Below are 72,089 nucleotides of genomic sequence, written 5' to 3'. Positions count from 1 at the left end.
ATGTGGGTAGTTCTGCTACACCTGTCTGGGGCACATAGGTTACCCAGATCAAGCTGAAGGTGCAGTCATGGGCAGAGATGATTTGATTGAATTGTATGTTAGACTGAGAATGAGTTACAAAGACCTTGTCTTACAAAGACACCGAGAGGCATTTAAACAGAATATTGAAAGAGGAGAGGACGCCAGTATAGATTTCATTTTTTACCAACTGAAAGGCCCTGGAAAGGATCACGGTTAGCAGTGGTGTATACAACAAGGTATCACTATAAGAAAAGAAGATGCCAGGATCCTCCTCTCTCTACTGGACCCCATCAGCTCCCAAGCTCACCAGATCAGGTGTCTCAGAAGGAGACAGTATTTTGCTCAAGGACCTAACTTTGTGTGGCACATAGACCATAGACCCATTTGACAATTTGAAGCCATACGGAATATGCAGCTCTTACGAACCAACTTGGGCACAGAGGACGTGGTGGTTAGAGACAATCAGCGGTATCTACGGAGAGATATCCAACTCTAAATTGCAGAAATTATGTTCATCCCCCACTATCATTCCTAAGCCCTTGTAAATTAAGCTTATGTCGTTTTAGTTTCATATTGCTCAATTTAGTTTCATGGGTTGTTAAACCTAAGATGAAGTCTATCCATATTGCATTTCATTATGATTTTGAGAATGAGGAGATGTTGTCACAACACAGCGCCCCGCCAGTAGAGATCAATATGGATATCCGCCTGTTTTTTAAGCGCTGTCAAGGCAGCAGCCCTCTGATACCAGCAAATGGCTTCGGCTACAAGCCCAAAGTGAGTGAGATCGAAAAACAGTACTAAACTTGTCTCCATTCAAACTCTAGCTCTGTCCATTTGTCCTTGAGATGAATGATCCATTATTCTGACTGGCTACCATTTGAAATGATTGACAGAGGAGTCCACCCTCCCCCTTGGCCTTCTCAAAATGTTACTGGCACAGAGACAGTATTAAATCAATTAACTTAAAGGTGTAGATAGGCTATAGCATTCAGACTGGATACCCAAACATATTATGCATGCTAAATAATTTCTTTTAATGGTTTGTCTGAAAGAGTTACCCTATCCTGTCTACTTGACAGGATGTTGTGTGCTAAGCTGTCTTTTCTCCATTTTAACTTCATTTTACAGACAGAGGTGCAACAGCCAATGATGCAGAGAGCACAGAGAGAGGAGATATAGAGAGGAGGGAGATAGAGAGAGGAGATGAGTAAAGAGGAGGAAAAGAGGTAAGACAATCAGAGGATGTGAGCCTCCTTCTCTCTCATAAATATTTCTGTTTGTCATTTGGTAAGCTTTATAGATTTCAACCATCTTATTCCTTCTTAATAACTTAGATTCATGTATGAATTGAATAGTGATTGTCTGACCTATGAGGGAACAACCAGTGATACCCTTGGTACCATCAAACGCTAGCCTATGTCATCAAGATACAGATACACCCCTGAGTACCACAAACCAGAGAATTGAGAGCTGGTGGGGAGTGATGAAAAAAGAAGGAATTCAACAATGGATCACATTTCTAGGAAAACTGAAGGATGAGAGTTTTTTCTCTGGGGATGTTCTGGACAAAGCTTTAACACAGTACTGCATTACGCCAGTCATTCAGGTAAATATATTATTATAACAGTAAGCGTCTGTTTGTATTACCCACATTTACCCACAATCTACCCACGTTTGTATTATCCAGGAGATTGAATCCTGTACAGAATCGAAGGAAGAACTGAAGAGTGTCACGATCAATTTCCCCAATATAACGTTTCAGATACTGAGAAACTGTGGATTGTTATCTCATCTGGGACGTTTAGAAGCTGCTTCTCTGTTTTTGCAAATGTTGTTTTTTTGTGCAATGTAATGATGCAGACCCTCTGGTAGCTAGAGCCCACAACAGGATGCCAACACTTAATGACATACAGTACATTGGGGCCTGGAGGATTACTTTGTGTTCTATCTGTGCTAAAACAGGGAGTGGTATGTCCTTGATAGGAAAGTCCTCCAAAGTCTTCAAAAGGACACCTTTTTCTTCTTGTGATAAGGGAAATCCTTGAAACTACTGGTTGTCGAGCTATACAATACCTCTTCCAGACGTAACCAGCTTGGTTCCACCCTAGTACAAACATTCTAGCTACAGCCTGCCATTCTTCACGCTAAAAGACATGTCTGATGAAGGAGACTTTAATCTCAACCCTCAGTGTGGAGCTGTAATAGAAATTCTTTCAAAATTCTGTCTGGCAGTCTCGCAAATTCCTTCACCGTGTTCAAGCCTTCCATTTAGTAAACACATTGCGACCTCAGTTGTAAGAATGTTTGGGTCTTTGAAGGCACTGATTAAGTCACTGAGACAGTGACTTCTTCTTACAATCAGCTGTTGTGGTGAGAAGGTCATGGTTCAGGAAGTGTTTGGGCTGGAACATCGGTTTCCCCTGCAAGCAAAGTATCAGACAGTAATTCTACCACTGTTTGATGAGGTAAACCATCCTCTTTGTGTGTTTCAAGGTTTGGTACCTCCAGTTACACCCTACATGTCATCTCCACTTATGTTAATAGCTTCCTCAGAACCCAGAGTTAGCAGACCACCCCACGGTATTGTGTCATTCAGTTCCAAGTCTTTACTTGAGGAAGCTCCATAATCAGTTTCATCGTCATTTAGTGACACTGAATTTCTGTTTTCCACCAACAGATCCTCAACAGCCTGTTTCTGTTCATGTTCAGTGAGATCTATTAGAGGGCGCTGGGTTATTGCAAGATAATCCTTTTCGCCTTCTGCGAGCTGCTGTCCTGTTTTTGTTTTGGTACACAAATAAAGCGCTTTTACATAGTACAGGATACATTCACCATTCACACACATTCATACACTGTGGCCAAGGCCTCCGTACAAGGTACCACCTGCTCATCAGATGGGCCACAACTCTATACAACTCTTTTACTCTGTTGGACATCTTAACATGTACTGTATCTGGGAGCTCGCAATATGAGTTATATCTGCCACTGTTTATCTTTTGATAAACAGAGATGTCTGGTTCCTCCACTGCTTTCAAACTTCACCTGTTTGTACCTTTTGCTCTTTCACATCGAAATTCATCCCGCCAACCTCAATCCGCCTCACTTTCCGTTTGACATTTGTATATCCTGCCCACATAGATGATAACTTTTGTGGAGCTCTACACGTCCCCTCAGTTCCGGAGAGTCTTTGACGTAGCCTTGAAAGGCTTTTCTTCCTGGATGGTGCTTGTTGTGTTAGTGCTGCGCGTCTGCAGAAGGCCACAGCGGAGACTCTATCCCCAGCTTTGGGAATGTACTTGGCCAGGTCACTGTCTGTCATTAGTGGAATGACAGTTTCATCATTCTGAAAAAATATAAGATACTCTAAATCAATAAAAGAATGTACACTATGTAGGAATTTCTCCCATCTAGCGTAAAATTTGTATTTTGCATTAAAACGCTTTTTCGCTTTTTCCAATGCGAGTTGCAACTATGGTAGCTGTTATGTACCAAGAAGCTATGACATCATGTCTTCCAATAGTGCTTCATCGAGTTTTCTTTCAGGGGATGAGGTTTGTTATTTCACACAAGCTGCATTTAATTATTAGTGTGAGCATGAATAAGTAATTACTCCTTGAGCAAGATTGTGAATTAGGTTGACATGTTTATGTTTTTTTTGGTAGTCTGCCATTAATAGCCTACAACATCAGCTAACAACTTGACACACAACGAACAAACAAAATTACAGATTGTAAAAAGCATGAACTATGCTAATTAGTAGTGATACATTTTTCATTCATATATTTTTAAATGTACTGTACGTGCATTGTTAGATATCATCAGGTAATTCAACGGTATGGAGAGGAAGAGGGAGAGGGAGAGCGAGAGGATGGGGACAAAGAGGCATTGGATCGGGAGGAGCTAGGCGAGGAAGACGAGGAAGAGGACGCTCGGCAGCTTCAAGAGACAATCTTGAAAGAATTGAAGATAGAGAAGAGAAGCAACGTTTGTACAATTTATATGGCTAGCAGCAGCTATTTGTTTTCATTCTCTGCCCAATCCTATGCACGAAGCGAAATACATATCTGCCTATATCGTTCATACTGAATATTCACATTTTTCTTAATTTTTCATAATTTTTCTTATAATAATTTACTGTATATCTATAGCATTCTTACTACTTTTATAATGTTACTGCTACTACATTGCACAGATCTGTACATATTGTATATACATTGTTCATATTACATATTTATTCTGTTTTTATAAGGTAACTGCTGATGCACTGGTCATTTATTTAAAATGTATATAACTCTAAACCACCTTCTGTTAACCAGTTAACCAACTGTACACTACTGTCTACACTGCCCTATATTTCTTGTCTTGTCCATACTTTGTATATCACTTGAACTTTTCTACTCTTTTTACTCTGCACAAGGAAATAAGGTCACGTGAGCTAATTTAGTGTTTTTGAAAACAAAGGCCTATGGAAAATGTTATAAAGGAATGTTTTCTTTTGAACACCAATAAAGTTTTCTTTTGTAAACATTGATACAATGACTTTCATATCGGTCCCATTGGAAATGCTTGACAATTATGGAGCTGTTGGCATTTGAAAACATTTTGCCTGGATGGGGGTTGATGTGTTCCCAGTCCAAAGAGTACTCTCATAACCAGACATATCAGATGGACAAATCAGATCAGGTTTATTGAACAAATATTCTTACATACAAGGAACTTGACTCAAGCAGGTGAATTAAAAAAATGTAAATAAAACTAAAGACACTATACATACAGATTACTGTATTATTCAATGTGAGGTCACAGAATACATAATAAATAAAAGTAAATGTTAGATAACATACAACTTGAAGTAGCCTTTGGTGTGCTAGCAATGCAACATCAGTCATATAATCTATCAAAATGGATTCTGTTCAAACTTCTAGGATACAACACGTCTTAGGCTACAACCGTGTTTTTAGCACCTTCTCCCCTTTACATTTTACTCAATAGCCAACCCTCCCCATTCACGGGTTGGGGTTGTCGTCAATACACCTGGGTTTGCAGTCAGCTTTCACTACTTCACGTTTAGACTTCTGAAACTCACTATACACAGGCCTAACCCAATATAATTAAACAGACTCCAAGTAGTCCAGAATGCTGCTGCAAGACTCCTCACTGGCACCAAAAATTATGACCACATAACTCCCGTTTTAGCTGAGCTTTATTGGCTCACAGTGAATTCAGAATCAATTTAAAATTTTTACTTTTGTTTTTAAATCACTCCATGATCAAGCCCCTCCGTATCTTTCCGATGTCCTGTCGACTCAGGTCTACAACCCAACAACTCCTTGTCATCCCCCAGACATGCCTTAAAACCAGAGGGGTCAAAGCCTTTTCTGTTGTAGCCCCCAAACTCTGGGATTCCCTCAGACCCCAAATCAAATACAGTATTACAATTGCCAGTTTTAAATCAAATCTGAAGACGCATTAATCCACTTATTTTTTAATCTTATTACTCTGCTTTTAACTCAACTTTTTTTGTATTTGCAAATTCTGTTCCATTTTTGTTTTATTCTATGGTACATTATTTGACTTTACTTCTGCCTAACTATTTTCACCTTCAAGGCCTTAACTTGAACATAGTTGCTCTGAGCTTCACCAGATTTAATACACATATTGCTCTAATCATTGCAGACATATTTCCAATTTGCCGTCATTAGCTCTGGCCACCTGGAAGGCAGCTATTTCTTAATCAATTTGTTTTACATTCTTTCACACTCCTCCAAAGCCTTGATTTCAATCTTCTTGAATCTTTGCGGGTGGTATCTATTGACCCTCATGACAAACAGTTATCAAAAGAATTTTGATAGTTGATAGTAAGACATGCTCAAGTAATAGCAACTTCCTGTCTAAACTTGACAAAGTTGTTTCTCATGGCCGGTTTAGCATCTGCCAAACTTGCCAGTAATCAGCCATTAGATGGCGCTAATGTTAGTTTTAAAGTTTAATTTCTTATTTTTTTAAATAATCATCAAAATATCAATACATGGGAAACCTACATTGTCTAACTACTCCTGAGGTGTGAGTCCGATCAGCACGTAAAAGTGCAAATAGAATTGGTGGATCCTAGTAATCAAAAAAGTAATCAAAATAATTTTGATAGCTAAAACAATGCACAAGTTGGAGGACCAACCTACTGTAGTGGGTTTTGAAACAGTGGTCAGATGTGATATTGCGCCTCCCCCTATACTCTAGCCACCCCCATTTACCCAGACCACGCCCCCTTTCATAACTTGTGAACCATTTAAGGTAAACTTTTGTGAGAGGTATCATTGAACTCAGCAAAGAGTTCCTTCTAATTGGTGACGGTTTGCCCCGCCCTATATGCTTAGGCCAGTGATGATTTGCAGTGTCTGAGTGCTTGAGTGCTGCTCTTTGCAGCCGTGTTTCTTTTAGCATATTTCTAATTAAGTGACCAAGAGGCTTGGTAGGGTCTAAAGCCATGCCTTAGTCTTTTAATTTTTAATTTTTTAGAAAATTTTAATTTCAGTTTAATGAGACATAAATAAACTCACAAGACAACTCCAAATCCCATTAGGCATGCCTTGTTGTGTACATATTATATTCATGTGTGTGTGGTTCTGAAAAGTGATATAATGTAATATAATGTAATCTAATGAGATACAATGTTAGAAAAAAATACAAACTATTAAACCAGTCATTATAAAGCACTGAAAATACACCACTATGTGCGGCCTTGATACAAGGTGGAACCAAAAGACCACAATGGTGCTATATGACCATTTAAAATGATCCCACTTAAAAAAAAAGACGCATCATGCAGGCCAAATACATCAAATACTAACTTAGGGGGGTACACAGTAGCTCAAGTAAAAGAGCACAATATTTAGCTAAAAAGGGAAAAAGGGTTGATTATACAGAAAACCATATTGCTTAGAGACTTAAAGTGCTTACAGTTAAATGGACACACAAAGGTTAGAAACAAAGGTATTACCTTCTTAGGTTCAAGGTTCAAGGTAACTTTATTATCCCCAAGGGGCAATTTGAATTACAGCCAACAGTAACAATATTTTATCAAACCACAACAATAAACACAACCACAGTACAGCATAATTTAAATTTAATTTACATAGTATTATTAACAATGGTAATAACCGCCGGGATGAATGACCTTTTTAGTCTGTTTGTTCTGCATCGTGGCAGACTATATCTGCGCCCGGATGGCAGCAGCCTGAATTCATCCCACAAAGGATGACTAGGATCAGCCAGGATGGCTCTCGCCTTCTTCAAGGATCTGGCCTTATACAGGTCGTGTAGGTCATTTAAGGGTGTGCCAACAATTTTGCTGCACGCCTTCACAATACCTTGCATGCGGTTTCCCTGTTTAATGGAAAGTGACCCGTGCCAGCAGATAAAACAAAAAGTAAGAACTGATTCAATAAAACAGGAATAAAACATTTTCATAAAAACAGTGTCGACATTAAAACTACGAAGCTTACGGAGAAAGTGCATGCGCTGATGTGCTTTTTTACACACAGCATCAACCTGGGACTCAAAGCACAGCTTACTGTCGATCACAGTCCCAAGGTATTTGTACAGCTGCACAAGTCCAACTGGCTGGTTGTCCATTACAACAGGGGGAATGACCGTGGGAATTCTTCTAAAGTCGACGCACATCTCTTTCGTTTTTGCCACATTAATGTTTAAAAAGGAGGCTTTGCACCAGTCAATAAAATCATCCACTACAGGACCGTGTTCAGAGTCGTCACTGCTGAGGAGGGACACAATGACCGAATCATCCGCAAATTTAATAATGTGGCGCCGTTCATGATGGCTTTGGCACGTATTTGTGTATAAAACAAATAAAAGAGGGGAGAGGACACAGCCCTGGGGGGACCCAGTAGAAGAGAGGGTTAATTAGGGTTAATTGAACTGACTAATGAACTCCCAAAACTGTCCGCAAACGCACGCTTGCACACACGCACGCGCATACACACACACACACACACACACACACACACACACACCACACTCAACTTACACCTACATTCACTGCCTTACAGTTGTACACAATGCCATCCATCCTCTCTGGGCCAAGACGGAGTGTATGTGTGTGTGGAGCAGGGAGATGCAGGACCTACACAATGCAATGTTCACCCCTAAGGGAGACTGGTGCAGGCTCCTTTTACCCTCTCTGTTCATCGAAACAAAGGAGTCTTTTGTGGGCCAACCCCCCACCCACCCACACACACCCACACACACCCACCCCACCTCCTAACACCCCTCAATCTTTGAGTCTTTACCCCCCTTACAGCAGCACAAGCAACGCACAGACAGCAGATTATATGGGTGGGCTTGGCACCAAGAAAAACATTTTATTTAAAAAAACTACTGTGAAAAGAAATGGCTACTTTCTCTGACCAGGTCTTAAATACCATGTGAGCACTGGCCTGAGACTCCACTGGTGTATTGTTTAAGAATGTGTATTTCACAAAAGGAGAATTGAGTTGAGGATTTATAAAACTGTGAACACTGACTGTAATTTATAACCCTAAGGACCCATGGTGACACTGGTCACCACCTAGAAGAAGAATAACCTAATAAAACATGCCTACAGGCTGTAACAGGCTGTAGCATGACCCATAGTAATTACATAGATCACAATTATTAGGGTGAGTGACTGGCCTGTCATTAAAAAACAACATGTGAATGAGACAACACATAAAACAAACAGGTAATAATAATAATAATAATATATTTTATTTATAACGCACTTTTCATTCCAAAGAATCTCAAAGTGCTACACAGGAGAATAAGAACAATAAAAACGCACAAAAATGCCTTTCTGAATAAAAAAGTCTTCAGTTCAGCTTTGAGGTGAACTACCAGGGAGCCCCATGTCTTCAACTCTTCATAGAATAGGCACACACCAGCCAAATTGCATCTTTAAATAACTTCAGTACCGAGTTCTATGGCCATATTAACCTGCTTAGGAACCAGGACCCTATTAATCCCCCATTCCTCCCATTCTTTGAGTACTGTGTGCAGATTTTCTTCCCTGGAAATGTGCTGGGTGGTTAATGATTACCACACAGCAAGTCAACTTGCATTCCATTCACATGGCTTCTCCTACTTCTGCCGGGTTAAATCTGACCACTTCCGGTTTAGGCCCCGCCCAGTCCGAGTACGGATCCGGATACAGATAATTCATGTGGTAAACAGATACAGATACAGATACAGATAATGCTTTACTCGCTCATCCCTAATGCACATAAATGAAAAGATAGGAAGATAGAGGAGAGAGGAGCTCAGTGTATCAAAGGATGTCCCCAGCTGTCTAAAACTATTACAGCAAAACCAAGAGAGACAGGGTAAAGTAAGGAGCCTGGTCGGGCTAGAACTCTCCCCAACCGGATAGGGCTGTATGCCAAGTCTCCCTTTAGTTTTATTATATGATAGATAAATCTGACAACTATGACGAGAAGCAGGTGGGCCGGGTTAGGCGGTCGTTGCGACTCCTCACTCCCTAACAATATTCAATTCTATGCCCTAACTATAAGCTTTATCAAAGCATAACCAAGAGAGACAGGGTAAAGAGAGGAGCCTGGTCAGGCAAGAACTCTCCCCAACCGGATCGGGCTGTATGCCAAGTCTCCCTTTAGTTTTATTATATGCTTGATTATATGATAGATAAATCTGACAACTATGAGGAGAAGCAGGTGGGCCGGGTTAGGCGGACGCTGCGACTCCTCACTCCCTAACAATATTAAATTCTATGCCCTAACTATAAGCTTTATCAAAGCATAACCAAGAGAGACAGGGTAAAGAGAGGGGCCTGGTCAGGCTAGAACTCTCCCCAACCGGATCGGGCTGTATGCCAAGTCTCCCTTTAGTTAATTATATGCTTGATTATATGATAGATAAATCAGACAACTATGACGAGAAGCAGGTGGGCCGGGTTAGGCGAACGCTGCGACTCCTCACTCCCTAACAATATTCAATTTGATGCCCTAACAATAAGCTTTATCAAAGAGGAAAGTCTTAAGCCTACTCTTAAATATGGAGACGGTGTCTGCCTCCCGAACCCCAACTGGAACCTGGTTCCACAGGAGAGGAGCCTGATAACTGAACGCTCTGGCTCCCGTTCTACTTTTAGAGACTTGAGGAACCACAAGTAACCCTGCATTCTGGGAGCGTAGTGCTCTTGTAGGGTTGTAAGGTACTATGAGCTCTTTAAGATAAGATGATGCCTGACCATGAAGAGCTTTGTAGGTGAGAAGAAGGATTTTAAATTCTATTCTAGATTTTACAGGAAGCCAATGCAGAGAAGCTAAAACAGGAGAGATGTGGTCTCTTTTCCTGGTTCCTGTCAGAACACGTGCTGCAGCATTCTAGATCAGCTGTAGAGTCTTAATGGAATTTTTCGAGCAGCCTGATAACAAAGAATTGCAGTAATCCAGTCTAGAAGTAACAAATGCATGGACTAGTTTTTCTGCATCATTTTTAGACAGGATATTCCTGTCCTATTTTTGCAATATTACGTAGGTGAAAAAAAGGCAATCCTTGAAATTTGCTTTATGTGGGAATTAAAGGACATGTCCTGATCAAAGATAACTCCAAGATTCTTCACTGTGGTGCTGGAGGCCAGGGTGATGCCATCCAGAGTAACTATCTCTTTTATAGCAATGACTTCAGTTTTATCTGAGTTTAACATTAGAAAATTACAGGTCATCCAGGTTTTAATATCCTGAAGGCACATTTGAAGTTTAGCTAACTAATTAGTTTCATCCGGCTTGATCGATAGATATAATTGAGTATCATCTGCATGACAATGACAGTTTATGGAGTGCTTCCTGATAATATTGCCTAAAGGAAGCATATATAAAGTGAACAGGATTGGACCGAACACAGATCCTTGTGGGACTCCATGACTAACTTTGGCGTGCACAGAGGATTCATCGTTAACATGAACAAACTGAGATCGATCTGATAAATAAGACTTAAACCAGCTTAGAGCAGTCCCTTTAATGCCAATTAAATGTTCCAATCTCTGTAATAAGATTTGATGGTCAATGGTATCAAATGCAGCACTAAGATCTAATAACACCAGTACAGAGATAAGTCCTTTGTCTGATGCAATTAGGAGGTCATTAGTAATTTTCACAAGTGCTGTCTCTGTGCTATGATTAACTCTAAATCCTGACTAAAAATCCTCAAATAAGCTGTTGCCATGCAGAAAGTCACACAGCTGTTTGGCGACTGCTTTCTCAAGAATCTTAGAGAGAAATGGAAGGTTGGATATAGGTCTATAGTTGGCCAAAACATCTGGATCAAGGTTGGGCTTTTTCAGAAGAGCCTGTTAATAAAGATAGATTGGTTATATCTAGTAGAGAAGTGTTGACTAATGGTAAAACTTCTTTAAGTAGCCTAGTCGGGATAGGGTCTAAGAGGCAGGTTGATGGTTTAGATGAAGAAATAATTGAATTAAAAAATGATAAAAAAACATAAACATATTAAAATGCTACTACTACTACTACTACTGTGCAGTAGACCCCTGGACAGATTCCTTTTCTGTCCCGGTTTTCCTTCAAAATTAATGGCTCCAACGTTTCCCCCTCCACCTACATCCGCAACTTTGGAAACATCTTTGATCACACCCTCTCCTTTGACATTAACATTGCACTTCTCCTATACTGTACCCACGACTGTAACCCAGAACAACAACCTCATTGTCAAGTTTGTTGACAACAACGTAGTGGTTGGACTCTTCTCAAAGGGAGTTGAAGCAGCCTACAGAGAGGAAGTCCTGAACTTGGCAGCCTAGTGTTCAGAGAACAACCTTGCTCTGAACACCAAGAAAACCAAGGAGATCATTGTCAACTTTAGGAAGAACAGCACCAACCTACATGTTGACACTGGAAAAGGAGTTGCTTTTAAAAATATTGGTACAAAGATAGTTTTGCCCTGCTGAGAGCCCCTTTAACTCAATATCCACTGTCCTTCACTGCTCTTCATCAGCACAGTTTGTTGACATTGAATTTGACTTAAGTGTTATCATGCAGTGATAGCCTTTGTGCATGTTTCCCAGGTGAAAGTAAAATAGGTCAAGTATAGGAAGTCTGTACAGTCAGTTAGTGCTAGGTAGACTGCTCCGTGTAGCTACATTCAGTTGTTAGTCATTACTGACAAATGAAAGGTTATTTTTAGGGCTTTTGTCTTTATTAGTGACAGTAAATGGAAAGGAACGAGATGGGCAATGACATGCAGCAAAGGGCCACAGGTTTGTCTCAAACCCTGGCCCCTGCAGGACTCAACCGACATGGGGCGAACGCTCTTACTGGGTGAGCTAAAGTCTGCCCCAAATAAAATTTGCTATTTGTGGAGAATCAGCCTGCAGTGTCTATAAAATGGTTTACACTGATTTTCACGCAGATGATTTATTCACTGTGCCAGAGACTGGAAAATCCATCTGGGTGCTACAGTTTATAGACCAACAGCTAACAGTCATTTTATTTCCAAAGCAGAACAATTAATAGATTTAAAAGTCGACAGGTTAACATAAAATTTCTAATGTTATTCGTAGAGAGTCTTGGTGGCTGACTATCAAGCAGCTCTAATATGGACCACCTTATTCAGGGGACAGACCCTCTGATGCAATACAGAAACCCCCCAGCAAAAATTTACAACCTAAAATCTACTGTACACACTGCAAATTAAAAAACAAAAGTAAAGAGTGATTTGTTAATGAAAGAGAGAGTAAAGAGTCTTCCTGAATGAACTTCCGTGTGAGCTTCATTTCCATAAAAACGGCTCTGATATTATTCCAAGCTTTGAAAAAAGTGGAATTAATTTGGGACATGGTAATTAGTACTGCCTCCCCATTGATTTCAACTGAGAAACTGCTGGAAAAATTCTGAGAATTTGTGTACTTTTTCCAGTAAGGTCTGTAATTTCTTTAATTAATTCAATCCGGGTCAATGTAACTGCAATGCAACTGCAGGATTTTAAAATACTGTAAAAAAATAATGAATCACTATAATTCTTAGAATGTGTTCTTTGTCTAGACAAAATATACAGTAGATGCCTGTAATTTACAAATTCAAGTCACAATTCCTAGCGCTAGCTGATACTAGCAATTTCTAGTCTGTGACATATTTTGGGCTTCATTCAACATGCGGAATTACTTCACGTTGCTTATTTACGTCTATTTATTTATATTTCACTCCGTTAATCACCTGTAGAGCATTTACAGGGGTCGCCATTATTGTTCATGTGTGTGACGTCAAAAACTGTAACTGGGAAAACAATTTTGTACTAGTTCATGGGTAGTCAAACCATTTGAGATCAAATTTTGAAAATTTGCACACCAAATGTTCAGTGATCTTTGATTGTTGTAATGTTTTTAGTGAACATCAAAGCTTCAGTTTGGAAGAAATTGCAGTATTTGGGCTCAATTTTTGATAAATCAAAAATTGGAATGGTAAATTTGTGATGGACAGTCTGGTGATGTACCTCCCCAAATTTGGTGTCAATTGAAACAAAAATATGGAAGGAGTGGGGTTTTAGAAGTTTTGCATTGTCCATCCATCCATCCATCCATCCATCCATCCATCCATCCATTTTTGTCCGCTTATCCGGTGTTGGGTTGCAGGGGCAGCAGCTCCAGCAGGGAACACCAAACATCTCTTTCCAGAGCCACATTAACTAGCTCTGACAGGGGGATCCCGAGGTGCTCCCAGGCCAGGTTGGAGATTTAATCCCTCCAGCTAGTCCTGGGTCTTCCCCGAGGCCTCCTCCCAGCTGGAGGTACCTGGAACATCTCCCTAGGACCAGGGCATCACCAGCATAGCACTGTCTGGCAGAGAAAATACAACATGAGCTTGGCAGATTCACCTGGTTCCAGGGTTAACCCTGGTCCTCCCCGCTGCTGAGACGGTCCAGAGCCAGCGCTAACTGGGCTACAACAGGCCAGTGGTTAGCTGCTAGCTGGCTGCTACTGGAAGAAAATTGCAGCAGCTAGACCCAGCACTGGAGGTCTATAAAAGAGAAAAATAAAAAAATAAATAAATGTACGGCATTAGGAAATTAAAGTCCCATGAAATAAATGAAAAACGTTTTTCAAATAAAACCTCCCAACTATGTTGACTGATTTGTATATTTAAATTTACATTTCTTTATATATTTCAGGATTTATTTCATAGACATATTTGTTCATTTCATATAGGGCTGTAATGTCCAGTAATTGTCCAGCATCGTTTTGGTACAGGATGTTCTGTTTGGTATGGGACATTGGTTCTGTATGCCTGTGACCCAAACACGTCAGTAAAGTCTATTTATGTTGACTACTCGCACACGTGGAACAGAAACTCTGGAGTGCAAGTTATACACAGAAAGTTTTGGCAGCATACAAGTTGTTGTCTATTAGCTGTAGCATAATTATCGACTTTACCCGCAGAAAAACACAAAAAACAAGTTATTTACAAAAATAAACCAAAAACCAAAAACAGGTTCGGGTATAGTTGGTGTTTTTAATTGTTTAACTGTTATACCTGAGGCCTCACCTGGAGCTTGAACACCACCGCCTGTTTTTTTTCTAAGGACCATGAGGTTCAACAGACTCCCTTAAAAACTGCTGACCAACTGCACCTTTGAGAGTTTCCTGACTGAGCCATTTTAACTATCTGCTGCAGACAGAAAGAACCTGCAGTGGGGAGTTCAAACAGCTCAGTGCAGGGGCAGCAGGTAAAGTTGGCTTGAGCGTACCCAAATTGCTGTGGCCATCAGGCCGCTCTCTGGTAGGGGTTCCGTTTGGTTTGGTTAGTATACCAATCAAATGCCAATCCATTGCCAAAATAAAAGGCAGTGTAGGGAAAAGGGGTGGAGTGTGGACTAAATAAATCATCAGAAACATAATGTATATTGGTTTCAATTACTTAATTAGATTTAATAACTAAGAATTCAATATTTGTTTTTATCTTAATTTTGATTTTGACAAAAAGATAAAACTCAAATTTTAAGCATGTGTAAACGTCCTGCCCGCACTTTTTGGGTTTTGGACTTTAGATCTTTAGAAAGCTAGTCAATCAATTCAGCTCAAGTTCACAAGACGGATATTCGCACATTTTTCAAAGCAAAAGAAAAAGTTGGAAACTCAGATACAGCCAGGAGCGCCATCTCCACTGGAGTAGGTACCGATAGTGATCTAAACTTTCTTTAACCTGCCAATTTTACTGCCAGTGGCATGTAACTACATACAGCAACGTTAACACCACCGCATTAGCGTAGTAAGGAAAACATTCCAGTCCTGCCGACTTTGAGCAGATGACCTATCATAGCATTCCGGCACACAACACTTAGCTGAGAGTAGAAAAAACTGTTAAAACCGGAGCGTTAAGAACAGTTGGAAATCTTAATGTTTTAACGGAGTTTCTCTATATTATGTTTACATCATTATTTGGCCACGTTAAACATAAAAAAAACCATTATAACATTGTAGATGTGACAGAAAATACAAAAAAAGCATAATATGTCCACTTTAAGGTAAGACTAGATTTTAATACATCAATGTGTGAAAAATAATTAGGGTGAGCTAGAGATGAAACCATACTTGCATGGATTACCTTTTCCCAGAGCTGTGGACAGGCTGCTCAACACATAACCCAACATAATCTTCTACACTTTTAGAAACTATTTATGTATCTGTTGTTTTGTTCTGTCTGTAAATGTTAAATTGATCACTCTGTAATTGAAATACACTTAATTTAGTTATGTATACTCCTTATATTTCTATAGATATTGTATAAATTACTATTTATTTAGGTAATTATAGCTAAGTGGAGTGCTGTCAAACCAGATGTTGTTGTGTTTAACATGCAATGACAATAAAGCATCTTTTTAACTTATATCTTATTACACTGTAACACTATAACTTCCGTTTGCTATACTGAGCTCAGTTCAGCAGGAGGAGCCAAAAGAGAGAGTGAGAGAGAGGGAGGGAGACAGAGTGGGAGAGGGAGGGAGGGAGAGAGAGAGAGAGAGGGAGAGGGAGGGAGGTGAAGAGAGAGAGAGACACACACACACACACACATACACAGACAGAGGAGAGAGAAGACTGCAGACAGCAAGGATTGCGGAAACATTCGCAGCGGGAGTTTGTCAGGTTTTTTGTCGGGGTTTTGGGGAGATGCTGTCCCCACCGAGGAGATGGATCAGAGACCAGTGTCCGAGCGCTGTTACCTCGTAAGTCCACTCATGTTCTGCATATTTCAATGTTTTCTAACTTATAATTTACTTACAGCCTCAGTAGTCTGCACGAAACCCACAGAGTAGCCTATCTTAAATAATCATGTTTGTTTCTAGTCTAAAGCAGCTGAAACAGTGACTGACTGATTGACCGCTCGCTGTAAGAGAACACCTCCTCCTGCAGGGAGTAATGTTACCGGGTCTGAGGTGACCTCGTGTAGCCTGTCGACACTGATGATGATGATGATGTTAGCCTAAATTTTACTTAAACACTAAAAACTGAATTTAAAGTCATTCATTAAGGTGGCTTTGGTATGATGATCCACAGGCTTAAATCAGCTCGAAACAATATTGTTATAAATTATATATTTTATTAAATCAGCATTTGAACTGATCGACCATGGCTGAAATTAGTGTTTTTGTACTCTTTGGTCACTAACGACTACTTTTTTTAATTGTAGAAAATATCCAACCCAGAAAAACAAATTTTGATTCTATCACTTTTGGTAGGCTACAAGCTGACATATTCTCATTGTCTGTGTGTAAGCTAAATAGTAAGACATGAGCTCTATTGCTGAAATGCTATGTTGTTTAATTGATTAATTGATTGTCAGTAAATGAACAGTTCATAGTATTTAAGATGGAGAAACATGGAACTTTTCTCCGCTCCACCAGCCAGGATTTACTGCTTTTCTTTGTTGGTTGGAACAATTAGTTATGTTGGACTCAATCAATCAATTAACCATAAAAATAGCAACATTATATATAAATATTGAAAATAATTGTTAGTTGCAGCCTGAAGAGTTAATATTATATAAGAAAATTGCATTGGATTCAGTTGAAACAAATATCCGTATTAGATAACATTATTAAATAATATAACATCATAATGTTAAATAACCATATTAGATCTCTGTTAATAAATTGATAAATATTTGACATTTCCAGCCAACAAAAACTTAAAGGTGCAATATGTAATACTGGCAATTAGTGTTTAAATAGTTACTGCGGTTTCCCCAGCCCCATCCTCCCCAGACTCAAAGTTCACGTTGGTTGCCAGGCTAAGACCGCAGCAACCACAACAATGTTGCTGGTCGTGTCTCACATAGCCAGACATCCAACTCCACAGCACAGCGGAGTAGCTAAGGTTAGATGCAGGCTATGTTAACATAAAATATAAAAGCATGTGCTCACACAGAGCTCTGTACCCAACTCACAGACACACTTTTTCAGCTTAGAATTACAGTAGTAACCGCTAAAAACCTGACAATTTTCTTGTCCTCTCCACACACCCGACAGACACACCTCCTCAGCTTGGAATTATTATATGAGCCGCTAAAAATACCACTACCTTGCCGTCCTTTCCCACCCTACTGAAATACACACTTTCTTGGCTTAGAATTACTGAAACAATCGCTAAACATACTGCCACGGAGCCCCTAAGGGGACATGAGGAAAAAAAATCTAAAGTTTAGTTTCATGTGCACACGCAAAACCTAAAGTTTATTTTCATGTGCTCACGTGAAAGTCAGTTGCACTAAATTTTAATCTAGTATTTCCTTATAAGGACATTGCTGCTTTGCTTACAAGTCATCACCATTATGTTGTTTTGATACGACAAAGCAGATTTTAAAATGTTGTAATCTGTTCCGGGGCAAGGATTCTGCTATTTAGATCGGGCAATTACTTTCATTTATGAACAGTTACAAACATCAACTCACGGATATAGGTGGATGTACACAAAATGCAAGGAGAATGGATTAAAAATAAGGAAAGTGGGTGTTCAATTAATTAGACAAGAACTGAATGGGATAAACAACAATCAATAATCACCAAATTTGTCTCTCATATTGGTCTTCATAACCACTAAAAACTGTCAAAAAAAATCTAACCCAAAGTTCAATTGTTACGGACGTTATCTGACATATTTCTGCTTTCAGGGGTTAGGATGAGGAGCAATATGAGAGAGAAATGTAATAATCATTCGTTGCATTAAACCACGTTAACCGTTATGGAATGTCCCACTCTTATGACAAATTGAAGCCTTTTGGCATCTATAAATTTCATATTTAGCTGCCATCCTTTGTAACTGGAGTTATTTGCTGCAGTGCTGCTGACTGTGGCACTGGCACTGTTCATAACAGCACAAAATGGGTTTCAAAGTGGCGCACATTAAATAAATTTAAGGTTTATTTTCATGTGCTAACACGAAACGTTCTCGTGCTCACGTGAAACTTTCATGTGCGCAAATGGTTTCACGGTTTAGTTTCACGTGAGCACATGAAACTAAACTTTAGATTTTTTTTCCTCAAGTCCCCTTAGGGGCTCCGTACACACTGCAAACTCAAGGTCCCCTCTTCCCGATTTTCTCTCTTGGCTACAAATATCTCACCGTTGTCGGCTACGGCTGAACAGGCTACACTCAAAAAGCTGTGGCCAGCTTGCCTGGTCCTCCGGTAACGTTAGCAGGGATAGCATGGCAGCGTTAGCCAGGACCAGTTGGGATGACTTTACTAGCTGTGTCTCAATTGTTTTTACGGGTAACCAACTTGGGTACTCTAGCTATATAATTTAATGTGAGTAGCTACACAAATGTTGAAATGACATCAAATTACCCTGAATCTAATGCTTACCTGTTTAGGAGGAATGTAGCCATCTCAGCATCCTTTCGGGCTCAAAGCTGTCTTCATCTTTCAAATACATCTCCAATATTTACCCAGGGTTTGTTATGTTTCTGGTCACGCAACTGTTAGAAACATCTGCTTTAATGTCGGGTAGAATCTATCTCCATTGATCCCGTTTGTTTGCTGCTTTCATGGCAACCCGGCCTGGCTGCCAAACTGGGTAGTTGTTAACAACACACAGGCCAAAACACAAACAGAAAATCCATCACAATACGGAAATTTCAAAAGGAGAAAATACTGGCATTAACATTGTTAGAAAAGATAGTGTTTCATCTTAGCATGTTTCCTTAATATCTGATGACGCATTGGGGTCATTATTGTATGTATTACAGTGAAAATATGACATATTGGACCTTTAAACTAAATGTAGCTTGGCAAATGTTGCATGATAAAAAATCATTACAAAAAATAAAATGTCCCCGACATCACTGCAAGTGACCAAATATAATATATTATCAGATATACAATTTGTGATGAGGAAGCTTCACAATTGAGAGACCAACCAGTATGTATGTGCCTAAATAGTGCTGCTTTGCCCCAAAATTCATTGTATTAGTTTTCATACATTACATGTATCTCAAGGTTATGTTTGGGAATATGCACCATAGTAAATGTAAATGTGCTGTATTTATATAGCGCTTTTCCAGTCTTAACAACTGCTCAAAGCGCTTTTACATCTACAGGAAACATTCACCATTCACACACTGTGGCCGGGGCTGCCGTACAAGATGCCACCTGCTCAACAGATAAACATTCATACACATTCACACTCCGATGCGCAGCACCGGGGGCAACTCGGGGTTCAGTGTCTTGCCCAAGGACACTTCGACAATGACTGCAGGGGCAGGGATCGAACTTCCAACCTTCTGATTGGCAGGCAACCGCTCTACAATGGTAGAGCGGTATAGTGACCTCCATATAATCTGAAATTATAAATATGGTTTTGTGTCCTGTATTTAGACGTTTCTGTAGCTACCATAGGGCGCAGTGGACATACTGTAGCTCTGGCTTTGCAAGATAAGCATTTTACAAACTCTTTTCAAGATGGTCTCCAAAACGTTTTATTAATTCAGATTTTTTATTTTCTATTTAACTGTTTTAACATTTTTATTTCTCAACATGGAGGTCTAAACATTTACTGAAAAAATAATGGACAGAGAGCATGAGTGATGTCACTCATTAATTTGTGAGCTGCTATCTTGAAGCCTTGAGTCTGGCATTTTTTTTAAACCTGACGTGGGGAATTTTGCAGGAGAGTGGAGCTTGTGAGGATGGCGGGGCCACGGCAGGGTTGTTTATGGATGCAATGGTGCTGCGCTAAGCTAAATGCTAAAGAGGAAAGTTGCTAATTTTCAAACCATTTGAAGCGAGTCATCTAGTACAGATTTATAAGCGGGTAAACAGAGACCTTCGGATAATGGATCTGTTCATCTGCATATACAGCAGTACAGGAAAGTCTGCAAACATTTCCTTAAGTTACCAGCTAGAGCTAGCGGTAGCTAGCACTAGTGGTAGCTAGCTAGGTTTGGCAGATGTTCCAGTTAAAGCAACACTAAAGAACTTTTCCTCTTCGGTCCCCCTACAGGTTGGAAGCGGAATTGTCCGTTACCTCTGTTGTAATGTCTCATTATTAGGGCTGTAACGATATGCAAAATAAAAATCGAAATCGCGACACACCCCTTCCAACTCCCAGAGTTATCCTTCCTGTCCAGATCCAATGCTATCACATCTTTAAATTAATATTAGTATTAGTCCTTTTGGCGCCTTATCCTTATTTTGTCTGGTAAATTTAGCTAACTGTAAAGACGGCTAAAAGTTAAAGGGGGTAATGCTAACGGAGGTGTAAAGTTACAAATGGCTGCTGTTCTGACTCGGGTGCTGGTTAGCATTGCTAAGCCTATGTCCTGATTGACAGGTCCTAAAGCCTCCCCTGCTTAATTGTATGTTTTAAAATATATGGGACCCTCATTTACTAAATGAATATCATACTGTATTGAAGAAGACTTGAAACTAGTGATTGAGACCATAAACTCATGAAAATGTATACTGCGTTCATTTTCTCATATACTTACATGGAAACAGACTTATTTTTGGAGCAATGTAGTTGCCCCCTGCTGATAGTAACAGAGAATGCAGATTTTAAGAGCTTTAGCACTGGCTTCACTTTTAAGACCCGGAAGCTTTGTTGATTATTTTTACAGTTTGTGGGTCTAAATGATGTTTCAAAACGTTGCCACAGCATAGTACATTTTTTAGGCAAAATTGCTGAAGCTTCTATTTATGTTTTAAGTCTAAAAATACTAGAATCAGCTGATAAAATAGCAACCAATTATAGGCTGTTATTTGCAGTTTAATACTATGAATCTAGGGGCCAGTGTGTCAGTACCAGTTATTCTCATTTGATGTACTTTTATGCACAAATGTGTGTAGAGATTTATTTGGGAAATATAAAATTATGTTGTTTTTGATTCCTATCAGATTTTACCTGTACTAAGGGAAGATCACAATTCAATGTCTATTCTATATTCTGTATTGAATGTTTGTTTCTATTCTTTTGGTCTTTGACTCATAGTAGTATGATTCTGTGCTATGTCATAATTATCACAGCAGAGAAATGTGTTTTTGAGGCAGATGGAAAGTATAAACAGAGAGGTACAAGATGACTCGTGCTGCTCTTTTTGAGCAAAAAAAGTAATTAGTGCAGGTTAGTGTAAGATTGGTAAAAACCGAGTTAGAGTGTGTCACCTGACTCAGACTGTATTGGTTTATTAAAGAGTAACTGAGTTTTTTTCAACCCTATTTTTACAATGTATTGTGTCTAAGTGACTGACGTGTACAACAATCACTTAAATTTGTCCATTATAAAGCAAGATCGGTACAGTTGCTGGCCGCAAACCAAGCTACAATGTAAGTTATTGGGCAATCCCGCACCTTCAATTTACATCCACTAAAGGGCTGGTTCACTGAAATGCCCAGATTAGTGTTAAATTGCAGCCCTGTTCACAGCTTGTGGTTACGGCGTTTTTGTTCACATTATTCACTTCGGCTAGCCTGGAAATCCAGACCCAAATCCAAAAGATTAAGGGTCTGGCATTGAGTAATGAAAGCCACCCATCTTGAGGGGAGCATTCATTTGAAAATCTCACTGCACGCTATTGGAAAACACTATGACCAATCACAATTCCACACAGGGTAACGTATCCAGAGCCCCATATGCTTAGCTACCGTCGGAGCTAACTGTTTTTAATCTCATTCATCTGTTTAACTCACCTCTGGCCCGCCTATATCAGATACACCAATGTGATCAGCCACAAGGGAATAATTAATGAGTAATGTGGTGGCCTAATGATCAGCACTGTGGCCTCACAGCAAGACGGTTCTAGGTTTGAATCCAGGTCGTTCTGGGCCTTTCTGTGTGGAGTTTGCATGTTCTCCCTGTGTTTGCATAGGTTTCTGGTTTCCCCCACCATCAAAAAAACATGTACTAGGTTCTCCAGTCAGTGCTGGGTCTGATAGGATCTAGGTTGAAAAAAAGCCTAATTAGCCTTTAAGTATTATATTCCCTTGGCAATGAATACCAACTCAATTAAATAAATCAGGGTAATTTCCTGTGAAGCAAAATTACTGTCAGGAAGTTTGTCGGAAGAAAATATAGGGTACACGTGTCATATCATCTTCTGTTGAAATCGTCTTTATATAAGCTTTATATAAGCCTATAATTGATGGAATTGATTTGAATTGAATTGAATTGAATAAGCTTTCTGAATTATTTAAAGATTAAGAAAATAAATTTTCTTTTTAAAGGAACAACAAATTATAATGTGAATAGCACCCAAATCAAAAGGCCAAATCACTTTCTGCAGGCTAACGTTTCTCAGCTCGGTGCTGATAATGGTATCAGGTACCAGCCGGTGTGGCATGGTAGCTTGTCAGCATCAGATTACAGTCTACTGATAGACCTGATAAGTGTAACAGTATTGTAGGTTGCTGTTACCTTGAGTCTAGTCCAAGGGCAGACAGGGCTACAGGCTTGACATAAAGATTTTGTTTTGCAACATGTCAAAGGCAAAGCCGTCATTTCAGGTTGCCTTCGTGTCATCTAGCACTGCCAATGTGACACTCTGGATGGATTTTTAAGATTCCAAGCTTTAAGGACTTCTTGTCTTTGTTGGCTTCAAAAAAGTCAAAGGAAAGTTTATTCTCAACATTGTTAACAGTAGTTAAAATACAGAAGCAACTCAACTTATGGAGAAACGCAACACCACGTCACGCTGCGGTGACCAATCATGTAACCAGAGGTCGCACTTGTTGGTGTGTTTCAAGCTGTGGTTTGAGGCAGTGTAAGAGTCCTGTACAGTGAATGGGAAACATCACTGCCTTTATCGCTGCAACAAGAAAGTTTTAACACACTATGAGGGTAAAAAACGAAACACAAGCATCGAACTGCCTGGGAGTTTGTGTAATAGCTGAACATTTCCTGCAACAACAAACCACTCGCTTGTCTGTTGTCTTTCTCTCGCTCTCCTGTGAAATAAAGCTGCCTTTAATTGCTGTCAGAAATTTGACGAAAAACATTAATTGTGAAATATAATGACTACTTGTGATACATAGGGGGTTACAGAGCACAACAGGAGGTCACACAAATGGGCCATTTGTGACACTCCCATAGTGCCAGACTACCATTCAATAATTTGCTGGATCGCAGTTTGCCTGTCTGATCGCAGCCTAACTGATCCAAATCTGAGCTCAAGCCCAACGTTGCCAGACAGAGTTGACAACTTAAAGCCACCTCTTAATCACATACAGAGGTTAAAAATTCAGGTTTGTGAAGGCTGGAGGAGGAGGAGGAGGCTGGGTTCCAGATGTTGGTGTATAGTCCGGGGAAACCTTTTTAATAAGGATTTACGTATTCTCCAATATAACACTGGATGAACTGTTCTTAAGTGTTTGCAACCAAAAAAAACACTGTTCTGTTTTTGTCAGTAAAATGTCTTGTTGTTTTATAACGTAAAACATAACGTAACTATTTCACTTATTGTTGTGATTGTTACCAGAAACATTAAATAGTGGAATTTACCATTTCTAGGCTGAACTGTGACAGAACAGAACAGCAACAGAGGAAAAGGAGAGGCTGTGTTTTTTACTATTGCAACATTTTGACCTACAAGATCTTGGTCAGGCAAACCTCCATGTGATCAAGAAGACACAGAAAACAAAACACATTTCTTATCTTTTTCTTTTAATGTATTTTTGCAGTTTATATTTTGTGGTTTGTAGAAGAAACAAATCAAAGAGGGAATAAAGTACATTGCATTTGTCATTAGTGTTAAGGAGAGTTCCTCATATACACATAGACATAACACAGCAGCTATAGGCTACAGGACTGAATCTTGTAGGTCGAAACACTGAACTGTATTACAGTAATTAGGGATGTCCCAATCTGATCTCAACGATCAGTATTAGGGTACATCAAGCCATTGTTTAACTGTTCAGTGTTGCTATATAGTGTCTGATATTTTGTTTTATGACAGCTGTTGCAGAAAAGGCTAAAATGTCTGATATATTTTAAATTAGAAAACAAAAGCAGTCTAATGACCATTTAATATAGATAATGTAATGTTTTGATAGTGAACATTTTGCAAAGCAGCACTGCTGCTACCGGTTGGATACAGTACCTAAACAAATTAAATGCTCAGCAGAATACATTTAGTTCACTCAGTCAAAGGCTGTATCGAAATTAAAACCCCAATTCCAATGAAGTTGGGACCTTGTTTGGAAAAATCCACAAGTGAATAGGTTAATTGAAAAAAAAATTGGAAAGTGTCATGATTGGGTCTAAAAGGAGCATCCCCAAAAGGCTCAGTTGTTTACAAGCAAGGATGGGGCAAGGTTCACCACTTTGTGAACAACTGCGTGAGCAAATAGACAGAGTTTAATAACTTTTCTTAACGTACATTGCAAGGAATTCAGGGATTTCCTTATCTACTTTGGATCTCTCAGACGACACTGCATTAAAAACCGATTATTATTATTATTATTATTTAACCGATCATTATGTAAAGGAACCCTTCGGAAAACCATTACCAGTTAACACGGTTCGTCACAACATCTTTAAGTGCAAGTTGAAACTCTTCCATGCAAAGCAAATGCAATATATCAACAACACCCAGAAATGCCTCCAACTTCTCTGGCTTCAAGCTCATCTGAGATGGACTGACGCAAAGTGGAAAAATGTGCTGAGGTCTGATGTGTCCACATTTCAAATTGTTTTTGGAAATCATGAACGTCATGTCCTTCAGGCCAAGGAGGAAAAGGAACACCCAGATTGTTATAAGCGCAAATTTCAAAAGCCATTGTCTGTGATGGTATAGGGGTGTGTTAGTGGCCATCACATAGGTAACTGGCACAGCTGTGAAGGTGCCATTAATCCTGAAAGGTACATACAGGTTTTGGAGCAAGATATGCTGCCATCCAAGCAAAGTCTTTTTCAGGGATGTCCCTGTTAATTTACGCAAGACAAGGCCAAGCCACAGTTTGCATGTGTCACAGTGTGGCTTTGCAGTAAAAGAGTGTATTTACTAGACTGGCCATCCTGCAGTCCAGACTTGTCTCCCATTGAAAATGCGTGGCGCATTATGAAACTCAAAATATGACAATGGAGACGCTGGACTGTTGAGCAACGGAAGTCTTGCATCAAGCAAGAATGGGAAAGAATTCCACATGTACACAAACCCCTGTCCTAGCTTTTTTGTTGCAGGCATCAATTTCAAAAGGAGTGTTTATTTGCAAAAAACAATAGTTTATCAGTTTGAGAATTAAATATCTTGACTTTGTAGTGTATTTAATTAATTATAGGTTGAAACGGATTTGCAAATCAATTTAATCTGTCCTAACTTCATTGGAATTGGGGTTTGTAGTAAGAGCTGTATGTGAAGACATCTTTTAGTTTGTGTACTTGGTTATTTAGTCAAAAAAAAAGAAAACCAATGCTGCACAAAGTTGAATTGTGATAAGCACCGCATACAAATATATCTAGTTTTGTTTACTTTGTTATATGGTAAAATAATAATTAGGAACAACTTTTTTGTTAATGCATTGTAGAGTTATTCAATTGTCAAGCATATGCAAACTACATTGGACTGATTTTGTTTACTTTAATACTTACAGTGCTATTAAAACTATTAATAACACATCTATGAGCCAAACTGTTGAACTGGGAAACATGTGCCTTGAGTACCATTGACTCTTTATTTTGACTCCATCCCACATACACTGTCCTGCGGCTCCAAATACTCACTACCAAAAGGGATTAATATGCTGCTGAAAACAATTCCCAACCAATGCTTTTTCCTCCACCTTACGTAATGCTTCAGTGTGCTCCCATGTACCAAGACTGAGTCCTAACCGCAGCGGCACGGTTTTGATTCCAACCCACGGCCTTTTATTGCAGGTCAACCCCCCTCACTTCCCCTTCACTGTTTTCCTTGTTTTTAGCTGTCCTATTCATTAAAGGTCCAAAAGTCAAAACTACAGTGAAAGCTGTTTTTTTAATACTGAGCCTGACTAAAATTCAAAATGGAACTATATTTGTGAGCTGTTTTTAAATCTTACCAATGCTCTGAGCTGAACCACAGTGTGGCGGGGAGCCACAGACAGTCCTTTCCATCTGGGGCTGTGGTTGGAGCTGTGGCTGGCTGCTGAACTCTGTTTGTAGAAAACTCTGGCTGTGCTAAAACATCAAACCAACAGAACATGACTAATCCAATGACCACTTCTCTCCTCTGAACTATGAATTGGGTCCCGGCAATTCATTTCTAGGTTTAAAAAATCTGGACTTTTGGGTTATTGAAGGCAGACGCTGATACTCTTGGGCTGCTTGTGCGATATGCTAAAACAAAACATTTTGCTAAGGTGTGATTATGGCTTTTGTTTCACAGCAGCTGGAGTTGGTTGGGCCTGACGTGCAAGGGAAGCTTTTACACAACACAACACAATACCTGTCTGGTCTCATGTGGTGTGGGTCTATAACCTATTATCTAGGGCAGCGATTCTCAACCTGGAGGTGCAAACCCCCAAGGGGGTTGTGAGATAATTTCTGGGCGTCGCCAAATGGTTGTGGAGAATATATAATTAGGGCCCGAGCACCAACAAGGTCTGCGAAGGCCATATTGAAACTGCTCCGTTTATTTCCCCCCCCAACTAATTACATTTTTGAGGTGCTTTAGATGCTTGAAAACTCACCAAAATTTGCGCATGTAGCAGGTCTGGTAAAGAATTTGATATTTTATGGGTTTTTGTAGATGTCCGTGCTCCCTACAAAACTTCTAAGATTGAGCCTCTGCAGTACAGTACACGTAGACTAATGAAAATTGGTATACAGAGGTACAAAAAAAGCCTCTTGGAGCCACACCCTACAGCAAAACAGAAGTCCGCCATTTTGAGACCACATTTTGGGAACTCCATTTCCAGACTGTTCTCCACAAACATTTTATTCAGATTTTTACTGCATACAGTAAACACATTTTACAATTTCTTTCAAACTAAATCTTTGATGTTGATGGAAACAAATCACAATATTCGAAGATCACTATAGATTTAGAGTGGAAGATTTCATCTCACAAAGTGAATTCAAAAAAAGTTTGAATTGTGTCCATCTACGCATTGCAGTCAATTCAAAATAGAGCATCTTTAAACATCAGTTGATTGTTTATTTATCTTTGTGAAAGTAAATATACTATTAGGCATATCTATGTCTCAGAATTTTCCAATTAGAATTTTTTTTTTTTTTTTTACAGTAGTTTAAAATTCTGCATTTTCATACAATACTGCTCCATTGTCTGCTTCCCTTTGTCCTGTTATTCTGAGTTCCTGTTGTTTCCCTGGATTTTGACCATTGCCTGTACATTCTTGTGTCGCATTACATTTTTCTGTAAATGACAGTTTTCTTTACAACATTGGTGACTGCATATTAGTAAAGCCACTGCAGCAAAGCACCGTCCAAAGAGTGTGACTTGCTCTAAAACTTTTTAAAAACATTTTTATAGTGTTCCCTGGACACAAACCAGTAAGAGCCATTAAAAAGGAGTTCCAGAGTATTGCATGTGAATGATGTGAAACCCTTTGAAATAAAAAAATTATGAATTATAATTCTGTTAATTATGGTGCGGCAGCTTCAGAATGTGAGTAGTAGGCCTAGGACTTTTTCACCCACAGGATTGCACCTAAATGAAATAGATTCCAGGTTAAATACTATTTTACCAGTAATATCATACATATGATTAAATTTGATATTGATACACTATATTGGAACTTAAGCATTTACTCTAGCAGCAATTTTCTCCCACGCAAATTATCTCTCTTTTGAAGCAGCCACTGTGTTGCTTTTTTAACAAAATATACTGTATGTTCACACTCACTGTGTGTGCTCATGAGTATTTCTACCGACCAGTTTTTGTGGTCGTTACTAGGGATGAGCCGAGTACCCGGCTGAAACGAGTATCCGGTACGGATAAAGCACTTTTGCCGAGTACAAGTATTGTACAACTAATACGAGTCAATTTCTGTACTCGGATTGAATGAAAGTCTCCACTGACTGTGTCTCCGTTCTGTGATAGGCTAGTCCCAGCGCCCCTCCCCTACACTATTCTGTGATAGGCTAGTCCCAACGCCCCTCCCCTACACTATTCTGTGATAGGCTAGTCACAGTACTAGTCCCAGCGCCCCTCCCCTACACTATTCTGTGATAGGCTAGTCCCAACGCCGCTTCCCTACACTATTCTGTGATAGGCTAGTCCCGGCGCCCCTCCCTACACACACAGATTCCTCCTGTTGTTGTGTCCCACCGGCTGTTCTAACACACACTCAGGACACGGAGAAGTGAACGTCTCTCTGCTCAGGTCTTTTCTGTTAACATTTAGGGTTTCTTCAGCTTCAGGTTTGTTTTATACTTTGGTTTGAACTAGTACCTAGTAACCAGGAGACTTCTGGTAACCGTGGGGATTGTTCAGACGGTAGAATGGGACTCGGGTTGCATCTCTGCCGTCGGAAGTTTTTTTTATTTTTTTAAACTGCCTGCTTGCTCTAACCAGTTTTTTGTTAGTTAGTTAGTTAGTTTTTTTTTTCAGAGTGTCTGAAACTTTCTTGCTGTGTTTTAAAAAAAGAAATAAAAGGCAGTTGCGGTATAAATAAATATTACAAATTAAGATTCACACACAAACACATTCTAACCCCCCGTCCCCATCTCTCTCTCTTTGTTTCTCTCTCTCTCTCTCTCTCTCTCTGTATCTCTTACTCACTCAGAGACACACACACTCACACATACCTGATGTGAAAATAAAAAAGAACCAAAATAATCAAATGATCACACTGATCATAGAAAAATTAAAAGTTAAAAAAAGAAAGTTATATTATTGAGTATGAAAACTCTTGTTCATTACATTTTACTTAATAATTGCAACCACATTGTTGTATTTATTGTTGCATAACTTGTTATATACTGTAGGCCTATATAGTTTGTTTGTTACCATGACAACACCACTGATCTGAAGCTCAATGCTGATGCTGTCATGTAAATAGTTTTCTAATCAGCAATAAATATAACAATTTCTGATCAACCCATATAAATTGCATGCTTAAAATAACATACCGTTAAAGCCCCGCACATTTCAAGAGAACCAGAAATCACCCTTTCCGGTTTAGGCCCCGCCCAGTCCGAGTACGGATCCGGATACAGATAATTCATGTGGTAAACAGATACAGATACAGATACAGATAATGCTGTACTCGCTCATCCCTGGTTGTTACCATGGTGAATTGTAGTATCATGGCTTCATTTATGTTGCCTTTTTATAGTGGTGGTGCATGCACTTAACTCTGAGTCAACCTACTCTGAGTTGATTGAACCAACTCAAATCAGTTGTTTTGGAACCTCAGACTCAGAGTTTCCCAACTCAGAGTTCAGGGTTAGACTCAGAGTTTGTTAAACCTCCTTCCTAAAATGGGCCCCAAAACGCTGAGCCTCCAGAAGTTGACATCCCTGTCCAAGCTGCTCCCAAAGAGATTGTTTACCAATCCCATGCCTCAGCAGGTCCATCTTGTTTTCATGAGCCCAGATTGGAAAGGCTCACAGAGGATGATAACTTGGACATTTCTTAATTACCTTTGAACCATAGACTATTAATGGACACAGCATGTGGGATGTCACCCATTGGTTTGTGGAGATATGCTATGTTGTTGAGTCTGCCATTACGGGCGCAGCCATCCTTGTTGCGGATGTGACAATTTTAGATGAAAGGGAGGAGTGAGGGAGGAGCCATGTTACGTTACACACATTCACTGGCAATCACATCATAGCCACGCCCTAAAACACCCCCTGCTTTGTTGCTGATTTTAAAATCAACAAGACCATAATTAAAAAAATTCTGTATTGCAGGAGACTTAAAAGTAGCGATTGAAACCAAAAACACATTATGAAAATGTTTACTGAGGTAATAACTCAAGTGAGAAGTGGGTCACTTTCTCATAGAATTCTACAGAAACCAACCTCCTTTGCAACCGCCCGTGTCACCCCCTGCTGGACTTCAGATAGAATGCAGGTTCAAGGCACTTCCGCATTTGCAGCATCCAAACCAGATACTTTGTCAATTACTATTAACAGTCTATGCTTAGAACACATTGCACTGGCTTTTCAAAGGAAAAAAAGATTGGGTTTTCATCTCATACCATTACTCACTGGAAAAGCTAGAAGGGCATATGTACACATGGATATTGATGATTCTCTGCATTATGATGAAGTTAAAGTTGCCATTCTCCATAAATATGATATAAATCCTGAGACATATTGGCGGATATCCCATTCCCTTGACATTTATATGTCCTCAAATCCTCCTTCCAAAATACTTAATTGTTATCAGTAAGGCCATTTGAAACCAAGGTGCCCCCAGAACTCATCCAAGATAACACAATTGTATTTTGTACCATGGAGTGTTGAGAATGAAGTTAAAGGTCCCATGACATGGTGCTTTTTGAATGCTTTTATATAGGCCTTAGTGGTCCCCCAATACCATATCTGAAGTCTTTTTCCTGAAATTCAGCCTTTGTGCAGAATTACAGCCACTAGAGCCAGTCCCACAATGAGCTTTCCTTAGAACGTGTCATTTCAATGTCTTAGCTATGTTTCCATCCACACGTTTTTATCCAAATTAAGTGATATCGAATGAAAAATGCCTTATGGAAAATTAAAATTCGATGGAATTTCATGACTATCGACTCAAAGGAATTTATGATATACGGCTTATGCGATAAACGCTGATGGAAACGTTATTTGCCAAATAAATAATGAATTGCGATTAGGTTTTAGGTCAATTTATGGTTTGAACCCACCACAAAACAAAGAAGAAGTTTTAGTTAATGTCTGCCCATTATTTTGCCAGGTGTCAAGAAAGACAGATGTAAGTGGACGGACGAGGAGACGAGAGACTTTTTGAATTTAATTTCCAAGCAAAAGAAAATGGGCTACAAAAGTTCCGACAAGCCGTGGGACGTCCACCGGAGTAAATAGAAGGCACTCAAACAGCAAGACATGTCTCAAAAAAGAGTTGTCTCGCAGCGGTGCCAGAGGGAAAATAAAAGCCAAGTTGCATCTGGATCATCATAGCAATGTGTTGATAGTGTCGTTGTATTCTTATTATAGCTTGATATGTCACTATCAGCTGGCACATAAGTACTATTATAACTTGATTATTGATCATGTGTTGGTAGACGGTGCAATCCATTTTGTCTAGCAAAACTTTGTTCGCATATGTTTGCTTGAATGTTGTACGATTTAGTGCGAAAATGGATGGAAACACCTGAAAATGTCTCAAATCAATTTGATATACCAATTTGATCGCAAAACAGCATGTGATATCATTACACACAGGTTTTTATTTGTTGGATGGAAACACACTTTCACCAGCTTTATTCACATGCGTTTTTTTTATTTCCAAACTTCAGATAATTTGATTGACAAGTGGATGGAAACTTAGCTTGTAGCGACCGAGCAAGAGAGGGGGGGCGACGTTCACCAACTGCCACTGCAGCACTAGTGTTTGAAAGCCATGATGTCTCTCTTTTTCTCATGGGTGGGCCAAATTCTCTGAGGAGGCATCGCAGAGATAAGGGGAGGTAATCTTGTTCCTTATGAGGTCTTGAGCAGATTCCAGATCGGCCCATCTGAGCTTTCATTTTCTTAAAGGCAGAGCAGGATACCCAGGGCTCGGTTTACACCTATTGCCATTTCTAGCCACTGGGGGACCATAGGCAAGCTGGGTGAATGCATTTTAATGTAAAAAAAAAACTCATAAAATGAAACATTCGTTCCATAAGACCTTTAAATTAGACCCATGTGTAAAAATGACTTAAATTGAGATTAAAGGTAAAGAAGTTTCTAAATTCAGGCAGTGATCAGACCCTTGAACACAGACATTTTGTGCCATCTAATGCAATCAGTACTAATGAGACTATTCCTATCTGCGGTGTGCATGGAGCTAAAAACCCCTATCCAACAGCTGACATGCACATCAAGGTCAAATCTATCTTCCTAATATTGGTGTCATCGATAACCTGCCTTTTCTTGCTCTGCCAGAGATCTGTCTGTGTTGTTTGATTTATTGGATTCCAGCCATAGATGGATGGATGGCAGTGACCAGAGCTCAAGCATATACATTGGAGGAGCCCTCTCAAACCCTGCCTTTTATGATGTGGACCTGGACACAGAACCTGGAAAGTCTCGTAAGACATGCCGACAGAAGGCAAGAGAAATTCCACCACACTATTGTTACCCCACAATCTGACTCAGAGCCTGAACTGCCTTTGGGGTTCAGAATCCCTAGCAATGTCACGGAAATGCAACAGAGTGACTTATGTCGTCACTTACGTATGCACCTCTTTTGCAGAGAGCTAAGGAGAGGGAACAAGAAACTGACTGAGAGTTAGACCTGTTTGAGTCGTGATTCACAGAGAACCTGGTTCAGTTGAGTCCTATTACAATTCAATCCAAAGCTTGCAGACCATGGGATTCACTCGAGAACTCACGGGCCCTTGATGACTCGTAAGTGTTCGATGCTTGCACGAGTTAAGTGAATCCCGTGAATCAGCCGGCAATGAGTGGATCTGATTCGGATGAGCAAGTGAAGTCTCTCCTCAAGCTCAGAGTAAAGCAAATCACAAAAGCCATTCTTTCACTTCTGAAGTAACCTGCAATGTTCTGCACATGGCCTAGCTAGGCCTACTGCAGGTTTGGTGTATACATGTGATGTGTTAAAATGCAATAAGTTGAAGTAGACAGTCCCGCGTGTCACGTTTCCTAAACTCAACCTTCAGTTTCTTCTTTTACTAAAGCCAAACCCGTTCTTTTTTTACTAAATCCAACCGGTTCTTCTTTTCCTAAACCCAACCTGCATGTAATGTTTCCTAAACTCAACCGTTGCTATCTTCTTGTGATATTACGCCAAGTTGCGTGCATGTTTACGTCCGCTGTATATAACGTAAATATACATGCGGATAGCTCAAAATGCGTACAGACAACACACCACTTGGCTTAAGAAAGTGGTTGTGTATGTACATCTTCACATTTCATTTAAGAGTTCTGTTAATTGAGTTAACATTTTGATTTTGTTGGTCTTATTTTTCAGTAGAGTTATGTTTTGTTGACCTTTTTTTTTAAGTGTCATATAAGTCTTGGCCTTATGTACTTGTGAATCTTTGTTTTGGGGAAAACACACCCTACATTTTGAACTTTAAACCTGTATTCCTGTGTTCCTTGACGGCTTTGTCAACAACAAACATATTGAATTGAATTATTTACAGGAAAATGTAGCTATAGGAATAGTTTAATGTTGAACATTGACTAAATGAATGTTTACTGTGAAAGTGCTGTATTTTTTGTTTTTTGTAATTGTAATTGTAATTTGTAATTTTTTTATTCATATCCTATCCTATCATATCCTTGATTTTACCTTCTAATTCTAACATTGCTTTAGCACTATTCCTCATACAAAATGAAGCCAGTTGTATACCAGACCTAAGCCATTCTGTATTTTCTGGAGTTAAGGCACCTTAGAATATCTTGTGCAATGATGAAAAAATTGAATAGTTTCTCTGGGTTCAAATCTTTCAATCTTACAGAGAGGCTCTGGGGCCCCTGTGTGGTGCAACCCCACTGTAGCGCAGGACTGAATCCTTGTTAGAAATGGTTAGAAACATTACAAAATACAATCCAAATGTTGAGATCGGAATAGTTACCCTTTCTCTTCTTTTAACACATTGGGTAAGGGCCAAAACACATTTCAGGCTTCTAGGTGTCCTTCAGTGGCCCAAGACGTAGAAAGTTTTATGTTTTAAGTTCTAACTATTATCTCCTTCACATCACTCTTGACTTTATCTGGTGCAAGGACATCTTGCTCTAGCCAAAAGAGTCAGAAGGACGGGTCAAGTACTGCTGACAACATGTAGACCATATCTCCAAAGGGATGCTCTAAGGGGGGGGGTTGAGCGTTTTCATCCATTTTGACATTTGCAAAGATCCCCTGAAAACAGCATTGATTTCTGCAGTGCTTTTACTAAAGCAGCCAGGTGACAAGATGCATTCAGTAGATGCATGAGGTCGTTGAGTGAGAGTACACAAGGGAGAGCTGCACTAACAGTCACCACTTTCTCCCCTTGTGTGAGGTCTATTGCTTGAAGAAATGGGACTAAAATTTCCACAAGCCCTTTCGGCTGACTTGAGTCTCTGGCTGATAAGCACAAGCCTTTATGTCCTTGGGCGTCAAGGAGAGAATTTAGGCTTTGATGATCCATGTCAGTGACTGCCTCCACAAGGGGAGAGAGTTGTGTTCCATTTTGTGGATACAGCTTGGATGATGATGGGATTTGCTCCATACTCCGCTTCAAATGCTTCCTCCAGTCCACAAGTAGAATGGAGTAAACTACAGAATGTTGTCACCTTTGCTAATTCACTGTTTATAATTTTTATTTCCTTTGGTCTATCTCTCACATCAAGCTGCAATGAATGTGCAAAGCACTGTAGCCACTGCTGCTGGCAGCTGCTCTGGAAAGATTCCACATCATCTTGGTAATCCTTGCATATTTCCTCCCACAAGCTGGCGTTTTCAAGCAGCTATGCTCAAACTTCAAACTTATTATCTGTCCAATGTGTGATCCAGTGAAACATTCGCTGCTTAAGAGAACTGTCTGCAGTTTTGGACTGTCTTTCTCTTTCATTTCCATGAAGTGGGCTGTTACCCCTAAAAATGCTGATGTTTTTGGCCAAGAACTTGTAAACCAATGTTTATTCCATTTAAGCATTTCTCGTATTGCACATTCCTGCAGTTGGACATTTACTTTTCACTGACATTTGGATTGTTTTGATTTTGATAGTTTGAGCAGCCTAAGCCACCGATTTATGCTTGTATTTTTTTGGATTTTGATATGTCTGACATATCTGATCACTGTTCATTTTGACAGTTTTTCAAGTTCCCTACAGCTCAAAGTTAATTTGTATTCATATGTCCTATTTATATGTCCTGTAGGCTATTTGTAAATCATTGAGCCATTTATAACATTTTGATATTTTAACAGTTTTCTTTTGATGTTTAAAAGAAGAAAAGTAAAATGTTTTTTGTGAAAATTCTGCTGATTGTGGAGCCAGTTTATTTTGCTTGTTAAGTGTTTGTTGGGCAAGTAGCAAACCAGCTTGTGCATTACCACCATTACTTGGTATGGAGCCGCTACACTCACATTCATGGGATCGCTCAGCCTCATTACAGTTTCACTCTGGAGCAGCTGCTGGGGCACGTACACCTAGTGGTAACAGTCGTATCAGTCTGGGTTTTGGCTTCAGAGCAAGCGATTTGATGAATGTTTAGCTGAAGCGTAATTTGCAGTAAATTGATTTGTTTGTGTGTGTGTGTGTGTGTGTGTGTGTATGTGTGCTCTCTCTGCAGATTTGTGAAGAGAGGGGTGTGCAGCAGGCGTCAATCTCTGTGGATACTGCTAATCCTGCTCGTTGTCTGCATTGCCATTCAGACGTTTGTCGCCCGCCAGGCCAGGTAAATTCTGCTGCTGCCAAGCTCCACATCCACCCTGTAACAGACAGAAATATAACGGCAATGCTTAGTAGTGCCGCAAGGTGGGGCCTTTCTTTGTTACTATGGTGGTGTACAAACTCCAATTCCAATGTTGGGAGCTTGTGTAAAACACAAATAAAAACACAATATAATGATTTGCAAATCCTATATTCCATTGAAAACACTATAAAGGAAAGATATTTAAAGTTTAAACTGATACATTTCATTGTTTTTTGCAAATATTCACTCATTTAAAATTTGATGCCTGGAAAATGTTTGAAAAAAGCTGAGATGGGAATGTTTACCACTTTTCTTTTAATGACACTCAATAAGCATTTGGGAACTGAGGACACTAATTGTTGCAGCTTTGGAGTTAGAATTCTTTCCCATTCTTGCTTGATGTACAGCTTCAGTTGGTCTCTGTGGTCGTATTTTATGCTTCATAATGTTCCACACATTTTCAATGGGAGACAGGTCTGGACTGCAGGCAGGCCAGTCTAGTACCCGCACTCTTTTACTACAATGCCATGCTGTTGTTACACATGCAAAATTTGGCTTGGCATTGAAATAACCATGGGCGTCCCTGAAAAAGACATTACTTGTTTGGCAACATATGTTGCACCAAAACCTGTACATACAGTCATGTTCAGAAAAATAGCAGTGTGTTGGAAAAAGTAAATAATGCTCAAAATCCATAGAATAGCTTTTAATTCCATAATATCAATGCATTGGGAAAACAGCATCTAATTGGTTTGACAGTTATCAGTCAAATACTTTTCTGTTCATTTGTAAACATTTGTTAGATAATACTTTTGCCTGATTTAAATATATTTATCTCCTAAGTTAATGCCTTATCCTATTGTAATACTTACTTTGATCTGTGTGTCCTGTAGTGAGCACTTAACCTTATCCGTATTGGTTAAAATACCGGTTTAATCATTGTTTTTCATTTCTTTTGTGTTTAAAGGCTTTTCACCTGTTTACCTGTTCACCTGTACCGCCCTGGTACCCGTTTAACTGGTCAAAATAAAAATACTTTCTGAGTGAAATCTGAAGTCTGGTCCTTCAAGTGTGGACACCTCACAGTTCAAAGAAACACTTGGCATGTTAAATTCCAAACAAAAACATGATTGATCAAGTTTGTGTTATACCTTTACAGAAAGTGAAGAAAAAGAAATATTAGGCTGTTCAAAAAAAACAGCAGTATTTGCATTTTTCTCTACAAACAAACATTTACTGTATAAACTGAAAAATGTCTCAAGGGTTTGCTTTACTTTAAATCCCTGCACTAATATTTAGTTGTATAACCATTATTTCTGAGAACTGCTTCACATCTATGTTGCATGGAGTCGACCAACTTCTGCTACCTGTGAACAGGTATTCCAGCCCAGGGCGATTGAACTACATCCCACAATTCTTCTGCATTACTGAGTTTTGCCTCAGAAGCAGCATTTTTGATATCAAGTGTTCCATGGGATTGAGGTCCGGGGATTGGGTAGGCCCATCCATAACATCAATCTTGTTCATCTGGAACCAAGACTTTGCTCGCTTACTGGTGTGTTTTGGGTCATTGTCTTGTTGAAAGACCTATTTCTAAGGCATTTCCTCTATAGCATAAGGCAACATGACCTCTTCAATTATTTTGATCTATTGAAACTGATCCATGATCCCTGGTATGCGATAAATAGGCCCAACACCACAGTATGAGAAACATCCCCATAACATTATTTTTGCACCACCATGCTTTACTGTCTTCACAGTGTACTGTGGATTGAATTCAGTGCATGGGGGTCGTTGGACAAACGGTCTGGGGCCACAGGCCGTAGAATGTTGCGCCATTTCGCCTTTGGTCAGTCAATGAGTCCTTTGGCAAATTTAAACCTATTCAGTACATGTCTTTTTTTCAGCAATGGGACTTTGCGGGGGCTTCTAGTTGATAGCTTTGCAGCCTATAATATTCTGCACTTCCTTATATGTTTTCCCCTCACCAATCAACTTTTAAATCAAAGTCCGCTGTTCCTCAGAGCAATGTCTGAACGACCCATTTTGTTGAGTATTTTAGTGTGATATATACTATAACAAGCATGCACAAAATTTGCTTCCTTCCTTTCTTAAATTTGGGCCATAATTGACACTTGTTTCTTCATAGAATCAACAACCTCACTAATTCTGTAGGTCTGCTGGTTTTTTTTGACTCCACAACACTTACTAGTAAATTATTTGCCATGTAGAAATATCACTTCTACCAAAAAATGATTTTTTTAGGTTATTGATGTTGGACTGCTATTAATTTGAACACAGCTATACCTTTCAGCATTAATGATGCCTTCACATATGTGCAAGTAACCCATGCCATCGGCACTAACACACCCTCATACCATTCCAGATGCCAGCTTTTGAATGGTGATAACAATCTGAATGGTCCTTTTCCTCTTTGGCCCGGAAGACATGACGTCCATGATTTTGAAAAAAAAAACAATTTGAAATGTGGACTTGTCAGACCTCAGCACAGTTTTCCACTTTGCGTCAGTCCATCTCAGATGAGCTCGGGCCCAGAGAAGCCGGTGGCATTTTTGGGTGTTGTTGATATATGCCTTTCGCTTTGCATGGTAAAGTTTTAACTTGTAGATGTAGCGACAAACTGTTAAGTGACAACAGTTTTCTGAAGTGTTCCTGAGCCCACATAGTAGACAGTACACAGAGATTTCTCCAGATTATCTAAATCTTTTGATGTTATGGACTGTGGATGATGAAATCCCTAGATTCCTTTCAAACTATTTGCTCTCGCAGTTGTTCATAAAGCGGTGCACCTTGCCCCATCCTTGCCCCATCTTTGCCCCATCCTTGCCCCATCCTTGCTTGTGAATCCCAATCATGACACTTACCTGTTTCTAATTAACCTGGTCACCTGTGGAATGTTCCAAACCTTCATTAACTTTCCTAGTCTTTTGTTGTCTCTGTCCCAGTTTTTTGGAACATGTTCCAGGCATCAAACTAAAAATGAGTGAATATTTGCAAAAAACAATAAAGCTTATAAGTTTGAACATTAAATATTTTGTCTTTGTAGTGTATTCAATTGAATATAGGTTGAAAAGGATTGGCAAATCACTGTATTCTGTTTTTATTTACATTTTACAGGTTGCAGTCTGCTCTCCTCGGACCAACACACATCAAGAGAGACGTAACTATCGAGTTGGTGCAGGTTATGCTACATGGTCTACTGCTCATTTATGATAAGTAAATATAGCGCTGTGGAGACCTGGCATTATATGGTCGATGTTGTAGAATCAAGTATCAGTGTCAAATCTTCGTTCAGTTGTCTGTCGACTGTTTGAGCTAACCAGCTAGCTGCTAGCTCCGTCCTCTCTCTCCCACACCATTCACGTTACAACCTGCAATGAAAGAAATGAAGAGGAGGATGAAATTATAACATTGTCTGTCTCCACAAACTCAAGGGGCCCTACCTTGCACCAGGCGCAGCGCAAAGCCCAACGCAAGTGTCTTTGCTAGTTTAAGACTGATGTAGTTGTCAATTTCCCGTCCAGCGCCCATGCCGTTTAAATAGCAAATGTACCTGTACCCATCTGTGCACCCATGGGCGTGCTGGTCTTACAGGGAGGTGTGTTCTGGAGTATTCTTGGCTTATTGCTTTCTTGAGGCAGTGAAAAGTGATTGCGCGATTAACCAACAAAAACCTGGTCTAAAGTCAATAACGCAGCTTTTCATTATTTTAACGCCTGCTTCACCTTGTGGAGTTTTGGTGGCATAGTACTTGTGCCATATATAATCGGCGTGCACACTTTCACTTCACGCACAAGCAGATCCGTTTCTTCTCCTAAATATTGCTCTTTCCTGCTTAGCAAATCCACCATTATAATAGCAATGCTCCAAGGTCCAAATGCGCTTGGCTTTTAAAGTAAATGGGAGATGACATTCTGATTGGTTTATTGCATTTTATGCCAAAAACACAGCTATGATTAATTAAGACAGTAAGTACAACCCTTTTGGACCATGTGTGTGGAGCACGAACCCTTTTTTTCTGCCGTTAATCTTGCAAAAGTAGATTTGTAGACGCCCTGAACGTACCTGCGCCAGGCGCTCCATGCGGTGCGCTCAGATTGTAAAGGGCCTAATGTATTGAAAGTTTGATGGTCATTTATTTGTGCATTGGAACGTAGGCAGGAGCGTACTTTACACTGAGAAATTCAAGTCCAAAACATTAGACTAGATCCGTTGGTTTACTGAACTGGCTTATGTGACAATGCTGTGAAAAAGATCTATTAAACTCTTAGGGGAGAAGTTAGTATGGTCACTCCACACTACCTGCTGCGCTGAGTTTAATGTTACTACATTACTGCTGTGTCTTTATAAATTCAAATAATATTCTCCTCCCCATTGGCTGACTGAAACTTTAATAAAATAAAAATTCAAATGTCATGTCATGTCTATCCTATCCTTATCATTAAGTTTTTAAACCATGGGGTTGGAAGAGGTTTGAATGAGATCCCAATATTTACTGGGAATTCTTTCCAAAATCGACCTGCATTTCCAGGGACCAACACCTGCGTGAAGCAGGATCTTTAGTGTGTTTGTGTGTCTGTGTGTCCAAACTCATATTTACTGAAACCTAAATGCTTTCTCCAAACCTCATTACTGTCATAGTTTGAAAAGCAGTTAATATGCCAATAAATTATATCATCTAACATGCAGGCCTTCATATGGAAGGTTTCATCGGATTTTGAAATTAAAAAGCCAATGAATTTCTTGCACCAGCTGGGTTTCACGTCAGACTGGAGCTTCTCACGTCCGACAACATTGGAGCAAATGTGCAATTGGTCATCTATTACCTTAAATCTGCCCATATTCAAACTCTGTAGGCAGAAAATTCAGAAACATAATTATAATGCATTAATATTCAGTGAGACTGGAGCTAGTTGATGTGGCTCGGGAAAGGGAAGTTTGGGGTCCCCTACTGGAGCTGCTGCCCCCGCGACCCGATACCGGATAAGCGGATGAAGATGGATGGATGGATAATATTCAGTGATAGAAATTCAATGGCTTTTTAATTTCAAAATCCAATGTATGAGATTTACTTCCATACCTTCATTCTCAATCAGAGTACAGAGTGGCATTCGATAAGCTGTAATCTTAATTATACACGACTGCATGCAACAGATTTTACGAAATGTTTCTTCATTATTGTAAGATTAATTATTCACAGTTTTTGGTTTAAAATCACATTTCTTTAGGGCAAGAAATCCCAGGAATCTTTGGAATGATGTATTCAGGGCAAGTCAAGAGTTTATAATCACAGAAAACCCCTTAATCTTTGTCAGGACCTTAAGTTTATAATATATCATCTTTTGTGTTATCTTTAAGCAACATTTCACATGACAATACGTTAATAAAATAATAGTCAATTTGCTGGTTTAATGAGTATTTGAGGACCTAATAAAACTATGTTGTTAAATATTTCATTGACTTCTCCCAGGAATGACAAGCTGACAGGACTCCCACATCTGAGATTGGCTGTCAACAAACAGCACCTGTTTTCTACTGTGCAAAATGTCTGGGAAATCGTCCATTCTGAGTCTTCAGAGGCAGTAAAGACAGACCTGAGGTCACTACAGACAGACAGAACTGCAGATCGACATCATCAAAATGAGGGCTATCAAAAGCAATCGGCTTATTTTCAGTCAAGACATGTGGATAACCTTGCTACAGGCTCTCAGATGGAGGCAAGAAAAGTTTCACCTGTGACGCTGCTTCTACGTAAACATGTAACAAGCCTTGGACTTCTAGGTCCTTTGGCCCCAGACAGTACTAGAAAAGGTTTAACTGCAGACACTCCCACTCCATCAAGTTTTTTAAAGGCTCACATCAACAATGTTCATACAAAAGCAACCTGCCACCCAAAGTCTCACATTTTTTTTCTCAAGACACACAAAACAGCAAGCAGTACCATCTTAAATATCCTGTATCGCTATGGGGAAAGCAGGAACTTGACCTTTGCCCTACCACTGAACAAACACAGCCAGTTGTTTTACCCATTCTTCTTTGCTTCACATTTTGTGGAAGGTGTCAGCAGCCGAAGTGTAAGAGAGTTCCATATCATGTGCAACCACATGAGGTTTACAAAATCTGAGGTGAGCTTCATCAGAAAATTTAAAAGTTGGGTACTTGAAGTGTTGCCCTGTTTTGTATTATATGTATGAATTTACAGCCCAGTTTACATGGACTTCATTTAGGCTAAATGAGGAAACAAACTTAGAAATGTGGGTACGATGAAACGGTGTGGGTCTGAAATAACACCCGGATGAAATTGAATGCCTTTTGGAAACACATTTTGTCAACTGCTCAATTATTCCAGTTAATATAATTTTTATGAATATGGTAGTCGATAAAAAACAAAAAAACATCCAGAAGACATCTGATGTAACCACTTTACCCTTAAAGGGTAACTGCCGTTTTTTTCAGCTTGGACCCTATTTTCCTATGTTTTTGTGTCTATGTGACAGATGGGATCAACAATCTTTGATGTGTTGATTGTGTATCCAGTATTAAGCAAGATTGCTACAGTCTGCAACAGCGAAACAAGCTACAATGTAAGTTAAAAGGGCAATTCTGCAGCTTGTTCACAAAAGTGCTCATTTTGCCACTGACAGGCTCAGATTAATATTAATTGTCTGACAACATTATAGTAAGGATTTCTAAAGGAGATCAACCTTTCTGTAGAGTGGTTTTTTTTATAAACAAAAAACATTGAAACATCAAAATTGCATTTGCTAAACCAACCAGACTTTATTCAAAGTTGACAGAGACAAAATAAAACTATGACTAGCCATTTTGGGTCATCTTTTCAATTTTCCAACCATCACAACTCTAACCCTAACCCTAACTATTTTTGGTTGAAATAAACACAAAGTTTGTCAATTTACATGTGAAAATATGTTGGCTCTACACAAGCTAAAAACATTGTTTTGTTTGGTTTAGCACATCAGAGCTGTTTCTGGTTAAACACAAAGGTCTCTAGATTTTAATAAGGTCTATCTTGGGATCCTTTCCATAATGTTGTCAAACACTGTGAATGATAATCTGAGCTTTTTAGTGGAGCAAACTGACACTGAACATTTGTGCTATAGGGTAAAATTGCAGCCAGGTCTGTGGCTCCCCTTTACAGCCATCATGCTTAATACTGGACAAATTTCAAATAGTAATCTTCCTATCAGTCAGTTACACACACAAAAATAGGGAAAAAAAAGAAAAAGAAACGGTAGTTACCCTTTAAGCCAATGTCCATATTGGTCACATTGGTAAATAATGGGCTGGCATTTGGTTCACATTTGGCAGTCCCTCCAGGTTTTCAGAGGATTCTTTTTTAGATTGTTGCGGCCCAAAATGCCTGATGTTGCAGGAGCTTTTGTAGAAAAATTGCGATAAATTTGTTGCAATGAAGTTGCGGGAGAAAGGGAAAGTTGCGGGTAAAAACTTGCAATTTTTTTTGTATAATTCTTTAAAATTAAAAAGAAAACTTGTTTTGTGGAGAAGAAACTACTCTGGGCTGAGTTTTCCAAGTCTCCTTACCAAAAAGGCTCAGGATGCTGCAAATGTTGGTAAAATATGAAAATGGCTGGTGGATTTAAGACAAAAAATAATAATTAATTTAATTAATCAAATTTGAACATGTCTGCCATTGACTTGTTGATCTTTACAATGTTAGTTCATTTCCTATCCTGGGCTGGGATACGGTTTGATAAAGGACTTATTGGACTTAAAATCCTGGAGATACTGATTTGGGCAAACAGAGAGAGGTACATTTTTAAAAAAGAGAATGTGCTCTATGGGTCGCTAATGGGACCAAGCTGGGCTATATTTGGGGCCCATTTAAGGCTTAATCACGCATTTTATTTTTCCTGAGCCTACTAGATAGTACTCTCTGTTCACCAAAGGGTTAAATCACACTGGATTGCCATTCTGTGAGCCTTTTTCTTTAATCCAAGACCTCCATCACTAGTGGAGTGGCTTCAGAAAATAAATAAAACGGTTCATAAACCTTCATAAGGTTTCATTTGGCCATCGCTATTAAAAGAACATTACAATTAAACAAAATAAAATACTCCTACTAAAAATATAGGAACAGGAGCAACCTCTAGCACCCAGTAGAGTGTGGGCCCCATGTTGGCTAAGTCCTTGTCAACGTCCCGTGTTTGAATTTGACGTGCAGCCCAATACATGTTGGAGACACATTAGCGGAGCTCTTACTATACTTTTAATGTGTAAAAGTATTTTTAATGAGTCCAAATTTAGTTGACCTAATAGGGCTAAATGGTAATGCATTACTCAGCCATGTGGGCCCCGAATGGACATACTGGCTTGGTGATTGCCTGTAACATAGTGCTTGTCGAAGGATTGTAGAGAAACAGAAAGGACCTGATTAGCCAGACTACAGATAGTCCTGCCAACATGTCACATCTATGTGGAACCCCCTTTGGTGAGTGATGGACTGGTATTTGGGCCTCATTTAGGCAACATCAGTGAAGTGCAAAAACTTCCATGTGGGGACTGGGTGTGTTGTATGTTAGGTACAGTGGTGTGAAAAAGTGTTTGCCCCCTTCCTCATTTCCTGTTCCTTTGCATGTTTGTCACACATAAGTGTTTCGGAACATCAAACCAATTTAAACAATAGTCAAGGACAACACAAGTAAACACAAAACGCAATTTGTAAATGAAGGTGTTTATTATTAAAGGTGAAAAAAAAATCCAAACCATCATGGCCCTGTGTGAAAAAGTGATTGCCCCCTAAACCTAATAACTGGTTGGGCCACCCTTAGCAGCAACAACTGCAACCAAGCGTTTGCGATAACGTGCAATGAGGCTTTTACAGCGTCCTGGAGGAATTTTGGCCCACTCATCTTTGCAGAATTGTCCTAATTCAGTTACATTAGAGGGTTTGAGCATGAACGGCCTTTTTAAGGTCATACCACAACATCTCAATAGGATTCAGGTCAGGACTTTGGCTAGGCCACTCCAAAGTCTTCATTTTGTTTTTCTTCAGGCATTCGGTGGTGGACTTGCTGGTGTGTTTAGGATCATTGTCCTGCTGCAGAACCCAAGTTCGTTTCAGCTTGAGTACACGAACAGATGGTCGGACATTCTCCTTCAGGATCTCTTGGTAGACAGCAGAATTCATAGTTCCTTTTATCACGGCAAGTCTTCCAGGTCTTGAAGCAGCAAAACAGCCCCATACCATCACACTACCACCACCATATTTTACTGTTGGTATAATGTTCTTTTTATGAAATGCAGTGTTCCTTCTACGCCAGATATACTTGGACACACACCTTCCAAAGAGTTCCACTTTTGTCTCATTGGTCCACAGAATGTGGTCCCAAAAGTCTTGGGGATCATCAAGATGGGTTGTGGAAAAATTGAGACGAGCTATGATGTTCTTTTTGCTCAGCAGTGGTTTTCTCCTTGGAACTCTGACATGCAGGCCGTTTTTGCCCAGTCTTTTCCTGATGGTGGAGGCATGAACGCTGACCTTAACTTAGGCAAGTGAGGCCTGCAGTTCTTTGGACGTTGTTGTGGGGTCTTTTGTGACCTCTTGGATGAGTCGTCGCTGCGTTCTTGGGGTAATTTTGGGCGGCCGGCCACTCCTGGGGCGGCTGTGCCTCAGTGGTAGAGCGGTTGCCTGCCAATCGGAAGGTTGGTGGTTTGATCCCCACCCCTGCAGGCATTGTCGAAGTGTCCTTGGGCAAGACACTGAACCCTGAGTTGCCCCCGGTGCTGCGCATCGGAGTGCGAATGTGTGTGAATGTTTATCTGATGAGCAGGTGGCACCTTGTACGGCAGCCCCGGCCACAGTGTATGAATGTGTGTGAATGGTGAATGTTTCCTGTAGATGTAAAAGCGCTTTGAGCAGTTAAGACTGGAAAAGCGCTATATAAATACAGCACATTTACATTTACATCTTGGGAAGGTTCACCACTGTTCCATGTCTTTGCCATTTGTGGATAATGGCTCTCACTGTGGTTCGCTGGATTCCCAAAGCTTTGGAAATGGCTTTATAAGCCTTTCCAGACTGATAGATCTCAATTACTTTCTTTCTCAATTGTTCCTGAATTTCTTTGGGTCTCGGCATGATGTGTAGCTTTTAAGGATCTTCTGGTGGACCTTACTGTGTCAAGCAGCTCCTATTTAAGTGATGCCTTGATTGTGAACAGGTGTGGCAATAATCAGGCCTGGGTGTGGCTAGAGAAATTGAACTCAGGTGTGGACAACCACAGTTATAGTATGTTTTAACAAGGGGGGCAATCACTTTTTCACACAGGGCCATGATGGTTTGGATTTTTTTTCACCTTTAATAATAAACACCTTCATTTACAAATTGCATTTTGTGTTTACTTGTGTTGTCCTATACTATTGTTTAAATTGGTTTGATGTTCCGAAACACTTAAGTGTGACAAACATGCAAAGGAACAGGAAATGAGGAAGGGGCAAACACTTTTTCACACCACTGTACATATGAAAAGTTCCCCACTTAAAGATGAACTGAACTGGAATTTGAATAATGGTGATATAACAGATGTATTTTATTTCTTCTCACTGGTACAATTATTAAAATGGGTGAATTTGTTAAAAGGGATAAAATGGCAAGTTGAAAGTGTTGTTTTTGTTACATGGGCGCCGCCATGTTGGAATTCCACAATCTACTACGTTACTGGCATGGTAAGCTACTCCGTGGCTAACTAGCACTAGCAGCGCAGCCATAGCAACAGCATACAAAGAGTTGGAGGCTAGCGGACATATGGCTTGGGAAACGGAAAGAAAGAAGTCTGGGGGGGTCATACTGTATTGCCCCTGGCTGCAGTAAGGAACTGAATAGGGCTAAGGCAGCTGGGGTTACGACACATTTCCACAGGCTACCTTTGACAAGGAAAAAACAGTCCTCAACTCATGGCTAGCAGCTAGCTGCCTTAAAACGGGCTAGCCCTCCGACAGAGCCTGGATTGCTTTTTAGCGACAGACTATTTGGAAAGCTGTGCTTTTGATACAACAGCGTTACTGGTGAGGTTAAGTCCAACAGACTGAAACCTGAGGCCTGCAGTCTCTAGTTCAGTGCAGACCGATAGACCACCGGCAAGTAACACCACCGATGCTACCTGCCGCAGACAGGGCGCTGAAATGCTCACGGCAGGCAGAGGACTGAGAGGGAGCTATGTTTACCGGTTATCAGCATACTATCAAGTCTACTAGGCAAAGGGCTGGATGTAACGTTGTTGTCACACAAAACACAAACATATTCACTTACAAAAATAAAGCCCAACGTGTCGGCTTTATAGAGTTAAACAAAACAGTTTGACCATAGATGCATGGAGGATTCACGAGTTTTGCGGATTTTTACTATGGATCTAGCAGCTGTTTCTGCATCAACAATGTGCCCTGAGACGGCGAACATCCGCTAGCTTCAGGGGGAGTAGAGGGGGACGTTGGATTCTGTGGTTTAGCTAGCGGCTAGTAAACACATTATTATCGATCTGTGATATCCTCGGAGTCTGGGTTTATTTCTACAGTCTATGGTCGGAGTGCTAGCTTGTGGGGTTTGTCATAACAATGCTTCCAACGTATTTAGTTGCAAGCCCTTTCCCTCGGTTGGATGGTTGGTATCTAGCTTGGTGTTGTGTCTCAGTAATGCCCAGTGTGTCAGTCTGGGGTACCTCTCCTACGAGCAGCTAACAAGCTATCCCATTGGATTAATGCGTCCAATTACATTTTCCATTTATCTGCCTCTATTTTCGTAAACGAACAGGACCTTAACCATGTTTTGCTATTTTCTCTAAATGGACACGATATATAAGCAGTCTATTTCCTAAAATGCATCATGTGCTTGGATACAATAAAGGAGGGTGCATGACAGTAAGCTGCGCCCACACACAAACACACACCGGTCACTGTCACCGGTGGCTGTCACCAAGCGATCCTGTACTCCACTACAGTGGAGCCTGAAACTGATTGTCCTCCATGTGGTGGTAGTCAGACACTACAAGCCTGTCCCTCACAGGCTCAAATGCATAATCCATGCCATTAAAATTACTTTTTTTCATGTGTATATTATGTGCTGCAGCCGATGCCTATATACTTTCACGGGTCCTACCATGCCAGTGACGTCATCGATATTATCAGCGTTCTAATACTAACAAACGCAATTTTTGTGTTGCTTAAAAAAAAGCTATATAGATTTTTTAAATAATTTTTTTTAGTGTAATTCATTTGTAAGTATCATAACCAACAAGTTATCAAAAGTTAGTTTTTCAGTTCAGTTCATCTTTAAGGTATAGGCCCAACATATGGTTTGGTACAATATTAGTAATGACAGCGGGAACCTTTTTTTCCAAAGGGGAAAATGTACTAGCCGCTTTAGATTTAATGTTTCTTATTCATAAAAAGTCTATTTTTTTATTTTTATTTTTTAACTAAGTAGAACTTAGTTAAATACAACTTTTTCAACTACTTGTTTTTCATATGTTATGTCCCAGGTGGCAAAAGTGATGCCTAAGGACACCTTCTACTTTTCCATATTGAGAAATCCTGTGGCCATGATGGAGTCCATCTTTATCTACTACAAGAGCATCCCAGCCTTTCACAAGACTCGCAGCCTGGACAGCTTTTTAGACAGCAGCTGGAGAAACTACAACTCATCAGTGAAAAACAACCACTACGCTCATAATATCCTGGCTTTCGATTTTGGCTTTGACAACAATGCTGCAGCTGAAGCTGAAGACCTGGAGGAGAGAGCCAGCATGGCTATTTCAGCCATTGAGAGGGACTTCCACCTTATTCTTATTTCTGAATACTTTGATGAGTCCATGATCTTGCTCAAGCATGCCCTCTGCTGGTCCCTGGAAGACGTGGTTTCCTTTAAGCTCAATGGTCGCAGTGAACAAACTCGTCACCCACTTTCACCAAATACTGCAGAGAAAATAAAGAGGTGGAATGCTTTGGACTGGAAGATCTACCTGCACTTTAACACAACCTTCTGGCACAAGGTGGATAGTCTTGTTGGGCAAGAGCAGATGAAGAGGGAAGTATCTCAGTTGAGAGAGCTACACGCCAAGCTAGCAAACAGCTGCCTGAAAGATGGCGGGGCAGTCAACCCTTCCCAGATTAAAGAAGCCGGGCTAAAGCCGTTCCAGTATGGAGCAGCTGTAATTCAGGGCTATAACCTAAACCCACACATAGACAGACAAACCAAAATAAAATGTCAAAAACTTATAACTCCAGAACTGCAGTACACAGACCGTTTATATACCCAGCAGTTCCCAGAGCTAGCTGCTAAGCATAGACAAGAAACAAGGATGGTTTCTCCACAACGTCAACGCTCAGACAGAACTGGTACGATGAGAATGGCCTGGGCCAGGGAAGCCCATCACAAACAAATCATGAGGAGAAAACTCTCAAATCTAAAGAACCAAAAGTCGTCCACAAGTGCCCTGTTAACACACAAAGAAGTTAACAACGAAACAAGTATGCTATGACTGGTAACTGTGACTAATAGTCACGGGACAATGTTTTGTTTCCACTGTGAGGTATTGAAGCAGCTGTTCCATCTAATACTCACTTTCTCTAATGTGTAGTGTCCATTATAACCCACATAATGAAAGTGTTGATATAAAACAACAAAAAATGTTCGGCTCTTCTAATAGCCCTGCTAATCGTGAAGATAAAAATGTAGAGGTTTTCTTAAGGTGGGGGCAAAGGAACTGTCATAATGTTATAAATGTAAAGGGTTCATCCTGTATGTTTTGTGGCAATCAGCCAATATATCTCTTTTGTATAAAGGGAAAAATTTGGCCTGATGGTGGCACCAAACAAAAATTAAGACTTGCACCAAATGAGCATGGTTCATCTTCTGATTGGAGATGCACAGCTCCATTTTTCTCAGTTCCCTTTTCGATGCCTGAATCATACAGTTTTGCATAAAATGTAAATGTATTCCAAAGCAATTGAACTGTAGGAGTACAAATTGCTATGGCAATGTTTTAAAAAACATAAACTAATCAAGTGCACAGCTATGTTAATGCTCTTGGGGGGAATTGTTGGCTCTGTTAATTATAAAGTGTGGTCTAGACCTACTATATCTGTAGAGTGTTCTGAAATAACTTCTGTTATAAATTGACACCATAAATAAAATTGAATTCAATCAAGTAGACTTCTTTAAATGTGTTCATTATAAGAACATTTCAGAGAGGGCATTGCCAAATCCTTCATATGTATTTAAAATGCACACTTGAAATATGAGTGCAAGAATAATGAAGGGAAATAAATATCTACACTATCAGTAAACCCTAGCAAAGAAGTTAAAAACAACAATGTGCGTGGCTGCTTCTTAAACATGCTTTAGTACATGTACATAATGGTGTGTTTCAGCGCCACTTTTAGCCTGCTTTATTACGCTGGGCTGGTAGAAATCATACATGGGCAACAGACTAGTTGCCCAAAAAGTTGCCCGTTGAAATAACAGCTGGTCTATAATAGGGATGTCACAATCCCAAAAATGTAGTAGTCGGTGCCAATACCAGTAAAATAACACGATTCTCTATGCCGATTTTGATACCACAGTAATAAAAAAGGATTTTCTAAGATTCCATGTACTTTAACTTGAAACATGAACTTCTTTATTAAAATAGTTAAAAAATATCAAAATGTCATAAGACATACAAAACATGTGCAATAGAGCATAGAACAACATAATTAAGTGCATTTAATGGTCATAGTGCAACCACTAGTGTCCCCAGACACATTGCAAACTTCCAGGCATCTTTTCAAAACCTACTGCTCAAAAACAACAGTGTTTCTAACAGTTGCGTAAATAGGTAAGGTAAATATTGGAGATGTATTTGAAAGATGAAGACAGCTTAGATTAGGGTGACCAGAAACATGAATGACGACCTTGTCTATTACTGTGACTGTGATTTGTTCAATATGTTGAAGTTTTACAAACAACAAAGTGAACAACTTAAGCTTGACGGACATGTTTTGCATCTAACGTCTCACGTTCATCTCAGTAAACTAGCAAGAGTACACAACAGACCACTTCTGTGTAGGTTACTGCAAAATAAAAGCACTTCCTGTGCGGTTCACAGTAAAACTAAATTACTGTTAAACCAATAAAGTTGTGTACTCTTTCGCATATCAGCTGTAAATCAAGTACTTTCAATAATGTAGATTGTGAATTTGAATCACTCTATAATTGACCATTTCCTTTAGACTGTTTTAAACAAAACAACATGAACAACAATGTTGTACTTCAATACTTCAACTGTAGGTACTTTTAATTGAGAATTTTAATTTTCTCCTACTTGCCTATTGTACGTTTTACTTTGCATGTTTATATACATTTTAGAATTTTTATGAATAATCTACAATCTATTAAAGTGGATAAAGAGGAGACTTTATTGATCCGGTGGAGAAATTCACACACTAGCTGAGTCAAATTTCCGGTGTTATTTCGGTGAAAGTAACTCAAAAGTAATGCAAAAGTATGTAACACATTGAGTAAATACAACATGTTTTCTACCACATGGCATTGTTTTGTCATTGATTACATCCCACTTTGCAACACAGTTATACAACAGATACTTTATTTATTGATATTGATTGATTTCAATGTTGATCGATCCAACACCAAAGATTCTTTTGTACCTTAAAAGAATGTTTCCAAAATTGTTTCAGTGGTTCATTAACTTGTTTGAATGAGACAATAGAATAATGGTAATGGTAAAATAATGGACAATTCCGCAGTAGGGGGACCGAGAGGAAAAGGTGCTGGTTGACAAGTAGCTCGCTAATGCTAATGTCATTCTTGGTGGGTAACATAAGATTATGACACCGTTCACCACACTCAGTTATTTTTAGTATGATTGTTTTGACCACTGTTTATAACTCTGGGCTAACCCAAAAATTCATCAGTAACGTTAACTCTATAGATAGACGACTAATCTAATGGTAATTTAGCTAGCTAGCACACCCCTGTCTTCTGCCTCAGTCTCCGGCTCTTCGAGGCTTCAGTCGGGATGAGCCCCGGGGACACATCCACAGTCAGCCCCCAGCCAGCTAACAGCCAGCCTGCTCAGCACTTAGCTTACTCCGGTGCTAAGGACGCTAACGGCAGTTTACTGAACCCTTGGGAAACAGAACCAGGCACCCGAGTCTGAACAGCGGCCATTCTTAACGTTATGCCTCAGTTAGCGTTACTGGTGCCACCCCTTTTGCTTTTAGCCATCTGTTCAGTAAGCTACATTTACAAGACAAAACTGGAATAAGGCACCAAAAGGACTAATACTAATAGTAATTTAAAAGACGTGGTAGCATTGGATCTGGACAGGAAAGGTAACTATGGTAGTTGGAAGAGGTGTGTTGCGATTCTGCCTTCTCACTCTGCAACACAGGTTTGTGGAGCTGAGTGTCGCAATTTCGGTTTTATTTTGCATATCGATACAGCCCTACCTGCTAGCTAAATTGTTAGTTTGACTGGTGATTCTTAACATAACAATTTAGTGAGCAACTGAAGAATACCAACCCTGTTTATATTCTTCTCCTGCTAGCTAAATTGCACCTGGCTGTTGATTCAATATAACAGCGATTGATGAACGCCCCTGCTCACGTTTGTATTTTAGGTGAGTTATTTACATGCTGAAGTAGTTACACTGCTTTAAGATAATGTAATTAATAGTGGGTTTATTGTTATTTTTTGCTATATATAATTCCTATGCATTGTGTAAAATATTATTTATTTCTTTGCAGAACTACAAATGTCATTGTTTAACATAATTAACATGCTATTATTTAGCAGGAATTCAGGACTAACAAAATCAGTCAGATTGTTTTGCTTTGGTCCTTGTAGGGAGAGTGGAAAGGATGGACAGGTAGGCTAGTAAAATAGAAAAGAGCAGGAAAGAGGAGTGAAAAGAGAGTGAGAATTAAGGGAGAGACGAGTGAATGGCCAAAGAAAAGGAATGCAAGTGAACAGAGGAGGACTAAAAAAAGTTAAAAGTGCAGTGAGGAAAGCTTGAAATACAAGACGCAATAATGTCTCTCTGCAAGAAAAGAAAATGTCAGGTTAATGACAATATATTGAAAGAATTTCCATTTATACGGCCAGGTCATGATGAGGCAATAGCTTTCTGTACACTCTGCAATTCCTCTTTTACCATGGGCAGTGGAGGAAGTGTCAGACCCAGCTGGCAGAAAAACCCAAACGCAGACACTAGATAGTGAAATCCACTTGTGGAGTTTATTAGTGACAGTCTGTGAGCCAGATGACAAACCAAATGTAATGGTAGGATGCTGTGAGGCGGCAGTGGAGCAAAAAGTAATCCGAACTGTGAGGAAGTGGGTAGTGAAGATCCGAAAGAAGAAGAATCTATGACGGAGGAGCAGAGGCAGAGATGTGTTAACACACAACACAAAGCAAAAACAACAAAATGCAAAAGTCAGATAGAGACGCCAAACACATGCGATAGTGACTAACAATCTGACAGGGACTGGACGACAGGTCACAGTATAAAAGCAGGTGGTGATGATGGTGATGAGACACAGGTGGGTGCTTGGATGAATGAATGGAGACCATGCCTACCCAGGTTGCTTGGCAACAGGATCCCGTGACGTACAAGACAACAGAAATAACAGACATACCGACAACAAACAGATTCAGTGCGAGAGACACCTGACAGGAAGAACGTCTGTGGTGAAACACCAACAGATAAAAAAGCATAAAGCTGCCATTATGCAGGGATACCTACAATAACAACTTTCTTCAAGAAGGTAGAGCCTTCTCAAACAGAGTTGGCTGTACAAGAGGGTGTGTTTGGTTACCATACCATCAGACACAAACACAGTTCCAGATTGATGGACTGCATAGCAGCACTGAACCGTAAGTTCTATGAGTTTTCAGGTGAAAGAACGAAGTGTGATGCCATAGTGGCAAGTGTATTTGCACCCTGGGCCATGACACTGCTAACCCACAAACTTGACCAGGCTAACTTTGTGTCTTTGTCTCAAACCATGGCCATGCAAAGCTGCTGCCAGTACTTGTTGTATGATCTCAAAGGAGAAACTGTAGCAAAGATTGCAGAGGAGATTCTTGTGGCTGTCCGGCAACATGATCAGGAGGAAAAGGCTGTGGCCTTCTCTTCTGATAACACAAACACAAACTGTAGCGGAATTAACAGGGCAGGATAAGTGAATGTCCACACCAAGGTCAAAGATTCCCTTCAGCGAGAGGGGATTGGGCTTGGCACAAACTGCACTGGACATGGTTCCTCTAGATGTGGAACATCTCCTCACCAAGGTCTTTGGATGTTTCCACATTTTTACAGTCTGTGTAGAGAGACTGAAGACCTTTTGCGATTTTGCTGGTCAAGAGTAACACAACATTTTGGGACACAGCAATGCCCGCTGGCTGTTGATGCTCCCAGCCTTGGAGAGAGTCATTCAAATGTATGCCCACTCAAGTCATTTTTCCTCTCCAAAAACAAAAGTCCTGTTGTTGTCCAACTGTCTGTCTGAAGATCCCTTGACTGAGCTGTGGTTGGCCTATGTCCAATGTAACCTGGTTATTTTCCATGAAGCCATAAAAATGCTTGAAGGCCACACCGCTGTGCAGTTGAGTCTGCTGCCATTCTCAGAAATTTCCAAACCAAACTCACTGATGACAACTTCCTGCCAGTGATGGTTAGAGTTCTTCTGAGAAACCTGGAGGAAAATGGTACTATCACAAAAAAGACCTTTCTGGGGAGTTCAAAGTGTTTCTTTGACACTGCAGTGAAGTACTTGGATGGATGGGGAAAGCTTGTGAACAACCTCCAACTCCTGAACTGTCTACTTCTGAAAAAGCAGCCCCAGAGCTTGGAAATCAAAAAGGCATTAGCCACCATCCAAAGGAAATGCCCCTATGTGGCAACTGATGAAGATCTTCTTTTTGATGAAGTGTCTGGTCTCCAGGAGTTCCGTCAATGGGGTATACTAGAGGAAAAAGAAGAGAGATGAGACACCTCTCACTCAGAGAAGGGGAACAGTAATACACCATTTTGAACTCACCGAAATTCCACACACCATCCTAGCTAAATTGGCATCTTTGGTAATCTGTTTACCAGGGAACAATGCACCCGTTAAGAGGGTTTTCTCTCTGATGAATGATGTGTGGACTTAAGAGAAAAATCGCTTCACAGTCTGTACCATGAAGACTCACAGACCAACTTTAACCTTCCATGCCACAACTTTATGGAGAAGCTGGCCAAAAACAAACAAATCCTTAGAAAGATAAGGATTTAGAAAGAACAATACACAGATTAGGTTACATCTGTCAGAATTAGGGGTGGGAATCTCGACTCAGTGGCCAACGATTTGATTCTAAACCGATTATCATTGCATCTCTATGCAACAATTTCTTTTATGTACACTTCCATGTGGAAAAAAATATACATATATATCTGAGTTTGTTAGATTTTGACATTGGTTTATTATTGTGTAGTAATTCCATGCTTAAAGCCTGTGTTGCAGGTTTAATTTTGCAATGAATTTGTGCAATTTGCTTGTTGGTAATAAATATTTGAACTCTTATCCATTGTATTTGGGGATTGTGTTAGTGTTTACATCGGGGAGAAAACAGAGCAGCCTGCGTTGTATTTGCCACTGGTCTGGCCTAATATGGCTTTTGGTCTTTAAATATTAACATTCTATGGTCTCGACCAAGTCCAGGTGACTTTATTATGTTTATAATAATATTGGAGGGAAAGTGAAACACAGCTTAGATGGGGATATTGTTTGGCTTTTCACAATTTTACTTTTTCCACAATCAACCTGCAATTATGTTTGAAATAGAGACATGCATATTGTTTCTTTTCCCGGAGATCCTGGACATTATTTTTCTTTTACGACGTTAAAGACAAATGAAGAGTAGCCCGAGTGTGCGCGGCCTGGAGGAACGCGTTCTATCACAAGTCGGTGAGGAAGCCAAGCTACATCTGCGGTGAGCAGTCTTCAGACCAGGGGAATAAAGTTCAGTTGAGCTACATGATTCATCAAAAGCCTGGACTTGTGTGGATGCTTCAACCTCAAAGTCAACGGACTTGGACAAGCTTTAAAAAAAACGTTTGAAGGATACAATGATGAACAAATACGTGTACTGTTGAGTGTACTGTGAAAATGTTTTATGGAGTTCTCAGCTAATCGTAATCTGCAAAATATAGAATATACATTTTTGCTCCTTCCTTAAAAACTTCCATATGCATTTATTTTAAAATGACGTTCTCAAATAAAAATAGGGTGACCAGACGTCCCCGGTTTTGGTGACCTGTCCCCGACTGGATCTGTCCGCGGTTTTCACTGTGACTGAAAGACCCGATATTGGAATGAAAGTAAGAAAACACTGACCAAGCGGAGCCGATCAAGCAGCGCTGCTCAGAGAGGCTTTAGAAAGCCCTCTTTTACGATGCTAAAATTACTGATTATTTACATGGAGTCTGGTGGGTTTAGCGAACGCAATTGCGCAGACTTATATGTTTTAAAAAAGGATCTTAATCTTTAACAGTCTCCGTTTTAAGTTTAAAAAAAATAAAAACATGACGTGTTTTGGAGGTATATTTGCTTCTGAGCAGAAAATGTCCCCGGATTTGTCTGAGAAATCTGGTCACCTTAATAAAAAGAACATCTGTTTAAACACACTCTGTTCATTGTTGTTTAACCAAACTTTAATGTTTTCTGAAAAGACATGGCTTTCCTTTTAAAGGGGTGATAGAATGGTTGTATAGAGGTAATCACGCTGTTCCTTGAGGTCTTCTGATAGGGTATGTAACATTTGTTGGGCTGAAAATGTTGATTTTGCTGTTCTTTTGGCCCTCACACCACCCTGCTAAATTGACCTGTCTTGAAACGAAAGCTTTTCTGCCTTATATGGTCTGCTCATGAATATTTAAATTAGATGCGCGCTGATTGGTTGTTGTGCAACGAGCTTTGCTGCGGCACACAAACATGACTAAAACATCCAAGGTGGAGATAGCATGGTTACCGTATCTATTTGAGCCCGAATCAGAGGAAGGATCTGATATCGAGGAGCAACCTGCCAGTAAATTGGAAATGACTCCTTCAGACTGGTAAGTTTGGTCATTTAGCATTTACTTGCATTTTCAACACATAGCCCAACATTTGCCGTCCGTTGTTACACTAGTGTAATACTCACACGTCAGTGTTATAGTCTAAGAATAACTTTGTATTAGCCTTGTTTTTAGTATCGTAAGCAACATAAGTTAATGTGCACACGGACACATATTTTACAACTTGTACCCTCGCAGTTTCGGTCAAGATGTCTAGTTCATAGAGCTGCTCACAACGACAGTCTCTGATTGTGATTATGAGTTACGTAAATTATTTAACACGTAGTAGTAATATGTTATCTTACAACAGGACGTCCATTTAGCTGGACAGGAGACTACTATTTCTGTTTGTATGCTACGTCTAAAGCATTATTACTACTCTCGCCTGTGTCAGTAGGTCAAATGTTATCTTGGAACTACAATCATGCTGATTAGATCTGACTTTGAGATTTATTACCTTCTTAACATGTAGTAATATGTACAATTACAACTACGGTGCATCCATCTTACCTTGGCAGGTGTTCTTGTGGAAACTGTGCACAAATGCCCCAGGAGAGAGAAAATATGTTGCCAATAAATACCTCAGGTAACTAATACTAGATACATTAACTCAAGCTACTTTATGCTTTCTGCTCATTCAACATTATGAAATAACAACAAGCTCATTGTTTGTTTTTACAGGTCATGAAAAGAATGACCCAGGTTCCTGAAGATATAACCTGTATGACTGGCTCATGCAACATGCATGGTGAACTATAGATGGAGCTACATGACAACACGGGGTATTTATTCGAATGGAACAGTTAGGAAAATGAAACGTTAGCCCCTTTGTCATTACAGTTGATCAACACACATTCAGCCTTTGCTAGCTACAGGCTACGTTAGCATTGCTAATGTTACTGTTAGCAACGAAATCATACTTACAGCTTGTGGTTGGGATGACCATACAGTCGGAACAGCAACAGCAGCTTAGCAAATCCTGCTTTAAATTGTCCAAAGTTTTGAAAACTGTCTTTGGGGGAAAAGTTTACAGGGATCTCCTAAACAGCAGCCGAGCCCGTCGAGTGTTTGCTTCCTTGGGAAGACTAGCTATGAGAAGTGTCTCCGTTCCCTGTACATACTGGAACTCTGCATTTACAACCCTGGTTCATTGTCAATATCCTGGAAAATATTCCAAACTTTCTTCTTAGTAAATCCCGTCAGAGTACACGAGCAGCGTTCTCAGTCGGACATCTACTCGACCTAACGCTAGCTGCATTAGGAGCTGGTCTCAGGTCAGTGGCCTGTGTGTAGATGTTGGGGCTGGACCGTTCTCCTTATACGTCCATGGGCGTGACAAAGCTACAGGTTCTTAGATCCTGACGTCATCTTTTGGCTTTGTTGGGATTCGCCCGTTTTCAGCGGCAGTTTCAAAATGTGGGATTTTCAGAGGAAAGGCATGTCAATGGGATTTAAAGCTTTTATGTATGTCCTATTTACCCACTGAACTGTCGTTATTCACCTATGACAAGGTAAAATCGGTTTTGCATTCTATCACCCCTTTAACCCACGTCCTAATAACAATATAATTCAATATTTTTTAGAGAAGGCATAAACCAATCATAGGGGTACACAGTAGTGCCTTCTGTCCCCATATCTAGATAAATGTACCAGTACTTATCTGAACTAAAAACATGATCACTGTCACTAGATGGAAAGAAAACAACGTTCACTTAGTGCTTTTCACTGACAGTAAAAAGTAAAGTCATTGTATGCACTGCTGCGTTGCTAAATGAAGGAGACAAATGAAGGAGACTACCCCAAAAATTGGCAATTCCACATTTGCCCTCTCACAACTGGCAGGTTTGTAATTATACAGCTGATGGCCTTTCCACCTCTTCTACATCCCAGTCAGTCGCCGTAGTTCTAGTGCCAGGCTGAGACTTTGCTCCCTGTGATGTCATCGCCGAATCTACTTAATAAACCTGCGAATACCAAAGATTATCAAAAACTGACATTTAAAACTATTTTTAAAAATTATATACATCTCTTGAGTGCTTTTTGGACCCATTAATCAACAGTGGTCGTTAACCTGCAACATGGGCTTTAAGCCTTAAACATGCTTGTCACTTTCTCTCACAGTAATTATCCACGTCAGAGGCTCAATCATGTTTAATGGGTGATAATTCGATTCTTAGAACACGAATTATGAGGTGGTCAGTTGTAATGTGATGTGGTAGAGTATGTATGTTCAGGGGCCTTTATGTATGTACCTAATTATTTTATGAATGTCTTATTAAATTATGTGCATATACAAAACTTATTTATTTTTTCCTTTTGGATATTTTTTTGCACTCTTGCGGTCTCTTCTGGACACAGTAACTTTTAATAAAAATCAACACATTTTTTTCATTTTTTAAATAATCGATTATCAACTTATCAGAATCGTATATCAGATGGTTGCAATGCATCTAAGAATCGATTTTTATCCCCACCCCTAGTCAGAATATATGCAATTAGCATGTTATTGACTTGAGTCTTGATTGTTTCTTCTATGACCTTGCTTAAAGCCCATGTTGCAGGTTTAATTTTCCAACGAATTTGCACTTATTGATTGCTGGTAATAAACATTCAAACTGTTATCCACTGTATATGATTTGAAAAGTATCACAAAACATAAAATAACACGAAAAAGTAGGTCATATTTTACAGTGGTTTGCTTTTCTCCCACAATGCATTGCATGACGTCACACCAGGGAGACGATAGGCCAGCCAGCTTAGAGAGACCATTGAGAGTTACGAGAGAGATATAAGACAACAGTGTAAGAAAGAGAGTGTTCAGCAACAGATTATAGATAATATATATATATATATATATATATATATATATATATATATATATATATATAGCTAGACATATAGATAGATAGACACTATTGATAGATATATTTAGAGAGAGAGAGATAGATGGCGATAGATAGCATACCGGTAGCTATAGCTAGCGAGCTAGCTAGCTATAGGTTAGCTAGCTAGGTAGGAAGGTGGTTACAATTTGTCCGTGTTAGGCGGGCAGATTTTTCAAAGACGGACGTAACCAAGAACTCAAAGATCTGAAAGTGAAACACAGCTCAGACGGGGGATGTTATTCAGCTTTTCACAAGTTTAGAGCTAGCTAACGCTACGCCGCCGGACGTTAGCACAACAGCGTTAGCCTAGCCTGCTAGGTAATATTACGACTGCCTTTGGTGTTGCCTATATATGCGTCCATGTTGTCAACATCATACATGTGGCATTAGTGCACCTTTTGTACCATAATTGTATTGAATGGAATAGTAAGCTTCGCTCCTACGAGATGGGTGGGTTTTTGTTACGTTACACACAAAGCTAACTGGCTATAGTTATGGCGTTTTTCCACTGCTGGTAACAGCTCGCCTCGGCTTGGCTCGGCTCGGCCCATTATCTGTTCGTTTTCCATTGCAGATTGAGTAGCGCCTCAGCGTGGCTGGTCACTATAGCAACGCGTGATGACGTAATTTTTCTTCTACTGGACTTCGTATAATCTTTATGAGAGTCACGGACAGTCTTATGACTAATGACTGGGATGTATCTGGGCCAGCAGAGCCGGCGGGGACACTGTCACAGGGTGCAGAGGAAGAAGACAGGGAAGTTTGGGAGGGTTTGATGCGCTACTTGAAAAGCTAAATAAAACTTTTGTTATATATATTGTCTTGTTTTTTTAAAGTAACAGTGTGCAATATTGGAAACGACATGAAGCCGCTAGTAGCCCGAACAGTTGAAAAGTGAGAATAGTGCTGAGAGTGGCTAATCTGTCGGTGTCGGGCTAGATTTGTTTTAAATGTCCCGTTTGTTCTGGACACACACTCCGCACTCTTGTTTGCTAACAACAGTCATAAGTGACGATTCTCTCCGACCAACCAGCAGTCTGCAGGTTTTCACGTCACCTTTTGGTATCGCCTCGGCTCGCTTGGAACCTCGACTGAGGTAGTACTAAAAAAAGTACCTGGTAGCAGGTCCCAGGGACTTTTTTTCGTAATGGAAAACCAAAAAAGCGAGTAGAGCCGAGGCGAGTCGAGTAGATACCACGCAGTGGAAAACCGCCATTAGCCTGTATGGATGCTAGCGGATATAGCTAACGTTGTGTAGCCAGCAACTTCGGCAGTAGAGTTTCGGTAAGCTAACCATGACGACGTTGTCGCCCACAATCAACCTGCAGTGATGTTTGAAATGGAGACACGCATATCGTTTCTTTCCCCTGAGATCCTGGACATTATTTTCATTTATGACGTTAAAAATAATTGAAGAGTAGCCCGAGTGTGCGCGGTATGAGCTTCCCGACCAGAGGCTCACTCGCCTACAGCACCCGCTCTCCACTGCAGCTTCGCCGCCACACACACAAGCACCAGCCAAACAGCAACACGTTTCACCGGAGGTTAGAGGTAACACTTAAAAATAACACTCGGGGATGCCTTCTATTCCTATATCTAGATATGTGTGCCAGTACTTATCTGAACTAACGACATGATCCCTGTCACTAGATCGACAGAAAACGTTGACGTTCACTCGGTGCTATTCACTGACAGTAAAAAGTAAAGGCATTGTATGCACTGCTGCGTTGCTAATAAAGGAGATAAATTAAGGAGACTTCCCCACAATCTTGACAATTCCTCATTTGCCCTCTCATGTCTGTCAGGTTCGTAATTATTCGGCTGCTGGCCTTTCCTCCTCTTCCTCATCCCAGTCAGTCACCGTAGTTCTAGTGCCAGGCTGAGACCTAACTCCCTTGAGTGACGTCATCGCCGAATTGACTCTATTAACCCGCTAATACCAAAAATGACCAAAAACTAACTTTTAAAACTATTTGGAGACATTTTCAGAAATGATATACATATCTTGAGTTCTTTTTGTACCCAATAATCAACAGTGGTGGTTAACTTGCAACATGGGATTTAAAAACAACAACATAGAAAGTTAAAGAAATGGACCAACAGATCCCATTGCTCTGGACAGAGACCAGCAAAGGCTATTAGAAGCACTTGAAAGTTACTGTGCAGGCTCCATCTGAGCTTGACGACGTAGATGTGACGTGAACAACCTGTCTGAAAGTTGTAAGTCTTCTGGTAACTGTGCCAAGAGAAATCTCAATCATTCTGAATCTTACAGAGACGGAAACCGCAGTCCCTGACAAAAGTCTATTTTGTAGAAACACCTGCTATTAACCTGACTTTTAATTAATCAATTGCTGTAAGAAATAGCTCATATGAAAAGCTAAAACCCTCCCAAATGATGTTCAATGCACTGAAAAAAATTAGTTTCACTAAAAAAAGATTTATTATTTAAACAAGACAGAAAGGTCAAATATTGGCAAGACAAAAGTTTTGTTGCCTATACATAAATTGAACAAATTTACTACAAATACTAAAATATGTCAGCAAATTAAATAGTGGTGCTGTGAGATTCAAATTTAATATCTTGTATGACTTCCATGAGCTTGAAGGACTGCATCCAAGCGGTTTGGCAAGGATTCATACAATGTATTGATGAAGTCATCAGGAATAGCTAGGAAAGCAGTCTTGCATGCCTCCCAGAGTTCATCAATATTCTTTGGTTTGGTCTTCCATGCTTCCTCTTTCATCCTACCCCACATATGCTCAATGATGTTCATGTCTGGTGACTGGGCCGGCCAATCCTGGAGCATCTTGATCTTCTTCGCCTTGAGGAACTTTGAAGTAGAGATGGAAGTATGCGATGCAGCACCATCCTGCTGGAGAATTTGGCCTCTTTTATGGTTGGGAATATAAGAGGTAGCTAAGATTTCTTGGTATTTGAGACCATTGATGTTGCCTTCCACCCTGCAGATCTCTCGCACACCCCCATACTGGATGTAACCCCAGACCAGGATTTTTCCGCCACCAAACTTCACTGTTTTCTGGGTGAGTCTTGGATTCATGCGGGCTCCAGTAGGTCTCCTGCAATATTTGCGGCAACTATGGTGTAATTCAACAGAAGATTCATCTGAAAAATCCACTTTCTTCCACTTCTCCAGCATCCATCCTTTTAGCAGGCTGTGGGCCTTGGCAAATGCCACACGGTTTTTCAATTGTCTTTTGTTTAGTGCTGGCTTCTGGGCACTGATTTGACCATGGAGGCCATTTCAAGACAGAATCCGACAAACTGTTCAGGTTGACACAGGGACTTCAGGGGACCAGGTCTGGTGGAGCTCTGCTGCAGTGGAAAATGGGCTGGCCTTGGATTTTCGAGCCAACAAACGGTCCTCTCGAGCGGGGTCTGCCTGACCTGGGCTTGTCAAAAACATCTCCAGTGTCTTCAAATGTTTTTTTAATCCTCTGTACTTGACGCTGAGACTCATTGAAGGTGTCTGCCACATCAGCAGTGGATCTGGGGTAGAGCGGTTGCCTGCCAATTGGAAGGTTGGTGGTTCGATCCCTTGCCTTGTAGTCCCATGTCGAAGTGTCCTTGGGCAAGACACTGAACCCTGAGTAGCCCCCGGTGCTGCGCATCGGTGTGTGAATGTGTATGAGTGTATATCTGATGAGCAGGTGGCACCTTGTGCGGCAGCCTCGGCCACAGTGTATGAATGTGTGTGAATGGTGAATGTATCCTGTACTATGTAAAAGCGCTTTGAGTAGTTGTTAAGACTAGATGAGCGCTATATAAATACAGCACATTTACATTTACATCTGGTCTTCAGCCTCTTGATAATCGAAACTTTGATCTCAGGGTGAATCTTAGGCATGTTTGCAGATGTCTAGTTGCAGTTGATGTGAAGGTCTAATGTACTGGGGTTGTTTTTATACACACCTGAGACCTAATTGATCCATTATTAGTCACAGGTGAAGCTCATATGACAAGGCGACAACACTTATGTCTTTGCAAAAATTGACTCAATGGGCTTTACCAAGCTGTGAATATTAGAATACTTTTTGACAGTTTCTTTTTGCACTGAAAAATTATTACAAAAGCTGTTGGGATTAAAATGAGCCATTTCTTGTAAATAAATCTTGATTAGAAATATATTTCAGCGGCACTTCAGGTCAATTTGAACACAAGCGACAAGACTTTTGTCAGGGACTGTATATCGGGAGATAACATAGGCACAGGCTAATTATTGCTAACTAAAATGCTATATATAATGCTATATATCGTCACCTTCCTAAAATAATCGCCTAAGTCATTTTTTCACATTTTTCAGAAACACAAAAAACGGAACCAAATACTGAATATATGATATTTATTAATAAATTCATTCAAACATGTTATGACAATAGATGACTTTTGACATACTAATAACAATGTTTGTCAATTATGCAACATAAGAGGAATAAATGACTTAGGCAAATTTATGAACATGCCTTTGTGACTTAGGCAATTTTAAACCCTCAACTCTGTCAACAATGTGTTTACATGCACAGCAGTAACAGGGGAATACGGTTAAGTGAATAACCGGTTTATGCCAGTTCTCCCCGTATACATGAGCGGGGAAGAAGGACCAGAGTAACTCAACCTCCGGTACAGTAGGTGGCACTTGGCCAACGCACAATGCTTTTTCTTGCAGTTGACCTATGTCAAAATTACAGAGACCGATCACTCAATTAGTAAAATGTAACAACTTAACTTAATAACTTCAATGCACTGAATTAAGCATTTACTAACAGACTAACTAAACATAATGCGGAGGATGCATCGCCTCACTTCTCCCTCTAGCTCTTCTTTGCTGGGTTCTTGACTGATGCCTATTAGTGTGGCAAATTGTCAAAGAAGTGATGACACTCGACGGGCATAACATGTTTCATTGACTGGAGGTCCTGGAACTTTCTCTCACTGATTGGCAGAGCACATGGAAACATTCTTATCCATGCTATCGGCTTATTTAGCACATGTACCCTCTGTGGTAGTACATTCCACGCAGAGTCCTCCAGGAAGGACAGCTTGAAATGGATCTTGCCATCACTGCTGAACTGAAGAGCCCGCAAGTCATGCACAGTCGGATCTCCAGCTTTTTTGCCTGGTCTGATGCTAGTGACGTAAGATGCATTCAGTTTCAGGAACTCATCATGCTTGAGCACTTTCACGTGGTAAGGTGATGGCCTGATTCTTGCAGTCTGGAGAATGATGACATAGTCTCTTGGGGTGAAGATATCTGTAACTATTTTGCGTTCAATGGTACTATGCATGCTGTCACACTCCATTTGTGTGTGCCCTGCAACAAGGTATTTCTGGGTAATTAGTACCCCATATTTCCTTGCAAGCTCAGAGAATGCATTTGCCACACATGTATTGCGGTTCTGATAACCACAACCATCGCTCCACACTATGATCTCTTTGAGTTGTGGATGATCTTTGAGTACACCTTCAAAATGGCGTTATTGAAGGTGTGCAAATACCTCGCCATTCAGGTTGCCCTCTGATTCGTCCCAAATGTAGCAGTACCCTTCTTTTGACCTCAAGTCGAAGAGTGTAAAGTTATGAACCTGCAGTTTTGTTTTGTAATACAGGCTGCTGGCTTGGGTTTTTGGACACAGCAGCACAGCTTGCAAGTCCATTGTCCAAACAGACTTCTCATCATTTGCAGAATCCTTGTCTCTGGATTTCTCTTCCCTCGCTTCATCTTTCTGGGTGACATGTGCATCATATTCGGCCTTACTGATATTCCCATGCTTGAATGAAACACAAACATCACACTGATCTTTTCGTGGAATGAATACGGAATAGTTCTCTTCGTGGAACACATCTGTGAAATATCGTACTGCAACGGACCTAACTCCAGCAGCTGCCTGTTGATATTCCCGATGTAGTTGGGAGATGGTTGTGCCTGGATGAAGGAACTTCTTGTCTTTGTAGGTCTCTGTGCTTCTGCAGTAGTGTGAATCAACAGTGGGTAGGTCCCTCAACCAGTCCTTAAGGAAATCCTTGACATCACTTTCAAGCTTTGCATGCTTGCCACTCTTAGGTCCAGATTTAGACGCCTGCGCTTCTACTTGTTCGACACGGTCAATGGTGTCTTTGTTAAGCCAGTATGTGATAGTTCTTTCAGGGAGACCAAGTGTGGAGGAAAAAACTGCCTATTTATATATTTAGATATTTCCTTTTCATGTGTTAGGGTCTAATTGTCACTGTCAGTGGATGAGGCCTGATCGGTGTCCGAAATGTCAAGTGCATTGCCTATCAAGAAGGAAACACATTTCAACCATTTGAGGTTTTTGGTCACAAACGTGTTATTATTTAAAAAAACACTCATTGCCTTGTGGTCATTTGTATTAAGCCACATCAGGGATTCCCAAAGTGGTATGCATGCACCCAAGGGGTGCACAAGCTGCCTCTAGGGACTGAACAACAAGCATACTATAATACCTGTCAAATTATGTTATGATTACTAATATAATGTTAAAGTGCAATTTTCATTACATAAAAACACAGAAGTAAAAAAGGATCCCTGTTATTTTTTTAATTATAAACATAGTTTGTAGCTGGAGGATTACAATAAGCTATTCAAATCTATCTTAATTAGATCATGAAATGTGAAAAACATCACACAAAAATTCTAGAAGAAATATTTTTTGAAAAGACAAAAGAGTTAAGTGAAGTCCATGAAGCTAGCTAAATGCAGCTAGCTAAATGCTAGTTTTAATGATTTTTAAGTTAAAAACAGTTTCTAGCTGTTAGATTACAATAAAGTATTTAAATATGTCTTAATTAGATCAGGTAATGTAGACAAAACTCAACAAAAACTCTAGATTATTTTTTTTTTTGAAAAGAGTGAAGTCCATGAAGCTAGCTAAAAACAACTAGCTAAATGCTAACTTTTATGTACTAAAATGCTGACTAAAACGACTGAATAAAAACTACAAAATAACTATACGTATAGCCTAGCCTACATTATTACATTACTTACCGATTGGGGACGAGCCCTGAATCATGGAAATAACTTCACTGAGAGAGTGGTGAATCTTCTTTCTTCTTGAAGCGGCTGCCATTTTGAAAAGCTTGTAAAATTGCCTAAGTCACGTTGTCTTTTGACTTAGGCAAAATAAAACTGCCTAAGTCTCACTTTTGACTTAGGCAGTTATACTAAAGGTGTAGAATCACATGACCTGAGAATGTAGGAAATTTTACCAGAGGTGGCCAGCACCATGAGGACATGATTTAGGCAAGAAAACACTTTTTGGCAAAAAATGACTTAGGTGATTATTTTAGGAAGGTGACGATATATATATTAATAATTAAACCTAAACAGCTAATGGAAGTCCAAACTGTCTGCAAGCTTACCCTGTACTATACGGTAATTCCTCTACTGTGCGACAGTAAATCGCGTGGTTATGTTCACTTTGGTGCAGATGTTTGGTGCAGATACTACTACTTAGGTCTGTTAAATGCAATAAATATGCAATAAATATTTTCATACACACTGCATGGTGTGTTGTATATCTGTTTCAGTTATCACTGTGTTGAATGACATTTATGTTCAGAAACACTTTCTTTCTTAACAAAAATATGTCTTTATTGCCCAATAAAGTAAAGATAACAGGTAAAAACATTATATAACACAGCAACAACTGCTAAACACAATGCAAACTCACATTCATTTCTCCCCAATTTACACCCCACCTTTCTTGGCTTAAAATAACTCACCATTGTCAGCTATGGCCGCTGAAGAGGCTACACATTGTAACAAACCATGGCCCACTTGCCTGGTCAGAGATGAACCAGGCAGACACGTCAGTTTTAATCAGACTAACCCTGGGTCAGGTTAATTAAGTCTACTGCTAACTTACAACCCTAAAAACATTACTGTCGCCAAATTATTCCCAGGAATCAAATCCCCTACTTCACCGTTAACCATCAAGTCAGATAGGTGCTGATTAGCTCTCATAACAGGCCAGTCTGGTAGCGCACTTCCATGAATCCATGAGGCTATGTCTGATTACTCCACATTGTCATTGGGAAATTTTGTGATTAGCCTACATTCTGAATCCCCTGTCAATACAGTAAAAATGGACCTACTTAACGAAGTTTGTTCACTGCTGGCTACAAGTTAGCGTCAAACACAACAAAGGCCGCATCTGTACGATGTAGGACATACGTTAAAATGAGGTGAATGAGCCCATATCTGTACAATGTATGACATACGTCAAAACAATGTAAATATATGGCATTTATGGGGACGTCATGCCAGTGAGCAAGCAAGCAATCTACTACACATTACATAATACCTTATTTTTGTGAAAGTGCAGTGAGCAAACTAGCTGCGACCCAAGCCATCCGACGCCTCTTTGTAATGTCAGACACCAGTTCTTGTTTTTTTTCCAAGTAGGAAAATGGTGAAATCTAACCTAACTTTGTTTGCCCTGTCGATTGTGAGACCTATTGTAACAGTTTACAATGCAGTAATACTGAACCATTTTTCCTGAATAACATTTACCTTAATATAATCAAATGACTTTACAATAACTTTACAATTTCAATAGCATTCAATCACCTACAAAAGAGTATATCTAGTTCCGTACCATGTTTCCCACAACGCATTGCGACGTAACTAAATGTTCTGAACTCTATTAGGGCAACTGGTCATTTTTCCCAGGGGCATAGGACATCTAAGGGGCCCTGGGCACCGTCAAATTTATGTTAGATCACATTATAAACGCAGTCCTTACTTTCTTAATTATATGCAGATTTTTGCAACCCCTTCAATCAAAATATGATGTTAAATCACGTCAAAAACAGTGTCTTTGCTGTGCAGCGAGGACGAGAGCTGTCACAGACCATGGTAAAGTTGGTTTTACATTGGGAGGTCAAACTGCATAATAGAATTTTGTTGTGTTGAATATACAACGTCCAATATATAACCAACTTTACCATGGTCTGTCAACAGCAAGTCTGCTGCGGTGCGGCGACCACTGTCACTCCCCAATGTAAGTCGAGTGCAGATTTGAGTTGCGCATGCTCAGATGTAAACGGTTTACGGCATAACGTGTCGTACTCGATGAGAGTCGAGTCAGACCGGCTCCGGTCAGGGGCATATGAGTTGTGCATGGTCAGATTTAAACGGTTTACAGCATAACGTGTCAAACTGAAATTTGTAAAATCCATGAACAATAAACGTTTCAACAACAAACAGTAACAGAAGATGGGAATCATTTCAGAAACGTTTTATGCTATTATTAGAAATAGCTAACTTCGTGTTCATTAAATCTCTGAAGAAGGAAGGCTTGGGTCCAATGGAAGGTTAACACAAAGATTTATTAAATAAAAATGATAAGTCAAAGCACACAGAATTACGCTGCAGCGGGCTAGAGACAGTTGTTTACACCCGAGAGTTTCACATCCGTTTCGCCCCAAAATCTCGTCTCCCCCCTCCTATATTCCTTCTACTCCAGGGGCGGTTCTCTTCCCCTTGTGAGTAAAGTCTCTTCTTATTGGCCCTTTGTTGCCATGGTCACAGGTAGGTCAAGTCTTGTTGGTTTCTTCGCTGTCCAATTGGGAAGGACATGCTCTAACCCCCCCTTTGGGGTAGTTTTCACACACATAGATCAAAAGTGAATTATCATGTTAGTGAGAAGGTCTAACATAATACAGTAAATCAGCATTCCAGTGTCTTATCTCAGTCTAAGACACCAGGTGGTGGAAGACAGGAGGTTTCTTCCTTCTTGTGGAGCAAACGGTGTCCTTCTAAATGTTAATTGTCTTTTGTTCTAAACCATATGGCAGAGACCGTGGGAGAGAGGGGGGTAGGTGAGTGAACAGAAAGGCTTGTTTGATCTACCTTTCTTGAGACAGACAATGGTAATTACACAGCATGATATGGAGCCCACACCACTGAATCACTGATTTAAATCATCTTTTCAAACCCTACTGCAGCATACATCTTAAAACATAAAAACATGTATAATTACATGGTGATGAAACATTTAAACTTTATTTTATTCAACACTATCTATGATTGCTTGATTGCTATTGTTAGTTCAAAACGCCATTCAAGTGACAGCCTTTGTTGTGTTGGATTGCTAGCTTGTAACTAAGCTAGCAGTCATTTCAAAAACGTTTCAGCTATGATTGTTTGATTGCTAGCGTTAGCTCAAAACACCATTTAATTGACAACCTTGTTCTATTTGATTGCTAACTTGTAGCCAGCAGTGAACGAACTTTGTTAAGTAGGTCCAGTTTTACTGTGTTGATATTGCAGAAGTCTCTTGTAAGCTACTTATCGTTAAGTGATGCATTTGCAACTCACATCTTCACTTGTTGCAAAGGGACGCATGTACGACTCAAATCTGCACTCGACTTACATCAGGGAATGACAACCCTGCATCAAGTTGTTATGTGCCTCCTGGTTTTTCCACCTACTGGTTTCCGAGTCTGTCCAGATGCCGTGTAAACTTATCAACGGCTACCCACATCGACAGATTCGCTACATATTCATACGTTCATGCGTTTCCAGCCCAGGCTAACCAGTTGTTTCAGACCCATTGTTTCAGGATCCATGTGCTGCCTGGTATGATTTATGACAAATCCTTGCACATGGATAGTGCAGAGGTGTAGCAGAAGGTTGTGGTGCACAATGTAGTTATGTTTTTAAGCTTAAATCTGTCACTGCCCAATGTTAGGCGCGTGCAGATTTGAGTCGCGCATGCTCAGATGTAAACGGTTTACGGCATAACGCGTCATACCTGATGAGAGTTGAGTCAGACCGGCTCTGGTCGGGTGCAGAGGTTAGTTGCGCATGCTAAGATTTAAACGGTTTACGACAGAACGTGTCATATTGAAATTTGTGAAATCCATGAAATAATAAACTTTTCTCATTACAAACAATAACAAAAGATGGGAATCATTTCAAAAACTTAGCTATCTATGATTGTTTGACTGCTAACGTTAGCTCAAACGCCATTCAACTGCATCTAACGTAGGTCAAACGTTAGAACGATGTATATGAGCGTTCTAACGTATGTCATACGTTAGAACGATGTAAATATATATATATGTCACAGAAAGAGCGGCTGCATGTCGCTGAAACGTGTAGCAGCAACGTCTCAGGGACGTCGTGCCAGTGAGCAAATTACCAAACTACTACAAACTACCACAGCACAAGTTCAGCCTAACCCAACTTCCAGTTTAACTGCCACAAGTTGTTCTTTGAAGTAAAGATCTCATCGACGAAAAACACGCTGTAATTTTGAATTTTCATTACATTTTTAATTTATAAAACGTTAATGATTAATCGATAGTAAATCCCTAATTGTCACGACGATCAACTAAGAAAATGTAATCAAATGCCCATCCGTAACTGTTATGATTTATTATTAGTAGCTTACATATTATCATATTGCTTTAACTCTGTAGTTTCATTCCCAGCGAACAATTTTTGATTCCCAGATTCCCAGAATGTTGCAACCTTTAGAGAACGTTCCCCTAACATCATCCTAACATTGCAACCTTTAGCAAAAGTTTCTCCTAACGTTATCTTAACGTTGCAACCTTTAGAGAACGTTATCCGAACGTTCTTTTTTTACATTCCCCTAACCTTTAAAAACCTTTAACAACCATGGTACCAATTTTATTATTACTTTAAACTTAGCAGGAATTAATGAAGAGGCAAACTTGATGGGATTTAAAACTTTAATATACAATATAAAAAATTACAAAACATATCAGAATCAGTTTTATTGGCAATATAGACACATACATAAATAGTGCAAATTTAGTGTGCAAGATGCATATTGGAATGATAAAGTACAATATTTTAACAGAGTATGTAACACTGGACTATAGTCGCATTCATACGGTAGTGTCCGCTATCTTAACGTAACACACTAACAATTATTCAACAACGCAATAGCACACCGAACTACCAAGGCGTGGATTAGTAA

At 39.9% G+C, this 72,089-nt stretch overlaps 1 protein-coding gene and 1 long non-coding RNA gene across 2 annotated transcripts; one reads left to right on the top strand and one right to left on the bottom strand.

Annotated features, from left to right (window-relative positions):
* Positions 1-16,116: 16,116 nt before the first annotated feature.
* gal3st2 (galactose-3-O-sulfotransferase 2) lies at positions 16,117-49,849 on the top strand. The gene is made up of 4 exons (XM_032506749.1): positions 16,117-16,266; positions 35,936-36,040; positions 41,550-42,204; positions 48,595-49,849. Exons 1-4 carry the CDS (start codon positions 16,211-16,213, stop codon positions 49,591-49,593), a joined length of 1,815 nt encoding a protein of 604 aa, XP_032362640.1. The 5' UTR covers positions 16,117-16,210; the 3' UTR covers positions 49,594-49,849.
* Positions 38,824-59,295, bottom strand: LOC116674475 (uncharacterized). Its single transcript, XR_004328109.1, has 3 exons — positions 59,215-59,295; positions 51,005-51,007; positions 38,824-38,839 (listed from the first exon to the last, which is right to left on the bottom strand). It is a non-coding gene; the product is annotated as an uncharacterized LOC116674475 (long non-coding RNA).
* Between the last annotated feature and the right edge of the window lie 12,794 nt (positions 59,296-72,089).

The sequence above is a fragment of the Etheostoma spectabile genome, chromosome 3, assembly GCF_008692095.1.
Source record: "Etheostoma spectabile isolate EspeVRDwgs_2016 chromosome 3, UIUC_Espe_1.0, whole genome shotgun sequence".
NCBI classification, from domain to species: domain Eukaryota; kingdom Metazoa; phylum Chordata; class Actinopteri; order Perciformes; family Percidae; genus Etheostoma; species Etheostoma spectabile.
The sequence above is the reverse complement of the archived record's forward strand: the minus strand, read 5'-3'. Positions and strand labels throughout refer to the sequence as shown.

What these genes read in the sequence shown, in the direction of transcription:
- gal3st2 (XM_032506749.1), top strand. Translation starts at nt 16,211, where the DNA reads ATGCTGTCCCCACCGAGGAGATGGATCAGAGACCAGTGTCCGAGCGCT. An exon ending in TGTCCGAGCGCTGTTACCTC is followed by an intron (nt 16,267 to 35,935) that starts GTAAGTCCACTC and finishes CTCTCTCTGCAG; the next exon opens with ATTTGTGAAGAGAGGGGTGT. An exon ending in TTTGTCGCCCGCCAGGCCAG is followed by an intron (nt 36,041 to 41,549) that starts GTAAATTCTGCT and finishes GACTTCTCCCAG; the next exon opens with GAATGACAAGCTGACAGGAC.